A 72,089-nucleotide genomic window follows, 5' to 3' on the forward strand; every position below is an offset into this window, starting at 1 on the left:
CCATTCCGCAGCGCATTGTCCGCGGACACGTTGTGTTTGCATCTCTCAGCTCCATATCATGTTGACAGTATATTTTTCATGCGCATTGTTCTGTCTGCGCGAGATGTCTGAGTGTGCGAGGCAAACAGAACGCGAGCTCGCGCACACCTGTTGACGATGACTGTTCGCTGTTTGCTGACTCTATCATTGACTCAATGGGCGAATGAGCAACTGTGTGTGTTGTATTTGTTATGTGGCTTAGAGGAAACTTAGGACTAGTATTATTGTTGTAGTTTGAGTGGCTATGTTCATAAATGTAAAGCAAATAATATTGTATAGCCTTTAATAATGTTGTCTGCGGTTTATGTAATGACTCAAACAAACATCTTTCTCTTAACTCAGGGTTAGTTCAAGCAGCTAAGGATATATAATTGTGTTTGCTCGCAAACGAAAAAAAAACCGACTTCAATTACATCGACAAGTAATACAACGTAGATCGACGAAAAAATAGTTAAGCAACTACGCGTTATCAAAGATTACTCAAAAAGTAGTTATCAGATCTCGATAAAATTTATATGTGACCACATGATAAACATCAGCTTTCGAGTAAATTAAAAATTATCAAAATCGGTACACCCAGTAAAAAGTTATTGCGGATTTTCGAGAGTTTCCCTCAATTTCTATAGGATCCCATCATCAGATCCTGGTTTCCTTATCATGGTACTAAAATAAAGATATCTTCTTTCCAACAAAAAAAGAATTATCAAAATCGGTACATCCAGTAGAAAGTTATGCAGTATAATACAACGTAGGTCGACGAAAAAAGCGTCAAGTAAAAACGCATTATTAGATATAACTCAAAAAGTAGTTGTTAGATCTCAAATAAATTTAAATGGGACCAATTGGCACACACCACCTTTCGATTCAAACAAAATTTGTCGAAATCGGTCTACCCGGTCAAAAGTTCTAATGTAACATACATAAAAAAAAATACAGTCGAATTAAGAACCTCCTCCTTTTTTGAAAGTCGGTTAAAAATTGTGTTAACTTGTAAACTGTACCTATCTACGAAGTAAATAAATCATAAATATTTTACCAGCAAAAGATAGCGATAAAATTTAACTGTTGTTATTGTATACATATATTTAACTGTTATTAGTTATCTTATTGAAGAGCAGCACAGCCGAATGTATCTTGCTTGAAACTTTTAGCTGGATGCAGCAGCAGCCAGCAGCCTGTGCGGGGAAACATTTCAATCTTACAGTAATGTATTAAATAACACTGCTTTCAAGTAGTGCTATTTTTCTGCGGTGATTAATGTCGGTAGCGATGCTTCAGCTATTGCACGTCCGTACCTACGGTAACCTCCTACCATCAGGTGAACCATAAACCTAGTTTGTAGCTTTTGTACAATAAAAAAAAAAAACTGTGATTTTCAAAGCTACTACTTAAATTCATTAATTTATATACTTTCATGACCTCCAATATTAAAAAGAGTACAAAATATTCTGCCAGCATCGCTTAAGTTGCAGAAATCAGGACGGAAATTCATTAATTTATTTTAAAAATCGTAAATAATAGTCAGTTGTTTAACCATACTCCACGCAGAGAATATAAAATTGAATTTTGCAATACACACAACTATGCTATACTAGTCATATTTATACATAACTGTAATTGGATATTCATCCAAATTTTACTGTGAATTTATTACATTTTTTCAACATTTAATTGTAAAAATAGTATACTACCTACTTTACATTCGTGTGTGTAATGCGGAAATATAGCAACGTTTTAGTGAAATACAAACACGAGAGATCGTTTAAATTTGTGTTCGCGAACCGAGCAAATATTGCTGTTATTGCGTGTTACAATATTTACCTTCCAATATATTACTAGTTACAGATTCATATTTTGGTCTTTGCATCTGAAAACATGCACATACATAGTGTCGGTCGTAACGTAAATAGTGGAGTAATTTCTCTCTGTCTCAAATGTACTGACATTACTTATTACTTCAAATAAGCTTCAAATAGTATTGACGATCAAATGTATTAAATCTCAATAACTCAATATATTAAGATGGACAAGTTTTTTAAAGAGCAACTGCAGAGTTGTTTTGGCGATTTTTCTTTGCAGGATTCTGATTCGGTGGTAGTTTCATATTATACACAATTACTTTCATCATCATTTCAGCTCACGGACTGCTGGGCAATAGCATCCCCTAAAGATTGCCACGACGATCGGTCCTGCGCAGCACACGTCCAGCGGCTTCCCGTGACCCTGACCAGATCGTCGGTCCACCTCGTGGGACTGCTAACGCTGCGGCGCACGGTACGCGGTCGCCACTCGAGAAACTTTCCACCCCATTGGTCATCAGTTCTTCGAGCTATCTCATTACAGCCTATACAGTCCACTGCTGGACATAGGCCTCCACAAGTTTACGCCAAAAATAACGTGAACTCGTGTGTTTTGCCCATAGTCACCACGCTGGGGAGGCGGGTTGGTGACCGCAGTACTGGCTTTGTCGCACTGAAGACGCTGCTGCCCGTCTTCGGCCTGTGTATTTCAAAGCCAGCAGTTGGATGGTTATCCCGCCATCGGTCGGCTTTTTAAGTTCCAAGGTGGTAGCGGAACTGTGTTATCCCTTAGTCGCCTCTTACGACACCCACGGGAAGAGAGGGGGTGGCTATATTCTTTAGTACCGTAGCCACACAGTACAGTAGTCTTCGAGCTATGTGCCCTGCCTATTACCACTTCAGCTATGCGATCCTTCAAGCAATGTCGGTTACCTTGGTTCTCCTACGGATCTCCTCATTTCTGACTCTGTCACGCAGGAAATACCGAGCATTGCCCTCCCCATCGCCCGCTGAGCAACTTTGAGCCTTCTTATGAGGTAAAATGTCATCACTGGCAACACACACTGGTTGAAGACTTTCGTCTTCAGAGACTTTTGTTTTGTTTTGACAATTACTTTACCTAACACTATTTGATTCAACCTTTAACACCCCACTGCTGGGCACAGGCCTCTTTGTCCACGTAGGAGAAATGTCGGAGCTTAATCAACTACGTTGATCCATTGTAGGTTGGAGAATATATTTGCGTCTAAACACACGCAGATTTGTCGTTGAACACTAGCAGAATTATAATCTGTAAAATAATGATACCAAATACTACTAACCTATTTGGCAAATAAATTTTTAATTTTAATTCTGATTAGTTGGACAGGAATTTAGTCGCATTATTTGTCTGGAGAGTTAGGACACCAAAACCGAATCAAAAAACATTATTTATTCTTTCAAACAAAGAAAGCGTATACAGCGTCTCTACATACGTCAGTTAAAGCATTATAATACATTGTGCAGACCGGAAATTTGATATGGGGTTTGAAGGGAAGGGTCTTCAAAAGCTGTACATGTAAAAAGCGTTATAGGACCGTAGAGATGTCGAGATATTTACTTTTTAGAGAAATGCTTTGTGTACGTATCAATTTTATCTAATGTAGGGAATGGGATAGTTGAAATTGATTTTATCACATTCAATGCACTTATCTTGCTTAATAACGATACAGATTAGAAGATGATTCACAAATCAAAATAAAACACAAGCGGTTAACTTTAAGTATTGCGGACGAGTACACTGACACCGTCTATAAAATCTTTAATTAAAAAATTGATAATTTTTATTAATATCCAAAAAATTATCCTAATCAATCCCTAAAATTATTATGCCTAAAAGTTAGAATCTGAAAAAAAAAAGAAATGGAAAAAAATAATAGAAATGTGTTTACAAGAAATGTAATTTGATTATTACAATTAAAATACGTTTAATTACAATAATATGTTTTTGGTTCCTAAATCTTGTCACTATTGTTACGTAGGATTAATATTTTAGGGTGCTGTGTGGCTACGGGTGCTGTGTGGCTACGGCACTAAAGAATTTAGCCACCCTCTCTCTTCCCGTGGGTGTCGTAAGAGGCGACTAAGGGATAACAAGGTTCCACAACCACCTTGGAACTTAAGAAGCCGACCGATGGCGGGATAACCATCCAACTGCTGGCTTTGAAATACCCAGGCCAAAGACGGGCAGCAGCGTCTTCGGTGCGACAAAGCCCGTACTGCGGTCACCAACCCGCCTGCCCAGCGTGGTGACTATGGGCAAAACACATGAGTTCACGTTATTTTTGGCGTGAACTTGTGGAGGCCTATGTCCAGCAGTGGACTGTATAGGCTGTAATGATGATAATGATGAATATTTTAGGTTTTGGTTCTTTATCTAAATGTTGCACAAAATACTTTTAATCAGATCTGAAATCAACTAATTTTTGTTTGTCTTTTGGTCGTAAATTAAAGAACCCGATTGTGGTATTAACTTTTAGAGCGGAAAACAGTAAAAACTAAAATAAAATGGATTCCAAAAAACTAATGAAAAAAAAAAACTTTTTCTAACCGATACTTCATCATTACAGCCTATACAGTCCACTGCTGGACATAGGCCTCCACAAGTTTACGCCAAAAATAACGTGAACTCATGTGTTTTGCCCATAGTCGCCACGCTGGGCAGGCGGGTTGGTGACCGCAGAGAACCGATCCTTATTCATTCAATAATTGTGTTTGCTCGCAAACGAAAAAAAACCGACTTAAATTACATCGACGAGTAATACAACGTAGATCGACAAAAAAATAGTCAAGTAACTACGTGTTATCAAAGATTACTCAAAAAGTAGTTATCGAATCTCAATAAAACTATATGTGACCAGATGATAAACATCAGCTTTCGATAAAATTAAAAATTATCAAAATCGGTACACCCAGTAAAAAGTTATTGCGGATTTTCGAGAGTTTCCCTCGATTTCTCTGGGATCCGATCATCAGATCCTGGTTTCCATCCTCCTTCCTGATCCTGTTATCATGGCACCAAACTAGGGATATCCCCTTTCCAACAAAACAAGAATTATCATAATCGGTACATCCAGTAGAAAGTTATGCGATATAATACAACGTCGGTCGACGAAAAAAGCGTCAAGTAAAAACGCATTATTAGATGTAACTCGAAAAGTAGTTGTTAGATCTCAAATAAATTAAAATGGGACCAATTGACACACACCACCTTTCGATTAAAAGAAAATTTGCCGAAATCGCTCCACCCAGTCAAAAGTTCTGAAGTAACATACATAAAAAAAAAAAAAAAATATACAGTTGAATTGAGAACCTCCTCCTTTTTTTGGAAGTCGGTTAAAAACCAGACCATTGTTTGGTGCATCGCAGTGCGACGTTGTCTGAAATTTTATTGTATTGAGTGTCCTATTATTAAAACGGTTGCATCTGTCACTATTGTCAACTAACAGATATAATAACATATTATATAATATTAAACAATATAATAAATATATCAATAGATAATGTGAAAACTATAAATATGATGCTTAAGATATAAATGCTATGTTAATAGCCTCTGCGGGACAACAAAACTCCGCTCCGCCGGCTCGCGGTCGACTCGCAATTTTCCATTTTGCCTCGATCCCTTTTACGTGACTTTATAGACATTACAATATTTATTTCCACTCCATCGCCGAGGAAGTAAATTTACAAACACTAAGATATTATACAAAGCTTAAAATTAATATAAATTTTGTAAGTAGATAAAGTACCCCAGTAACTCGTATCGTTGCGTTACTTTTGCGCAAACTTATCTATAGAAATGGTCATTTGTAAGCAATTATCAAAGGTTTTCTTAAAAAGCGAAAATTTTTATGGATAATATGAAAAAATGTATCAAACGTTTTATGTTAATTTTCTTAACGAGGAATATTGTATATTAAAAAATATATTTTATAATAAGATGTTTAAGTAACTGGTCTTAGTTTTTTCTAGTCTTTTCATTTGTAAAGACATTTTTTAAAGCAAATTTAAAAAAAGAAATTATGAGATTAGAAAAGGTTTTTTTTTTAATTTAAACCTATTTGTATAAAAAATATAATAAATGTTACGCTTAGTAAAATGATTTAAAGTCGGAAACAATTAGCTACATACTACGAAACTCTCTTAGCGATAAATCTTTACTGTTAAAAATTGTACATTTTATAGTACAAAATAAGAACTAACTCCAAAAAATTGACCCGGAGGTTATTCAATTAAAAAAAAATAAAAGCGATTGATTGCGTTTAAAAAGTTAACGTTATCTTCTTTAAATCGGTGCAAGGGAATTATCGATCAGACTTTAAAGAATGAAATAACCACTGCGTGCACTCCGTAATCCAATACAACTACTCTCAATGTACTCAGGTCACGTGGCACGTCAACCTGTCTATGACCCGGCAAGGAGCTGCGAGGAGCCGCGAGGAGCGGCGAGGAGCGGCGGGGAGCGGCGAGGTGCGGGGAGGAGTGAGGAGACACGTAGTGGAAGAGTAACTCGATGCAACACCGCACGTGAACTTAATATTGATATCCGTGTGCGGTTTATGAAATATATTTTATTAAATTTGTTGGCGGCGGACAGCGCCGCTGACGCGCGGCGATGTACTCCCAGCGTGTTGTACATCGTAGGAATAAAAATCAGAGTAACAGTATTAAATATGTGCTGCAGTTCAATTTGCATTCTAGCTGCATTATATCATATAAATAGGACTTTATTATAATGTCAGTACATGCATAATCTAGGAGACAAATATTGCAAAGAACTAAGAACAAATCTAGGTCAATGAAAAACGAACTCTCGGCATTATACAAGTTAGTAGGCAAGCGTATTAGAAGCGATTATATGTTAGCCTAATCAAATAAAATTGGTATATTTACTAATTTCACTATTGATTGTATGTAATTATTTTTGTTTATAATTTCAATATAAATATTGATTTAATCAATTTGTGTTGTATTTTTACTAATATTTAATTATTAGAAATGTTTAGTAAATTTAGTGTTTATTTTGACTAAGTATTTGATACTTAGTCAAATTAGTATCCATATTTGGAGAGAGAATGAAAATATAAAAGGGACTGACGACAAGGGACGGAGTGCAGTCTGAGTTCTGTCGCCGTCCGAGGGACAACTCTGAAGTAATTTATTGAATATCATAATTAAGCGGACATTGGTTATATATATATATATATATATATATATATATATTGGTGGTTGAAATAAAAAAAGTAGAAGAAATTGAGTGGATTGAGTTTTATTTTTACATATACAAACTACAGATCGAAAATTATAGAGAAAAATTTAACACAGTCAGGAAGTTCAAAAAAGGCATACAATGAGTTGAGGACAAACAAGAGATGGATTGACGGATTAGAGATCAAAGGAAAAACCCTAAATAATCGTAACGACATTATAACAATTGCAACAGACTTCTACAAAAAACTGTACAGCGTTCAAGGTTACGAAAATATCGACGATAGCATTAACTTTCAGTCAGACAAATTACCAATAAATTCTATGCCATTAAATTGTATGCCTTTCTCCGAAACAGAAGTTATAAAAGCAATAGATAGACTTAAAATAAATAGGAGCCCTGGTTCTGACAACATTACTAACGAGTCTATAAAATCAGCTCACCTCCTTCTGACCCTACCGCTCACTCAATTGTTCAATCGCATTTTGGAAAATTCTAGTACACCGACTCAGTGGTCACAGTCGGATATCACACTTATTTATAAAAAGGGCGACCCACGTGATGTTGTGAACTACAGACCGATAAGCTTGCTACCATGTGTATACAAACTATTCTCCTCTCTAATAAACCAAAGAATAAGTATCACATTGGAAGCAGAACAAGCCATAGAACAAGCGGGATTTAGGAAGAGTTTTTCGACTGTAAACCATATTCACACTCTGGAGTTAGTGATAGAAAAATACCAAGAAAAACAACGAGCTCTGTATATCGCCTTCATCGACTACAAAAAAGCCTTTGATACCGTTTCGCATTCAAGCATCTGGAAAGCACTAATAGAACAGGGGGTAGCGAGGGGATACATACAGGTAATACAAAGCATATATAACAACAATGTAGGTAGAGTCAAACTGGAGAGAGTCGGCCCAAGTTTTCCCATCAAAAGAGGAGTGAGACAAGGTGACCCAATCTCTCCGTTGCTGTTTATTGCCATCCTTGAGTCAATTATAAGAAAACTGGAGTGGAATACTAGTGGTATACACATTGAGGGTAAATACCTAAGCCACCTCCGATTTGCTGACGACTTGGTGCTCCTATCGGAATCAAGCTCGCAATTACAAATCATGATACAAGCACTAAACTCAGCTAGCAAGAAGGTAGGATTGGAGATGAACCTATCCAAAACAATGATAATGACGAACGCCACCGAACAGACAATATTTGTTGATAGTGAACAATTAAATTACATGAGTAAATATGTTTACTTAGGTAAACAAATAAGCTTTGATAAGTACAACAACTGCTCAGAAATTGAAAGGCGAATTCAGCATACATGGAACAAATACTGGAGCTTAAAAGAAATTTTCAAAAGTAATATGTCAGTCGAACTTAAAACTAAAATCATGTCGAGCTGTCTTATACCGTGTCTGACGTATGCCTGCCAAACTTGGAAATACACAGACAAAACAAAAAGAAAAATCAGAACTTGTCAACGTGGCCTAGAACGCAGCATGCTCAAGATCAGAAAAATCGACAAGATAAGACACACCGAGATAAGAAGCATAACCAGAGCTACCGATGCACTAGAACATGCTCTTAAACAAAAATGGAAATGGGCGGGGCATGTGGCAAGATTGTCAGATGAGCGTTGGACCCTAAGGGTGACACGGTGGAGAGGCCCAAGTGGCAAACGACACAGAGGAAGACCGCTCAAATTCAATTCAACTGTATTTTTTTTTTGTTTATGTTACTTCAGAACTTTTTTTTTGAGAACTTTGATTTCGACAAATTTTATTTTAATCGAAAGGTGGTGTGTGCCAATTGGTCCCATTTAAATTTATTTGAGATCTAACAACTACTTTTCGAGTTATGTCTAATAATGCGTTTTTACTTGACGCTTTTTTCGTCGACCTACGTTGTATTATACCGCATAACTTTCTACTGGATGTACCGATTTAGATAATTTTTTTTTTGTTGGACAGGAGATATCCCAAATTTATTACCATGATAAAGAAACCAGGATCTGATGATGGAATCCCAGAGAAATCGAGGGAAACTCTTGAAAATCCGCAATAACTTTTTACTGGGTGTACCGATTTTGATAATTCTTTTTTTGTTGAAAAAAAGATATCCCTAGTTTAGTACCATGATAAGGAAACCAGGACCTGATGATGAAATCCCAGAGAAATCGAGGGAACTTCTTGAAAATCCGCAATAACTTTTTACTGGGTGTACCAATTTTGATAATTTTTAATTTAATCGATAGCTGATGTTTGTCATGTGGTCATGTATAAATTTTATTGAGATCTGATAACTACTTTTTGAGTAATCTTTGATAACGCGTAGTTACTTGACTATTTTTGCGTCGATCTACGTTGTATTACTCGTCGATGTAATTGAAGTCGGTTTTTTTTTCGTTTGCAAGCAAACACAATTATTGAGTAATCTTTGATAACGAGTTAGTACGTAGGTACGTTGTAACGTAGTCCTACCTACTTGACTATTTTCTCGTCGATCTACGTTGTATTACTTGTCGATGTAATTGAAGTCGGTTTTTTTTCGTTTGTCTGCAAACACAATTATGAAAAAAAATATTCGATGTACAGTTTTGACTTTCCTACCATTTTATTATAGTATAGATTAGTCAATTCATAACATGAATTAGTTTAATATCTTTATATATCATTAATATCTCTCCTTTTTTACGTTTACTACGTTAATGTTTTAATGCATCCCGAATAAAAAAAAGTTGTGTTGCGGATAAAGCTCGACGTGAGATTATTAAGCCATTTCTATTAACTTATTGGTTTTTATAATGGATTTTTTGGAAGTGCTTTTAATGCAAAGAATGAGAGATAACTGACCGGTAGCGGGACGAGTGACTAGTGGCTCAGCGGTGAGCATCTTCCTGCAAGTTTGGTTTTGAGACTGTAAAGTCTGTTTATTTGTTTATGGCAATTTGATCACATCGTGTGAGTATTCCTTCTGCAAGATTTGATATCTGATCTACGTTAAACAGGTTAAGGGTTTGTTTCTCGATGTCAAAACCGTTTGTTCTTCGTCTGCCTCGCCTGTTGGTTACTGTCGTGAATACTAACAGTGCTATAAGCTAGCACAAGCAGACGCAGGAAAAATAACCGATGATACATCGTATTTCATTAATTATATTACCGCATGTACAATCGTAAATTACTCTTCAAAAATTAAGTCACTACAGTCAGATTTTGTAGTAAAATAGATCTATATAATGTCTGTATATATTTACCACATCGATTAATTGAAGAACATCTTGCAATTCGCAGCATCACAGCGGCGACTGATCTCCGAATGATGATCTTATCCCCCCCCCCGCAGCTCATCGCCGCTCGTAACGACGCCGGCGTCGCGCGTAATGTCCCTGTAATTTCCGATCATCGTTAGATCGTTCCTCCGAGCATTACCGTACTCGTCACCTGCACACCGGTGGCGTCTGCCGGGTAATGACACAATTAATATTACAATGTTATTTGATTACTCAACTACTTCAAACTTACGTTAGTTTTCTCAATAACATCGACCTCAAACTCGTTTTTTAATATTTACGATAGAACATCGGATGGCGTGCCGGCCCATTGATCATAGTCATGGTTTTTTAGCTTTGCTTAGTTTTCTTACTAACAATGAGATCCGTTAAATGTGAGGCGTCTATTTGTATATTTAATTATTTTGTGTACTTTGAGAATATTTTTTTTATAATTAGAATTGGTGATGAAATCATAAAACAAAGAGAGTATACAAATCTTTTATCGAGGTCAACGGTCGACGAGGAGAACTTTAAGTCTTCGGCCACAGTAATTATTAGCTTGTGGCCGGTAGATTTCCATAATGTCGGATTATTTTACGTCGTATTGTCGGTTGTCGGTGAGCGGCTTGCATTGTGAAGTGAACAAAAGGACTGCTGAATAATCTCGGAAATAACTAATACAAATAAAACGCGATTGAATCCATTGCGGACAAAATCAAAGTGAACGAGTGCGTTATAGATATTAAATTGGCTCTGCGGAGAGCGAGTGGCGGCCATTTTTATCGTTGTCTTTGTTTGTGAAAACATTTCAACATGTCGAGTAGCGTAGTAAAGCGTAGCGTATTTTTTTCAGTAGAGCGTTGTTTATTAACACATATTGCCGTACGGACCGTAATCCACATACAAAGGGCCTTTAGTTATGGAGAAAAACTTAAGAGATGTAATAAAAATTTACATAACCGTAATCTCTTAGAGAGCGCAATCAGCTTACGAGCTTTAGTGGCAAATTAATAAGAGAATAAAAATTTAATTAATGAGAAAATTCAAAGAAAGAGACATCGAACAGAAAGCGACTGCGGTCGACGCGGAGGATTTAAATATTAAAACCGTTACGTTGTATCTCGCTGACTGCATCGACAGCGAACAAGGGAAGTGCGGGGATTCGGACAGTAAACCTGACGAATTTATCCGACCTTTCGGAATGTTTGCTAGTGATTTTGCTACTTCATTCTAAATATAAATCGGTCAAGTGCGAGTTTGACTTCCAGGCTTAAACTATAGCGGTGACTTATCCAGTACCTGCAGTGTTCAACAAAGCTTCAGCTAGGGTCAAGTAAAAACAATAAAACGTAGTTCTTAAATGTAATCAAATTTATTGTAATTTTAGCTTTTATTTTTACAATTATAGCGGTGATAATATTATATAATCTTTGAAAATTTAAAAATTCTATCTAATACTAAAGCTAAGTTTTGTGCCGGATATTCTAAAACCATCTTCGAGACCGAGTTGTGGCACGTTAATGGTTCTTTAAATATTTTTAGTGTCGCCTACACGGTGCACTTACGTTTTAACCTGAGGCGAAGCGATCACGACTTGGTTTAATCACTTTTGATTTTGAGTAGAAACATTTGAGTAGGTACTTTCCATATTTCGATTTTTTTGATTAAATTGTGATTTTTTTATATTATTATTTGTAGAAATCGTAAACGTACTCATATTATTATAAAACAACAGAGTATTGAGTCAATCATAATCATTGAAAAGCTGAATAGAAGTTTTAAATATTTATTTCATTTAGATTTATTACTAATAAGTAGTTGTAGTAATTGTAGCAGTAGTCGTAGATTTATTGTATACGAAACAGTCGAAGATTACGCGTAAATTAATATTTACGACCGTTGCCGTGGATTCGTGCACGTGGACAACTATCAACGTTTATTTTTCCGTTGAAACAGATATTTCGAGATAATAGGTAGCCATGTCATAAAGGTCATTTCAGAGTGTAACCTAATACTGGGCTGAATGAAGCCGCTCTGACGTGATTAAGTATCAAATAAGATCTAAGATTTTTATTTTTATTTCTAGTAAGATGATATAAATTATTATTTAACACTTAATAAAATATTAATTCGAAATTTTGCTCTTACATATTTTTACTGTGTGTAACATTTTAAAATATGTTGATATTGATGTACGATAGGACTTCGAAGTTGCGAGTTAGTTCGATGTAAATTCAACAAAAGTTCGCTGAAAAACATCGATTACGTCAGCGTCGACGTGGCGGGAACTTTTGACAGTCTCGCAGTTAGCGCAGCGCAGCGCTGCCTTGCGGCGAGTCGCGAGATTAGGCTTTTCTACCAGTCCTCCCGTGACCATGTTTGCTGTAAAATATTGTAATTAATTTGCATGGTTGGAAAAAGTATCCAAAACGATAAGTAAACAGCAATAAAATCCGAATAAGCTGTTTTATTATAATGAGTGAAATTCGCGTAAACATTAGAAAACAATATTTTAGTTTATTTTGTTGCGCAGCAGTTTTCATGTAGCTTATTAGTTTATTGTGTTTCTTTATTTGTTTTTAAAAATATAGTGCTCTTATGGTCTCTACGCAAGAAAAAAATATATATTAAAGATAAACTCGTAAAATATTCAATAATTAATTTTTATTCACTTCAAATTATACTTTTTAACCTAATTATAATACTTAGCAATAGATAAAAGAGCGGGTTCAAATTATTGATTTTTTTAATGTCAAATAACAAATTTTGTGTTAAATATTTTTGTCAAAGCTCGACAATGCTGCCGAAATTAGCTTACGAATTTTGCAGTGAAGTTTCTAATAAACGATTATATCGCCATATACTTTTGGGATAAGGGTTATGGATTAAAGTTGCATCCTCGTAAACTGCAGAAGTTTTAGAAACTATAATAATCATCAGTTACAGTGCAATCGCGAGTACGCACTAGGAAGCCTTAGAAGTGGATCTTGGCGACTTAAAGAGAGAGAAAGTAAGTTGCTTGCGTCCCAGTACTGTTCACGTCGGAAGACCGTAAAGAACAATGATAGATATACAACAAAAAATCGAATTTTGCTCGACTTGTCAGCTTTATTATCTGTCAGAAAATTTTCTGATGGTATCTTAAGGGATATTTTTTACTCAAAAAGTCAGCTTTCCATAATTTAATTTGGAGAATTTTGCAAATTAACTTTAACTTGACAACTGAACGGTGGTTTTACACTAGAGGCAGTAGAGGCGAGTGCCCAGGGCGGCAAAATTTTTAGGACGGCAAAATTTTGAAAGTGAAAAAAAAATTATTTTAGTCTTATCAAGATTGCTCACTATAATTAATTAATAATTTTCTGTTTAATTGATAATGAAGATGATCAATCTTTCCCAAGCTTTCATTAAAATATAGGAGAGTAGAGTCTGTTACAGTTCCATTGTATTTATCAAAGCAAAATAAAATAATACAGTACGCTAGGTCATATCTTCATACGCTCCTGTGCTATAATTATAAGCTAGTTAATAAATTGATAACGTCGAGCAATTATTGTTTCAAATTTAAAACCTTAGTAGAACGAAATCATTTCATACTTTTGTTCCTTTTTTCAAATAGGAAAGTTCCTGTCTGTCAATCTAGTTAGATGTTTGTGATACACACATACACTCACACACATACACTCACACACACATACACACTTGTAACACAAATCTAAGTAGAAGCTGAAATATTTTCAATGTGGTCACAAGATAGATAAAATCAGCACTATCAGTCAAGTTGACGAAATATAAACATGGACTGTATTGTACGATATTGGCTAACGATTAATTGACGTGGTGACGATGACATTGTACAGGAAATACGAGGACTTGGAGTAGCTTGTTTTAAAAATGAACTGGCTGATACCCTAGACTTCATATGCATTATATTTGATAAGGAAGGTAAAAGAGACTTTTTTAGTGCGCATGGACTTTTACATGACGCTAAGACACACTACATGGGAACATGTGGTGTTTAGAAAAAGTAAACTGTCTTTAACGGGAAATAATAATTTTGTATTTATATTTTTTTTTGGCAGGGCCATCAATCTTTCTGTTATGAAATTCGGAGCAAAGTGATGGTTGACGTACCTGAACACACTTAACTAGTGTTGTGTTCCTGGAGTGAGTAAGGTGACCAGAGCTCCGGGGAGAGTCGGGGGTAAGGTCAGCAGCGCATTATCAATGTTACAAGCGTTCATAGGTACGGTAATATCAAATAAAATGAAGATAGTATAATATTTTTGTCAAGACAGATAACTTAGAAAGCTTAAATGATATTATCCAACAGTTTAAATGTGCGCAACATGCAGGTCTCTATTGTATATATTATATCGATGAACTAGGCAGGTGAGTGATGGTGTTAGCTCATAGCATTGATGTTCATAAAATATATGTAAATGCAGACATAGTGTAATAAGATGGATATCATTATAGATTCAAATTGAATTCATACAAGTATACTGTTACGAATGACTTTAGAATTGAAATAGTTGAACGCGATCTGCTCGATATGCTGATGCTGTCAAGAACCGACAAGAAATTTACTATTTCATATATAATATTCGTTAGAAAATTGTATGGTATATACTTATGATAAAATCGCAGCGAGGCCAAGAGTTCTGAGCGTTGAAATATGAAAATATCATTATAATAAATAATTGTTACGGGTATATTCAATTTTGTAGTCGCAAGACATTCTTGTCTAATGAGCTTTAACTGCATTTAAGTGGAAATGGAAAATATTTTGTAGAAAAATTAAACATGTGATTCTGTTGGAGGTTTTTATTTAATAACATATTTATTATCTATTGATGAGTTTTTTTCTATAGAAAGTTTTTATATTGCTGTTACAGATTTAAGGAATACGACTTATTAATGTTTTTTTATTGAAATATTGATCAATATATTGTTATTACGCGGGCTCTGCTTGCAGCTCCGAGGAGACTCCAGGCAGCCTCAGCGGTCCTGCATTCGAGTCGCAGCCGGGTCGCGCCTAGTGATACTTCTCTCACATATTTATGAGCACCGATATCTGTCTACTGTCCTATCATCTCTTATTACTTTTATAACGTGCAAGCCCTTTGACTCTGGTTTGTTGCGAATATACAGTTTTTTTCCTGATATAATCATAACACTGAATTATGTATCGAAAACAGCATATAAAATTATGTAATATGACGTATTATTATATAATATCGTCCAGTTACACGTTATATCGGAGTGTAGCTTGTAGTCACCGCGATTAGTTACGAGATAATTATATTCTTTTTCATAAAGGATAATTTTTTTAAACCTGACAGTCCCGATTGAAGTTGTATTAGAATAATAATTGTCAATTTGGGGATTGCAATTTACTCGATCCACAACTAAGTTCCTTTATTTTCTGATCTGTCTGATTTTATGTTAGAATTTTTTTATTTAAGTTGTATAGCTAATTTTAATATCACTTCCATATAAAGTCGTAAAAATCGGGCAATTCTGTTAATACTTTTTTGTTCTGTAAGTAATGCACGTAAAAAGTATGAAATAAGAAATGCAGGTAGAAAAGCGTATATTTTTTGTTGTTTCATCGTTTATTAAATTATAATGAGATTGAAAGAAATGTTTTCGATCTGTATCAAATAAACACAATAACAGACGATGTAACTACGATAATTGGACGATGTCGACGGCCCGCTAGTACTCGTAATTTACCTACAAATAATATTTTCAAATAAGGAAGTTATTATCCGCAACAAGCGCGAGGAGGAACTTTACCAATTTTTCAGAACGAGGCCGAGGGATTAATTTATTTAGCCGGCGTATAATGAAATCGCTCTTCAACGGCTTAATATTGAAATTTTTTACCTTAATTAATATTTCTTGCCTCGTCGATTATAAAACAGCTCCGGCGTCGGTTAGAGAAACTCTCGAATGAAACAGGTAGTTATTTTAATTTATTTTGTTATTCGTGATGCTAAATGGTTCAATAATTTACATAAATTTCATAGATCTTGATCAGAGTTTTATTAATTTTGCCTGCAATCGCATTCAAGCTTATGTGATTTCGGTTTCATTCCAAAATTTTAGGAACAATAAAAATATTGAAATTTGGCCAAATTAAAATAAGTATGTGCTATTGAAATACACATGTTTCCTGACACACGTGTACTCTCCTGCATAGCCGCAGTGTAGCAGATTGTGTTACGAATCTACATCCTTATAGGAAAGGAGTTGAGTATCCTGTTACTTTACTGTAGTTTAAAATTAATAATAATAATAATAATAATAATAATAAATAGTTTATTTGCTTGGTTACTTAATAAATTTATTTAATAATTGATTCATCATTTCAGCCTTGCAGTCCACAGTGCTGGACATATGCCACGCTGGGCAGGCGGGTTGGTGACCGCAGGGCTGGCTTTGTCGCATCTAAGACACTGCTGCCCGTCTTTGGCCTGTGTATTTCAAAGCCAGCAGTTAGATGGTTATCCCGCCATCGGTTGGCTTTATAAGTTCCATGGTGGTAGTGAAATTATGCTATCCCTTAGTCGCCTCTTACGACACCCATGGGAAGAGAGAGGGTGGCTATATTTTTTGATGCCGTAGTCACACAGCATAATAATAATTGATTGCATGTTCCTAATTCCATCGTTTCATTACTATATATAGTGATAGTATTAGTATCGGTTGAGCGAGTTAATCCTGAAAACTTGAGAAACAGACATGCCTCCGCATCTGTACAGCTGTTGTGGATTTTAAATAAAATTTGCATTTTTATTCATCCTTGATTACGAATAATGATTATTTTTAACATCAACTTTTTGTGATCCTGTCGACGTAACCACCATGTACATATTACACACTTGTGGGTAATTATCTTTTTTGTAGAATATCTTTGTAAATATTTATTGATTTAAAGGTAAGAGGAAAAACATCCTTTTTTAACCGCAATATATTTTAATTTGGCGTGCCTCGCCTGTAATCTGCATAGCTTCATGATATTTTAATTTCAACAATTTGGTTAAAACTAAATTGTCAATATATGTAATTGAAACATCAACCAAACTCTACCTTAGGGATTTTCTACGTCCAAGTTCTTTATCCAAAACTGACAATAATGATTAGCTCTGCTCGTAATGATTCATAAAAAGCATTTTAGATACAATTCGAAAAGTATTTGTCAGATCTCGATCAAAATTAAATGAGGCCACATGAGGTGTACAACCTTTTGTTAAGAAAGAATCATCGAAATCGGTCCCAACACGACAAACTCAGTAAAAAGTTTTGAGGTAACTTACATAAAAAATATACAGTCGAATTGAGAACCACCTTCTGTTTTGAAGTCAGCTAAAAAGAAATACCAGGTAAGTGTAAACAAATGTAAAGTTCTAGCAATGGTTGGCTTACAGTAAAATATAAAGTAATTTTAATAATTACTGATTTAAACAGTTTTGCACAGTAAAGCTAGAAGTTGTGTAATAAAATTTAAAACGTCCATTTTTAATTTAACATGTGTTGTGAAAATTGAACATGTAAATATCCCCAGGTACATTTTGATGAATTATATTACATGTTAATTAATCGTAAATACGAAGAACTTAGTTTTACAAAGAAAAACAAACAACTATCTAAGGCGCATTTTTTGTCACTAAATACCTCATAATTATCATTATCAGCTCCATAAATATATATATTATCTAGTATTTGTTTATGTAGTATATATGTATATATTTATTTGTATATATGTATGTGTATGTATATTGTGTGTATATGTATGTGTACCTATATGTATATTTGCTTCTGTTAATATCATACTGCTTGTTAACTATACGCCAATTCTTTATCAACTGTTTGTACACTTCCCTCCCGCTTCTCTTTTTCTTCGCTATGTCCTATGCCCAAAGGTTGTCTGGAAGAAATCGCTCTTAGCGATAAGACCGCCTTTGTACATCTTTCTTTTCATGTATCACTTTTTTTGTAATGTTTCTTTGTGGTGTACAATAAAGAGTATTTATTATTATTATTATTATTATTATTATCACGTCCAGCTTCGAGAACCTTCTATAGAGGTATAATTATACTTTTTCGCATTCAGAATCATATTTCCCTCTCGTTTAGAGCAGCTTCATCTGTTGTTTTAAAATTAAAACGCGTCTGGAAGTTTTGTTTTACACTTTTGCCAGTTTCACAAATTTTTATTAAAATTTATCATTTACGAAAAAATAATTGCTTATTTAAGAATATGTACATGTTCAGTATCAAGATTATATGCTCATAAAAATAATTAGGCAATAAGGAATATTAATATACAATAAGAAATGTGTTTAGATGAAGTTAGCTAATAAAAACTTAGAAAACTTAATTTAAATCCATTCCGCAGCATCACACAGACACACACTGTACACATGCATATGAAGTAATTATATATTAATAATGTATGGCATAAGTATAACTACATAATATTATATAAGTATATTTTTAATATGATACTAACTAAACCAGCGAACTATATAAACCCGTAGGATTAAATATTGTGACAAAGTTCTATACTTAACAAAAAAAAACATGAACATTACATATACAACGTGCAATTAAACTAACGTCCTTCTATTTAAGGCTATATACATGGAGGCACATCATAGCTGAAATTGTACGTGAAAAAAATGAAGAGGTAGGAAGTAAAGCCAAGCAAATTTGAAAAAGAAAATGTTGAGAAGATATAGGAACATTAGGAATAATTGACCGACTTAACTGTAAAACTCAGGTGACTCGGTCATTGAACCGATACTAACGTACACACGAAAGCTAGTTTTATAAAGAATAATTATTTTTTTGATTGAGGTTATAATGTCGATTCTGATATCACAGTTGAATGGAAGGAAGCCAGTTTAAAAACACGTTGTACACGCCAATTTACAATTTCAAACGAAGAGTTTGCGACCGAAAATAAAATAGTAACTTTCACAATTTTCCTTACAACTTCTTCATATTTTCTCATCTTCTAAGCTTGGGACTTCAAATATTTCAAAACAAAATTAGCCAAATCTGTCGAGCTTCCCTCGAGATTTAGTACGACTAACAATCGTAATTGCATTTATGTACAAATTGTTTGTATCGAATTAAATAGATAGTGTGGTAGCGAGTAAAATAATCAGAAATTTGGTTCAAGCAACGCTCTGAAACAAAGTATCTTCAGCGAGGTAAGTTCCACCGCCCGCCGCTTGCGGCGCGCCGATCCTCCTAACAAGCGGCTTAAATCAGGCCGGTTTTGTTTTGTACCTCTTTGTTGTTCCACTTGCAGCGGGGATTTCGGAACGTTTTGTGCTATTATGTGTTACGTAGACGTATAGTACTGTTCTATCGTGTTTTTTATTTTTATTCTCGGTAATTTGTGAGCTACTTAAGCTAGTGGACACTTAGTAATGTTGGCTCAAGGTGTGAGGATTGTAGAAGTTAACTTTCAATCAGCACTTAGAGCAGGGATTTGTAAACTATTTTGGGCAAGAGATTTCTTTGCAAAAATAAATTGATACCTTAGATTCCCATTGTTAAATTACTTTGAATTCCTACAAGTATCAAATTTTTTAGATACTGATACAAAATGCTTACCAATTTAAAACAATTGCGGTTTCCGTTTATATTTCGACGCCTGAAAAATCTGCTTCTAATTCTTAAGATACATTTCTCATTATTTTCAACTATCAAACTACTCGTAGAAAAATTGCAATTAGATAATATTTTAAAATATCAATGTCAATGTTATTAGTCGATGAACAGAAATATATCTATAACACACACACACACACACACACACACACACACACACAGTCGTCTGTTCCTGAGGTAAGCAACTTAAGTAATGGGTCACAAGTAGGGTCACTACCAACTGCGGCAACGGGTTAGTCAAGTGTCGTCTATCATGTTGTCATTGTCGCTGTCGACAGCAATTTTGTCAATTACAACACTAATGTAATCACTATAAACAATTGGTGTTGTTAACAAACGTACACACTGGGATGTGCCGCTAGTGTGCTCTAAATTACATAAAGTATAATGTGAAAACTTCATTTTCAAAAACTTCAATGTATGTAAAAATAAAATACTCCTCATTTATTTCCACCCATCCGAATTTTGATACTGGATCTGATGACAAGGTATGTGGTAAAATCGTTTTGACGCGTTTATTCTAAAAGCGTGCATAGATTGACTTAGATACACATTTAAACATACACGTACTCCTATATCACTGCATACACACATAAATACTCATGCATAACTTACATACATACAATCAAAGCCACAACCCTTTTCGGGCCGCTGTGTCAAAATGTAACCCTCGCCTCGGCTCGGTAAAGCGGTTACTACAATAGAATGAATATTAAATTATCTCTACAATGGAAATGTTATTAAAAACATAAAGTATTAATAAAACAAACTCAAATATCCGCGTTATGATCGAAATCCTGTTTAAAACAAATTATTTACTAAACAATGCAAATATGTAAAATTCGCCGGCGCTATTACTTCCGCCTCGTTATATCATATAATGCATGATAGTATACACGGGACCGTCGTTGCCAAATTAGAAACCTCAGTGTGCACCTACGTAACAAAATGATGTAAGTGACTAACGTCTTCAAGCAATTATAGTATTTATGTAATTGTGATAAAGTCGAAAGTAGCGTAAACATCGGTTCGGTTACGTCGCAGTTATTCAAGTAGCAGTGCCATGTCCAGGCAGGTGGAAGCACAAGCGTCGTGGAACGAAGCGACCGCGGCGAGGAAGTGGCGAATTCAGTTTTGTTGCGCAAATACTACGATGCAACGTTGTTGTCCATCGGCGTTGGCGATGTACACTGCTGGTTTAACATCGGACATAAATTATAGGAAGCGATGTAATCGAGCGATGACTTTGAATTTTCGTAATAATGTTCAGCTTGTACCGTATTATGCATGTGCATGTAACGTGTGGGGGTCGTTAATGCGGCGTGCTCGTGGACGCTCCAGCGGATAATTTTGTTATTATATCATGGAACGATTGTTGTAGTGTTAGCGCTCGAACGACATTATAGCCATTATAGTTGAGCCTCTGTGTGCATTATACCACTGTGTGCGTTTGTGTGCGTGAGGCGTGCACTGGTGTGGGTGAGGTCGTTAATGACTCTGTTGTATAAATATCGTCAGAACTATTCTTAATGATATTCATGTAACAGATAACATAAAATGTATGTGGCTAGATATTTTAAATTGAAGTAGTGACTATTTTTAATACGATATCTGACAATAGGTATTTGAATAATAACAATAAATAACAAAACAGCTTCGGAGAAGGCATCAAGTTTAGTCCGCCAGGATACTCCACTGTAGGTTGGTCGATAAGTATTCTATCAAAAATATCAGGTGCTTACAAAAGCGATCGGAGCGATGGCTTTATGTAACAGTACCACGAAGACTGGCGCGATCGGAGGATTTACAAGTAATACACAGAACTGAAATAAATATCTTTACTTTTGATTTAAAAATATACTTCTCTAACTTAAGAATGGGTAATAATTTTTAAAACTAATTTTTACACTTTTAGTAAGCTAAAACTTAATATCCTTTACATTTCTAACAACATCTTATATATACTTGTGTGGGTACGGCATTAAAGAATATAGCCACCCCCTCTCTTCCCGTGGGTGTCATAAGAGGCGATTAAGGGATAACACAGTCCCACTACCACCTTGGAACTTAAAAAGCCGACTTTTTGAAATACACAGGTCGAAGACGGGCAGCAGCGTCTTCGGCGCGACAAAGTCAGCCCGGCGGTCACCAACTCGCCTGTCCAGCGTGGTGACTATGGGCAAAACACATGAGTTCACTCCATTTTTGGCGCGAACTTGTGGAGGCCTATGACTAGCAGTGGACTGTAATAGGCTGAAATGATGATGATGATGATGAAATAAATATTCAATTAAATTAAATCCGTAATCGACGTCTTTCGTGAATTTTTGTTAGCACTGCTGTACGGTTACTGATATCAACTTATTACATATTATATTTGAAGTGTACAATTGTATGTCTTTTAAATTGTATTAATCATAATGTCCGCAATCTATAAATATTTTAATTTAAAGATCATCACAACTACGAGCCGTCGAGTTAACAGATAACCAAATTCCGCTCCGGGTGTGAACGGGGTGCCAACAGGCGAGCTCGAGGCTTATTTAGCGCAGACTTCATCACGGGCGACCGGCCATTAGTCGCTGTAACGGCGGCGCCGCGCGCGCCCATAACTCAGCGCAAACGACTCCACGTTGCCTCAAACAATTTATTTAGGGCTCCTTAAAATTTAAAATTGCCATTTGATTTCACCGCCATTGTGCGCGGAGGAGCGCGGAGATAGCTGCTCGAGAGAGACGAATGTGAAGTGGCTTTGTTTGTGGCGAAATATTATAAAAATATAAGGACGAAGTGGAGAGATTTATGCTTGCCCGCCCTCCGCCCTCCACGCTCGGCGCGAGACGCCGCTGCTCTGACTCGGTCCTCTGGCGGTGTCGCGTGCACTCCGTCAAGACACAGATGAAAAGTGGAAATTTAATTTACTTTTCCTATTTCTTTTCCAACATCGCTTGTGCACTGAAACTCGCTGTTTACAAATTGAGAAACAAAAGATCGGACACCTTCGCAGCCATTCCGTTGTGATTTTATATTAATATGCTAAATCTACCAAATCTTGAATAGTATCCAACTAACTTTAATAATATCTGACCTAAATGCTGAATCATAACTTTTCACTAAATATGTAATTTTAGTGTTTTATTGCTGGTCTTAGATACCCTCAGGGTCGTAACGTCTACTTCAAGAATAACTAGTCAACAAAGACATTTCTAGAAACTCATTGTATTATATATAAGACACGCTCACACTTTCACCCAGTAAAATTTGCTTTATTTAATAAAATATAACACAAAACTACTACTTGAAACTTTGCCTAGTTTACTTATTAAAATTTTATTATATAACGCAATGAAAAAGTCAGACGCAAAATTTAACTCTGTAAAAATGTTATTTTAACATTTACCTCCCACTACCTCTTACAGAAATTGTTGTTTATTCAAATTTTCACCTACCTTAGATTATTTTTTTAGAAAAGGGTCACGTGTCATTGAAATAAAACTTATAAAACTAACTAAATGACAGACCTCGTATCATATTATTTTAGACTAGCTGTGTCCTGTGGCGGTCCCTGTCCTGCGGTTTCATACAAGGTAATTTCTCGGTAAAAAAAAAGAATTTTGCGATTCGAACCAGTAATTTCTGAGATTAGCACATTTAAATAAACAAACGAAATTTTCAGATTAATAATATTAATATAAATAAAAGATGAGATACTCGAACTCTCGACTGCATTGTATTCTAACGTCTAATGACTTAATGTTGGTACTAAGAAAGTTGTAAGTTTAATCACTCACGTCTAGACGGCAGTGGACGGCCGGCTGCCAGTGGGGTGTGGGGCGCTTCGGCGTGGCGTGGTCGGTGTCGCCCTGTCCTGTGAATCCTTGATAGAATTGTCGCGTTCCAAAAAGCTTCTTAAGTAATTCCTTGGTAAGGATTCTATAAAAAATCAAAAATATTGTAGCGGTAAACTATTTATTTATTAGAGTGTAAAAACTTTCAAAATCAGGTAATTATAATAAAGCCTAGTGGACCTTTCTTTTCATCGTTCATAGTCAAGATAACGCGTATCACGGTTTAGTGGCGCTGTCTTTCAAGGCATAATTTTTTTTTATAATTATGGACGACTCTTAAAAGAGTTTTAAAGAGTGGGTTTCATTCCCATTATCCTCAGCAGAGATTCGATTTTTCTACATTAAAATGCAATGGTGACTTAACAATAACTACCATCAATTTATCAAAAAAAGTTTATTATGAAAGCCGAATTAAAGTACTTGAAGCGTAATTGTAAATTGATTTTTTTTTTACTTTGATTTGTTACACAAATGTAGCAGCGGTGTACCGCGCACAGGACGGCGGGCGGTCACGAAGCTCTCTAACGAAGCATAAACAGGCGCCGGCCCGCGGCTACTCTCGGTCCTTATGAGGCACGTAGCGGCTGGATTGAGCTCTGTGTGTTTGTTTCTCTTCCATGTTGATCACTTGTTTGTCTACGTTTGTAATTCGATGTGTGATTGTTTACATTTCAAATAAAAGGTACCTCGTTTTTAAAAAATGTTTTAGAAGTTACATAATTCGTTACTCGAATAGCTAAAGAAGCTGATTGTTCATCAATTAAAATATATTTAAACTCAGTAACGATGTTTTTGTCTTTTATTTCCATGGATGGAGGTACTGTATAAAATTGTTCTTTCGACCTGCCCTTTTTTGCATAAACAGCTAGACAATACTAACAAGCAAGACACACTCGGACTGACACTACTTTGCATATTGACTGAGCTGAGCAGTAAAACAGCTGAACTGCGGTCATTAACAACTTTTATAGACAATGTATCGGTTTATTGTTCAATTATAAATACCAAACTACACCGCTAACAGGACGCGGGTTGTTTATCAACTAACACAAACAGCGCTCTGATATTTAATGCTTTCAGATGATTATATCAAAAGCCTCGTAAACAAAGTCTCAAAACAATGCAACCACTGATCGACAACGGTGGTACAAAAGCTGTATAATTAGTTGCTTAACGAAAAATATATTGCGAGAGATCAAACAATCGCGCGTTTAGTTGCTCATTAGCGAACACAAGTGCTCGCTAATATGATTCTAATTGTTCTGAAAATAGCGCTGCATTTTGCAGCCATTAACGTCCTTTGAAATAATAAATTGCCTTGTGTTAATAAAAAGTATATTATACAATTTAAAAACAAATAAGATGTGTCAAATCAAATTGATGGTATGAAATAGTTTTAGTTCATATTTCCAATTAATCGTTAAGAAATAAAACAAAGTGGTTAGAATACTAAAATAATAGGGACTTTTTATTTCTATGCACAAATGTTTTTAGAGTAAAAAATTAGGTTTATAGACGATGTATCAAGATGAAGCCCGTGTCAGATATTAAGTTCAAAATTATGAAAGCTATATTCATTTCAGTATCAATATATAGACTGAAAAAAATTCTAGAAATAATTGTTTTGACTTCTATCGCTCAAATAAAGACTTTTACTATCGATGTTGTAAATAGTATTTACTAAACGTCTCTCATACGCAGACATCAACCGGTTACAATTGTCATACGTTTGTATCGAAAATTAAACTGAGAGCTTTGTCCTGATTGATCATCAACGCGCAACAAAGAAAGAGCATCAACAGCGATTGCCGCTCTCTTCTATCTGTTCAGATTGATTGCGCATCGACAACTGTAAATAGATAAATATTATACTTTTACTTTCCCCACGACACACGAGGTTACATCCATTAGGACACACACCGAAATAATTTATAAATATTTGTCCAAATACAAATATCCACACCTCGCGGGAATCAAACTTGAGATCAGTGTTTAGGCGTCTTTATGCACCACTTGACGCCGCGTTGGTGCAACGGTTACAGCCATGGATTGGACCTGTTGCGCTGGCGGTTGCGGGTTCGATCCCCGCACATGACAAACATTTGTATTGGTCATACAGGTGTTTGCTATGGTCTGGGTGTTGGTGCAGTCCTTGTGGGTTTCCCCACCGTGCCTCGGAGAGCACGTTAAGACGTCGGTCACGGTTGTTATCTCTCTCGCATCTATGCCTGATAGCGAGCGTTACTCATAGTAGGGAATATATCCGGCAACCCGCATTGGAGCAGCGTGGTGGATTAAGCTCTGATCCTTCTCCTATATAGGGAAAGAGGCCTATGCCCAGTAGTGGGATATTACAGGCTGAAGCGTATAGCGTATAAGCGTATGCATATACAGCTGTCATTTGCACACACTATTAAAAATAAGTATATAATTTTAAATAAATTACCCGTTTATGTTTTACGGTTTTGGTTTTAAGTGAAGCTGAATTTACTTACAGAGCTTTAAAGTTATAATTATTGTAGTAATGTAGAGTTGGTCACCCGAGTCGTTGGGTCTCGTAGTTTACTTAATATATTTAATTAAGAATGCGAAGTATCTCTACACTAAAACCAGTAATAAATTAGACCTTTATTACATTACATCTATAGCGGCACTTTACACTTCCATTAGCACGGTAAGGAGTGGGACGGCGGCGGGACGGCGGCGGGACGAAAGCGGGATGGCTAGCGGTGACCGCGGGACGGCGGGACAAAGTTCAATTAATTAAAATTTTATGTGAATTTGTTTGTCTATATTTATTAATTTTATTTTTATAGTATTTTTTGTATCGAAGTTATTGGCAACTGAGGTAGAGGCGCGAAAGTTTCGTTAACTACGAGGGTTTCTGGTTCGATGTTTCTCCTTGTGGGTCTTCGTCCTTGTGTGTTGCCGGATCTAGGACCACCCTGACCCAAGTACAAAAGTATGATTATTGTTTAATACTCTATTTTGTGTTAGAGTCAGAGTTAGCGTCAAATGATAGATTTATAAAACCGCTGTAAAAGCCTGCAAATCTAAATTGGTTTACGCCACTTAACGTAAACCTGTGTACTCGTATTTTTGATCCAACTGTATTTTGACGGTTACCGCTCTTTGTATTTTATCAGAGCTTCGTTTGCTGTTTAGCGTTGATGTTTACTCAACCTTATAAAGTTATAAAAGATTTAAACAGTACGCTCATTTTTATACCTGTTTCTATTTTTGTTTTTCACCTATACGCGGATTGGAATAATGGTTTTTTCCAGTTGAATAACATTATAGACCAGTGCTTTTAGCCTATAAAAATGGTAAAAAGGGAAAAAAATGATAGTAGGATAAAACCCATTGAAAAAGGAAGAAAATACAATGAAAATGAAATAAATTACGGGCGATCTAAGTTCAGTAAGTATATACTCAATCACTTTGATAACTTTGATAACGCGATGTAGGATACGTCAGTTTTTCTCTAGTTACGTAGTTCGTAGTCGCGTAGTTCGATGTCGCCACATAGTAAAAAGATCTACAACTTTTGTACCTACAACTTTTTCACATAACCTCAAAATTTAAATGAAAAATTCAAAAAATCATGATTTTGGTTTTTTATGTTTATCTTTTACAAAAAATATTTTTTTTTTACAAAATATGGTGAAAACTTACTTTTTATATCCCAAACACACTGTATTTTTTATTTATTTAAAATATTAATTTTTTCACTTTATAATGTGACCTCAATATCGAAAAAGCACCCTCATTTTCAATCGGAAATTCTCACGTCAAAATATCAGCTTACAATAATAAATAATCAATAATTTTATTTATCGTTTGGTCTTTGTTCATATAATCCAGATTAAATATTTCAAATTAGCGAGTCCGATGTTCGTTAATATCTAAACAAGATGAGATCAGAGTAAATTGCATCAACAGATTCCAGCTTCGTCCGCGCTTGCTGCAGCCTCGGATTACGAAAATAACGAGATTTTAACTTGTATTTGTTGGATTGTGTCTATACTTATAGTCAAATGTTCATGTATATGGTTAGAATTTTATATTCTGGGGTGTTCTTTAAGGATAATTATATATTTTTGGATGCACTCATTTATTTGTATTTTTTTTGGCATAAAATTTAATTAATTCTTGACTAATGAGACATCAAATATAAATATAAATACCTTATAAATATCTTAACACGTACACACACGTTCGTCTGTTTCTGCGGTAAGCAATTTAATATTATATATAACAGCCGGCTGATATAGCTTAATATATTTTTTCTTTATAAAGATACATAGAAATATTACATATATATATAAATATATAAATAAAAATATTACACCTAGACTCTGCTAGACTGTGCTGTGTGGCTACGGCACTAAAGAATTTAGCCACCCCCTCTCTTCCCGTGGGTGTCGTAAGAGGCACAGAGGCAGAGGAGGAACTTAAGAAGCCGACCGATGGCGGGATAACCATCCAACTGCTGGCTTTGAAATACACAGGCCGAAGACGGGCAGCAGCGTCTTCGGTGCGACAAAGCCAGTAGGTACTGCGGTCACCAACCCGCCTGCCCAGCGTGGTGAATATGGGCAAAACACATGAGTTCACGTTATTTTTGGCGTAAACTTGTGGAGGCCTATGTCCAGCAGTGGACTGTATAGGCTGTAATGAAGACACCTAGACTCAGGCGGGAATCGAACCCGCAACCCGCAGAGCAGAAAGCAGGCCCCTACAAACTGCGTCAACGAGCTAGTCATCGAGCTATACATGTGTGGTAATTAAGCCATTATAACAATACATTGTAAACAGCAAGAGATTCACATGCTTTATTTCATTTTTTTCATTCGATATATTATATTTCGACTGATTAAAAATTCATATTTTTGATTGCTTCTTCTTTTCTAACCGTATTTTAAAAATTTCTAAATATTTTGTAGTGAGAAATACATAAGCGCGTACCGGTAACGAAAGCGTTGCAAGCTACGTAGTTTTCGTAGCCGGATTGCCTACGAGACGTAGCGCTCGTCGTCGTAGTCTACAGCTACGAATGAGTTTAATTTATAAGCATTCGAAAGTTACTAGGTAACCTTCTCAGTTTAAAGAAAAAATTAGGTTCATTCAAACTTAAATTTAAAAATACATTTTTATAAATAATCTCTGACGACATTAAATTTCAAGTTCCTTAAAATCCTCATTACGATTATTATGAACGTATTATGTTAGGATGAGTTGGTTGTGTTATCGTTGTTTTAACAGAAACAAAACAAAATTACTTACTGCGGGGTAATATTCTTGAGATTTACTTCATCAGCACACCAGTTGGTATGAGTAGAAGCCGGTGGGACTGGACAGAATATATATCAAACTATTTCATGTTTCTGTATATTAGTTTTCTAGATTTTGTAACTATTTTTTAATTTTAACATTATTTATTTAAAACGTAAGAAATTCCTTCGGACCAGAGCATGTAAGAAGTGAGCTCGTGGCCGCTAGTCTCCGGCGAGTCATTCGTATGCATGGAGGACGCGTCATTTGCGACCTTATTGCTTTCCCGGCACTTTCGGTTTCGGGGATCTCTCGCTGTTTCGTACAAAACTGAATTATCACATTTGTTGCTTTAGTTTATTTGATTTATTTACTTACTCCCGTTTTTCCAGTTCTGGATAAAGTTTATCTAGCACATAAGCTACGAATAGAGTTTAACAACAGGACGTAGAACAGGACAATCGTAATGTTTCGTCACATTTAAGAAACTACAACTTTTAGATTAACAATTGTGAATAGGAATATTTTACCATTGTTAACTTATGAGTTGGTCAGGCGGCAAGTAAGCTGAAGAAAATTAGCCTATATTTTTATTTAGTATAACACGAAGGGAACCCGATACGCGTTTCAAATAAAGCAGCGCAAAGCTCCTTCGATCTCGAAGTCGACGATTGCTTTTATCAAGCCGAATCCTGATAATGTACAAGCGCTTGATCTGCGAACCCATCACTGTCTTTACTGGGATTTATTTGAATTTTATCAAACCGAAGCTCTGATCATAACGTGGTGCCGCGAATGTTTTAAAATATCTGTCTGAAAGAACGAATGAAAACATGTGAACGAAGTGATGGCTTATAGTTTTCTTTGAATCTTCGTCCTCGATATCTGTTTCACTACTAGTGATATTGTTCAAGATTTCTTTTTGTTTGAAAGTGTTCGTTTTAGGATTTATTGCAGTGGTTGTTCTGTTTTTTTTTTAAAGAAGTTTATTTAATAATAATAATAATAAATTTATTTATTTCTTTAAGCTTTTACTTTTACCATTTGCTGATAGCGTTTATCTTTCACGTTGATCAGGCACACAAAACAGGTACATTAAAAAGTACATTTCCACTTATAAGCTATTACTGTTAGATTCACAAATTTTGAATAAAAACGTTAAAGAAAATAAATTTTGTTTGACAGTAAAAAAGAAAAATATATTAAAAATAACTTGATTCAGCGAAATTTGTACCACCATATTTTTTTGTAAATTTAGACGATTAGAAAGTATGTGCGTACATACATTCCGGCAACCCTTTTTTATTTATATTTTAACCAGTCTTATCAGGTCAGATTTCTGTACGATATATCAAAATATATACAAACTGAACTGACGAATTCATAATTTTTTCGTTTCATTGTAACATAAACGACGAGCTAAGGATCATTTTACATTGAACTACGAATTACGACTTCGACTGTTGAGATCGAGATTATCTGTAAAAATATTGTATAGCTGAGCACTTTGTTCGTTTGAACACGCTAATCTTGTGATCTCTGCACTGCATTGAACTGAAATAGTCTGTAAATGTCACACTGTTCGGTTTTCAAACATATATTTCTGAATAGGAGGCTTTTGCTTGAGGATATATGAGGGGTGTTTGCGCTTGGTCCGCTAATCTGGCTCATTACGTTTTTATTTCCCTCAAGCGGAAATCGAAACAGTGACCATTAAAGATAAGGTTTTTTTTACACAATTACACCAAAGTGCATGTCATAAGATAATAATAACACATCAAATAAATTCGTTTATTAAAATAACATATGTTAAAATCTAAATTTAACATCAATAACGTTATCAATCCCCCTCTCTTCCCGTGGGTGTCGTAAGAGGCGACTAAGGGATAACAAGGTTCCACAACCACCTTGGAACTTAAGAAGCCGACCGATGGCGGGATAACCATCCAACTGCTGGCTTTGAAATACACAGGCCGAAGACGGGCAGCAGCGTCTTCGGTGCGACAAAGCCAGTACTGCGGTCACCAACCCGCCTGCCCAGCGTGGTGACTATGGGCAAAACACATGAGTTTACGTAATTTTTGGCGTAAACTTGTGGAGGCCTATGTCCAGCAGTGGACTGTATAGGCTGTAATGATGATGATGAACGCTATCAATATGTTTTGACTATTAGATATCACGTGATGTGCTTCACTAGGGCTCGGCGTTCAATTACAACAAACGTCTTACAGTACGATCAAATGGCGTAGCAATATTATCGCTATAACTCGTAGCTAAGTGACGTCTCACTTAATACCGTAATTAATGCCGTAACCTCGCTGTGGCCGTAATATTGTGGTAGACAGTCACATAGCCGTATCATTAGATCCGCATAAGAAAGGCATTTCAAATATTCGAATAATACAACCGCTAACTAATGCTAAAATTGTGTAGATTCTTTTAGTACAAAAAAATAATAATTAAATATTGTAATGTGGCATGGAGTTCTTCGTAACTACTCGCGTTTGTATTCTCAAAAATACGTTATAAAAAAATCAATACTAAACAAAGAGTTGTAAATATTTTTTACCTTACACATCAATCATTGTTTTCATTGTTACAACGACGATACTATAAAGACGACAGAGTATTTCTTGTAAATAAACGTCGCGAGTGGTAGCGATTACTGCGATAATGTCGCGTCATTTGAAACAACCGTTAATGTCCATTACACGCGTCGGGCGGTAAGGCGGGCGGCGCGGGGGCAGGGCGAGGGCGGGCGGAGAGGAGTGCGAGGGGCGAGGAAACCGAATTTAGTATAATGGTAATCTAAATCGCGTATTCAATTAGTATTATTTCACGTACAAGCTGCCAGGTTGTGTCAACTATCGCGTTAGTGGCGCGGGCCGCTGTTAAACTCGTATTACCGCGCACCGCGTGCCCGCTGTCGGAGCCGACGCGAGATCTACGAGTATATGATCTTGTTTTGAAGTTATACTTATTTCAGGCCGTTAGGGAAAAGTGATGAGAGTAATTTTTTACATACGTACGCACACCATCACAAAAACCGACACCCTAAAGTTAGCTAGTCAACGAGGAAAAAGTTAGCAACGTGAAGTTAGCTAGCCAATGAAGTATAACTTCTTACGTACGTACATAAGTACAGTAGTTTTTTATCATATACTATGTAATGATTCGCTTAATGCATTATTTACATGACAATATTAATATAGTTTATTTATTCACAGTTGAGTTAGACGTATACATAGTGTCCTAGTAAGTTCAAAAGTTCCAGTTATATATATACTTTACTGCACTCAAAAAATACATGTAACAACAACATAATAATAAGGTTTATGGCAAAGGTGGACTTATCTCTGAAAGAGATTTCTTCCAGTCAACTCATGGTCATGAGTAAGTATATTATATAGCGAGGCAAACAGTGCAAGAAGATTTACTATCGGTTATCTTATAGATAGACTTGTTTTCCTAAATATTAACCTTCTGAAATACTACTTGATTATCTATAAGATTTTAATATGAGCGAAATCAAGGACAACACTTACGTTGTGTTATAAATGCTGATATGGTCGTAAATTTATATATTTTTTATTAATTTAGTAGAAATTTATTACAAAAATAATTATTTTATACTTCTTGTCCTAAAACCACGAAAGATAAATTTTAGAATAACTAATGTTAATAAAAAATTATCTAGCAAAAAAAATCAGAGTGTCGGACCGTCAATACAACCATTCGCTCCAGTGGACACAGGGCCGGCGGCGCGCTAATGTGCCCCGGATTTACATATAATTGCGCGGCCGCCCCCGGGCCGCCCCACCGCGGCCGCGTGTTTTATGGCGACCCTACTTACATGCCCCTTTCATATTTTCTTTTATTAATTTCCTTTTAGTTATACCGTTTTTGTTTTGTTTAGACCGTTTCATCTATGTGTATGGATAATGCCAGGGCTTTAGATCGACGAGTTGCGTTGAGATGGAATAGCTTGCAGAGAATATGTATTAGAGAGCGTATTCCACAAACAACGAGTTTTTTCAATACAGTGCTTTTTTATGTAAAATGAAAAATATAAGCGTTGTTAGCGTTTTATGATTTTATTGAGGACTTCATGACCCGGTCGACCGAGAAGACCGCGGTTCAAATCCCCATGTCTTCAGATCGATATTTTTCCTTTTTTTCTAATTTCACTCGTGATTTTTTATTTAAATAACCAGTTCATGTTTTTTATTAGAATGTCGGTAAAATCGGAAAATATTATTCATATTTTATCAATTTGTAAAATCAGCAATACCCGCATTGCTACTGTTTGATACTTTTTTTCAAATTGTTGTTTAGTTTTTAAGCGGCTTTAAAAGTATAAGTTTCACTGATAAATAAAACATAGATACAGTATACAAATATATCATATAGTCATATATGTGACATCTCACTGCTGGGCATAGGCCACTTTCTCCATGTTGGACTAGGATTGGAGCTAATTGCAACACGCTACTCCACCGAAGGGTGGCGGATTAGAAACTATTGTTATTAGTTTAATATGGATATTTGGTGTGCTGTGTGGCTACGGCACTAAAGAATTTAGCCACCCCCTCTCTTCCCGTGGGTGTCGTAAGAGGCGACTAAGTGATAACAAGGTTCCACAACCATCTTGGAACTTAAGAAGCCGACCGATGGCGGGATAACCATCCAACTGCTGGCTTTGAAATACACAGGCCGAAGACGGGCAGCAGCGTCTTTGGTGCGACAAAGCCAGTACTGCGGTCACCAACCCGCCTGCCCAGCGTGGTGACTATGGGCAAAACACATGAGTTCACGTTATTTTTGACGTAAACTTGTGGAGGCCTATGTCCAGCAGTGGACTGTATAGGCTGTAATGAGGATATTTGGTAATAACCAGCTTCACGTGCTCTCCGAGACACGATGAGGAGACCTAAACGGACAGACATCTAAACCAGGAAGAAATATTTGTACAAATACAATAACAACAAATAAATTTCGACCGGTAAACGAATCTGCAAACCGCCAGTTTTTTGGCGCGTACACGCACCACGACACTGAAACGGTTGTCCATATACGCTAAGCTATATAGTTTAGTGGGTATACCTCTGTCTGGGGAAAGCAAAAATTTGAGAACAAATTCGATTCTATTGTCAGTTTTACTAAAGTACCCGGGTGACCGAGCTAAGCTCGGTATTTTTAGTAAATCGTGTTTTTTGGAAATCATAAAGTATAAATACGAATTACATATTGATAAAATATGAATAATATTTTTCGATTTTACCGACATAATAATAAAAAATAAGAACAGTCTATTTAAATTAAAAATAACGAGTGCAATTAGAAAAAGAAAAAGAAAAATAATTGATCCCGGACATGTGGATTTGAACCATGATCTTCTCGGTTGATCCCGAGCGGCCGATTTCCCACCGAGCTATTTCAACTTCATTGACTTATGCGAAATTTACCTTCGTATTCTAACGATATTTTTTTCAATTCCTAAAAACTCCCTGTTTTTAGGAATTGAAAAAAATATCGTAAAACGACATTTCCTGAAAATGAATCCTAGCTAGATAGATTTATCTCCCCCGAAACCCCCTAAATACTAAATTTTATGAAAATCGTTGGAGCCGTTTCCGAGATTCAGATTCTATATATATATATATACAAGAATTGCTCGTTTAATAGTATAAGATTCTTCGTAAAAATTGGCCTTATAGTTAAATTGAAGGTTATATTCCTTTGTATGATCGCACTAAATGCCGTTATATTTCAGTCGGGTCTACTGGTTTGGTGGTTTATATTATCGTTATTAAGTGGAATTTTCAACTAATATATTTGCCATGTGTAAGCGACGCAATATTATCTGTGACCCATGTATAAGTAATCTGTAACGTTTTTATATAAATGTAAATTTGTATGTTGGTAATATTATAAATAATAGTGTAAGGTATATTGTAAGTCGTTATTGTAGTCGTCCAGTCTGTCGCTGCGATTGGCACGTTTGTGTTCAAGTCATTTGTCAAAGCTTCCATCTATCCTCAAATAAATACATCCTCACTACAATTGTTGTATATCTATCCAACATCAACCTTCTACACCATATTTAATAACATATTTTCAGTATCAAAATCAACCGGCCCCTGCATCTGCACTACAACTCCAGCGTACGGTCGATAAATTCCGTTAACGAGCAACTGAAGTCTATTCTGTCGACAATTCTCGATAGATTCAATTATAGCGTTGCCGGAGCTTGCGACCCGCAAATGAAGATTGTGCTTGTGTACACCTGAAGTGCTAGAGGTTGTTACTGCGCTCCGGTTACTGCGTATCGCTTAATCCTCTTAAGGGCGAGATAGAACTTCGTTCCTAATACTATGGAGTTTGCTAATCCCTTTAAGGAAGTGTGTTTAAATTCGGTAGTTAACGCTAACTGGCACGATTCGCTCGGCGATGGTAAACAGTGGCGTTTGGTCGTCACTTCGTGCAGTGTCAAAGTGCCAACTGTTAATGTCATGTGTACGATTGCTTATTTCTACGAAAATAGACAGTTTTATGTGCACCATGGTCTAGACTAATACTCGATATCGTCTGTAACTTTCTTAGTCGTGTTTTATTTAGTTTGGGTTTACTTGTGTTTTAATTTATAAAAAAGTCACAATAAGTTTAAGTAAAATAAGTATTTATTGAATATTTCTAATTATTTTTCTAACATAACACCTACTAGATCACCTCGGGTATGAAATAGTGCTAATTAATTAGTGGCCCGGTTGATACAGGCGACGTCACGTGCGTGCATGTTTGTGTGTGTGTGTGTAGTTTTCGCTAATATTGCCTGTACCTATACTCTTTTATTTATAGGATTCTTTTTTATGTATTTCTTACTGACTCTTGAATGTACGATCAGCAGAACGCTAAGTAGTACGTAAGTAGGTAATAAAGTAATGAGTGCGCTCGATAACTACACGTTCTCCGCCGCCGCTATTCACGAGTTGGCATTACGTACAATTAAAGCCGAGATTCAAAAGCGAGTTCTCGTTTAAATTCCAGCGCGCAGAGGATAAATCCTGAGGAATTACAGTCGATCGCGAACTCTATAAAGTAATACACAAAATGCAAATAGTTAACGAAGTGAAATTCAGAACTAGGAATCGTCTTAACCGACCTCCGAGTGGCAACTTTAATTAAACCTAACTTCGGAGATGACATCCCACTCTAGATAATTCTCACCGTCCTTGATTCCGCCGCCTCAATTTAATTTAAACTTTAGTGTTTGTTAATAGAGACGGTGTCCGAAGGCGCAGGGTCGGTCGCTCGCAACTGTTGCGTTCTGCGGCCTCTCGGCTCAGAGCTGCAGGCTACCTGCCCTTCCATGTAATGAACCGGTAGTCTTATCAGGTTGTTGACCTGCTCATTTAAATATTTGATAAGTAAAATGAACGTTTTAGATTTTACGCAGTGGACTGTGCACTATTTCAATATTATTTTTAATCGATTATACATTTTTTGGTTAAAGAGAGATGAGGTCTTTGTCGTGAGAACCAAGACAAAATTATTATCTTCTGAGTACACTAAAAAAATATAAACCTGTACGCGATCATTAAAAGAAAAATGTCGTGAAAAAATCAAGCTCGGAGCGCAAAACGTTCCGCTAGTTATAATTCCGCACATTAATTCCGTAAGACAATTCATAATCTGCATAATTGTCATTTCCGCTCCGTCGATTACCGTCTCTCCCATTACAATAATTGCCTTTTTCTCTTTTCCCGTCACAAATAACCCTTCTCCGTTTTAATTCAGATTACAAATAGCTATGAATGTTTTATTCAGAACAAAAACGATCCATTGGAATTTCATTAGAATTTCTTGAAGCACTTCGTCGTCGGGCGTTTATGTCATTGTTGGATGTTTGAGATGTGCGATCCGACTTTTCTGGTCTCCTTTTATTTGTATTGTTTTATTCGTTCCGTATATTGAAAAAAAAAATGCTGTAATTGGATTTAAGTTTTCTTGGTAATTACGATTTCAAATTGAAATCGTAATCTCGTCTTATTGTTATATTAAGTCGACGCAAAATCAGAACACTTTAAAGCTGTGATATTTTAACTGAATTAGAATAAGTATTAGAATAATTTGCATTAAAATAACCTTTATTTTCTTCTATTTTCCTATGGTTAACGAAAACACTAGCGTGTCCTGCGGATTTAAGCAGTCAAAAATAAGTTACATGATATCAGTGTTGTTGTAATGGCCAGGAACATTTGCGAAATCTGTTGCCAAGGTAGCTAATGCCGGAAAAATGATTACGGAAACGAGAAAAACAAGACATAAAGCCGCAGTCAGAGTGTGAGTTTACAAAACACAACAGTAACAAAATTATATTTCGTAGTAAGTTGAATAAAACTTTCGTTTAAGTAATTCATCTTAAACATTCAGGGACAAATTATATCAATCAAAAATAAGTGAACGTACAAAAAAGCTTTCATAAGGAGCAACTGTCTCAACAGATTATAGAGATACATAAATATTACTTCTATGATCCACAGCGGGTTTTTAGAGAAATACTTAACTAGGAGTTACGCTTCATCACTTAATTCCACTGCTAGACATAGGCCTTCACAAGTTGGCGCCATAAATGGCGTGAACTTATGTGTGTTGCCCATAGTCACCACACTAGGCAGGCGGGCTGGTGACTACAGGGCTGGTTTTGTCGCCCCAAAGACGTTGCTGCCCATCTTCGACATGTGTACTTTAAAGCCGACATTTAGATGGTTATCCCGCCACCGGTCGACTTTATAAGTTCCAAGGTGGTAGTAGAACTGTGTTATCCCTTAGTCACCTCTTAGGATACCCACGGGAATAGAGGGGATGGCTATATTCTTTAATGCCGTAGCCACACAGCTTAGCAGGAGTAACGTTTGTTACCAGACATTTGTGGCAAAGGCTGTCTGGTAATAATCGTTACTCGGTAATCATCTTATGCTTAGAAAAAGCGCTGTGACAGGAACTCATTCCAGAATAAAATATTTTGTAAGTATATTTCAAATATTCGCTCCGAGTGGAAATCGAACTTGTGACTATTGCCGTTAACTTCCAACACTATTGCACTGCAACTATAAATATATATACATATAGCATTATTATTTACACATTACGTTACGAGAACTCAAGTACTTATAAAATAAAAAATAAACTATTAGAAAACTAAACATGCTGACGTACTTTTCTTGTTCGTTTTCCATTAAATTATATTTCTATAATTCAAGTATTGTTATGCGGTATGGTTCTGTCGAGCTTCCCAGCTGCATTGTGTTTCGTTCAACAAAACACGTAATTATAAAAGTCCGCTAAGTCCCAACTTCTGCTCGGAAATAAACCGTTATTGATATGGAGTAACTTTTGATCGGACGATGTCGTGAACTTCTATCGGTAGTCTGTTTCCATAAAAAACATCTGCTGTATTCATTATCCTTTTATGTTACTGTTTGGAATCGTCTGCTTTGACTGTAGGGTCGTCTTTAAGACTTTTGTTTTCTATTTGTATTCAGATAGAAAAAAAACTTCATTTTACGCAAAAGTTATCAAACAATACTTCAATACCTTTACCTTACCTTACTCATGACTTTCGCTGGATTGTAATTAAAACATTCGGACTATCTACTAAAAAAAATGAAATATATATTGTAGCTAATAGTAAAACACAATGTCATCAATATTTAAAGCCAGCAGATTACGTAAGCAACAATATTGACCAGTTGAGTAAGCGGAGCGTCGTCGAGTTTAGAGATAGCCTGATATCGTGAAAACTAAAACTAATAATTTTCTATTAGTTACTCGAGCTCATTCAGCAGAAATTAGTTTGAAATGTACCAAACACTATTTCATTTCAACATTTTCATGATAAGAACGTGATAGAAGCCGAAATTATATTTTAAGTTTCGGACTTTTTTCTTTCCGTTTTCATTACCATTGATGGTTTTTTTTTTTTAATTTAAAAATTTAACATCCACGGGCTCAAAATCCCCATTCCTTTTGTTTAGTATGCATTATATATTAATACCACAGGCGATTTATTATAATGATATTATTATTTTATCATAATGATTTATTTTTTAATAATTATTTTTTAACAATAATAATAGAAAACAGTATACACATCATTCATTCCATTCGTCGTAGTTTCTGAACATATTATTATTTTTATTATCTATGTTTATATTTACATTTATTTGCTAGTTATCATATATGTACACTTATTATCTACTTACAATATACACTTAACCTATGTTACTGTTAGTAAGGGGTATTTAAAAAAATTGGATGTATACATATACTCACACCCACACATACACACATACATTTCATTACATTGCATTACATAAATACACCTATTTATCTATCCACTCATTACCCATACATGAGTTAATAAAATCAATGTCATACGCTTTTAGCCGAACAGGCACTTATCGATCTTACGTGATTTTTGTCATTTCGTTTTGCTATCTTAACTACTTTGTAAATTTGCCAGGTATTAAGCTAGGCAACAAGACATTGACTTTTGAAATAGTCCTTTCTATTAGACAACCTACAATAGTGAAGTAGGAGTGACAGTCCGAAATATTACTGGTAAAAAGTATACCAGAAGTACAGTCTTGAACGCTTAATTATACGTTTCAATTATTGATTAATCATATTTGAGAAAGGTATCGGTGTCACGAGGTGAGTTTGACCTTTGCTTCATACTATCAAATGTTAACATTCTTACACTACGGCCCAGTAGAGTATATTTATTTGTGAATCCACTAAATCGGTCTCCCTTTCAAATGTATTGAAAAAGCAACATCAATTATTCCTTTTGTGACTAGAACGAACCCGTACATATTTCAGTCGTAAGGAAGCCATATTTGACTTTACAAAAATTTTCGATAACGATTCTAGATGTTTCGTAAAAAAATTCTAATCGAACGGAATCTAATATCAGTTAAAGGAAATCTCACAAGGGTTTCGAGGGTTCTCATTACAAATTCTCGTTTTACTTTGTGAAAAAAGTTAAGAATTTTTCTTCCAAAAATATTCATAGCTTATATTTAAATACATAAACGAGAACAAATAAAGATGAAAACCTCATTATTTTTTTATTCATTTAAATGTTCCTTTAATTAAGTGTTAGCGAAAACAGAAATAAAGTAGGGAAACTAATACTGGCGAACGAAAAGTTGTCGGTGCGAGCACATTGTCTAATCCAGGGTTATGAATCCCGGGGTTCCGTCCAAGTCCGGGATCGGTGGGGTAGTTGCCATCTACGTTGCTGTCCGCCACGAACTTTAATGAATTGGAGAATATTTCGATTTACTTGTATTTGTTTACCGAATTCAAGAACGGACGAAAATTCTATTTTCGGATATTTGTTAATAATTTTCTTGTGCTTTTATTTAATTTATAAAAATGGTAGTGACACGTTTTATTTAAAAAAAAATCCATGACATTATAGTTCAATATTTTTAATTCTTAAAAAAAAAACACATTATTTTAGATTGTTTAAACTTTGAATGTCATTTCTTTAATTTCAGAGCTAGCATAGTTTAATTTCCCGGTCCCAGTTCCAAGCAATTATTACAGTTGCCATGTTGTCACGTATATAAACATGAAAATACTGTTTAAATAAAATATAATTATTCGTAAACACGATGACATAAACGATATTAAAGATATTTTGAAGTAGTATTAGTAAGACGACCTACATCAATATATTCCTGCGAACTTTGGCTTTTGACGCTCTAAAAATAAATTTTTCATTCAATTTATATAATACAAAGTCATGTATTTTTAGTTTATTTATTATAATTCTCACCTTAAAATCATAGAGTAAATAACGAAAAACGCATGTAGAAAACTAAATTTATTGTTCAATATATGTTGACGTTGGCAAATGAGATGGGACTGGACAGGACGATGCACAAACATCCGCAACGTACATAGCTCGTGTATTTCGAGTAATTATTTGTCCAGCGCGAGGCGTACAGAGCGCTGCGCAGCGCTGCGAGCGCTTAATTGATTAGGAGCTCCTGTCATTCGCTGTTTTCATCTTAATCGGCGCTGCGAGCAGAGTGATTGATTCGTGTGTGGGGAATTAGAAATTTCATTAAAATAATGTTACGAACTGACAATATGTCAAATTTAACATTATTTAATTTATGTAATGAAATTGAAAACACACGCTCTGTGTGGGTTCGCTCCTGTATACTTTTAACTATGTACAAAGTGTAGTCTGAAAAAACCTCGATGCCGAAATGTTAAGAAATAATAATAATAAATAAACTTATATAAATATATATAATATAGTTGACTTGATGTTAGAAACAAACTAACGGATAACTGTACTTGCTTGAAAATAGCAACACTGATAATATTATATTTATATTACTTTACACAGCAATGTAAACGTAGGTAATAATTGGAGTAACGCGACGGAAGTAAATGCAATATTCAGCGGATTCCTGGGAACTTTAGTTGCAGATCTGGAATTTGTCGCAGAACGAACTGACGGCGAGCTCGTTTTGTTTGAATTTAGTTTAACTGTTTCATACCGCCATGATACTGTTTAAGAAGTGTGTAGTGTATTTCTTAGTGCATTATTACTGTCTTCGATGACAGTCACGATTTCTGTTTCGCTATGACGAGTCGCAGCGTGATATTTTGTAGCGTAAATCAATTAAATTTATAATGATAATAATAATGAAACCACCATAATATCTATCTTTCTATAATCTCTATCTTTGGCTCAAGAGCAATGGGAAAAACCGGTCGTACTGTTCACCTCTGACCGAGAGACCGTATGGATGGAAAAGGAGCTGCTTGGATGGTCTTCTAGGCGCTCCACACGCCTCACGTGGATAGTAAAGCCTCTGTGCAGTTACTGCAATTCGGGGACCTCTTTGGGGTAACCGAAGGTATTGTCTGTGCAATACTGGATCAGGTGGTAAAAGCGAACAGATACCGGAAGCAAATCCAGATGGCACTCCAGACTTCTGTCGAGCCTGTAGTCATATCGGTAAGTCACTCAAAGCTGTAAAGATTGTTCACCAAGAGCTTGCACTTGTTTACGGAATCGTGGAACAGAAAATGCCATTTATCAGTACTCACCGGTGCCCGTACTCAAACGCGACGCAGTCCGGCCCTCCTGTCCCAGTAATACTGACTATCGCTATGGACAGGACGATACTGCCGAACAAGCTTGATATCGTGGTGATGGACAGGGCTCGGTTGAGGGTGTTTTTAGTGGACGTCACCATTCCGCATAACAAAAACCTCGTAAAAGCAGACACATCCGCCGATCTACCGCACGACATTGTTGACATGCGGGGTGTGAAGTTCGCTGAAATTACCCCTAACGTAATATCTGTTTACGAGTATCTGTCACGCTTTAATCTTGGTTAGTGTCGCTCACTGAGCTCATCTGAGGTAACTAGGGATCCGTGACGGTTTGTTCGCAGCCAGGATGCAAAAGGCAGTGTTACTCGACTCGACTAGGATTATTCGTCGGTTCTCAGCCTACAATCCTAAACCCGGGCCGTTTGATCTCTCTGCCGGGGCGTAATCCTCCAACCGCTTATATTTATTTATGCAAGGATATGTAAATTTATTACATTATTTATATAAGTATTAATATACTTTATTGCATATTTAAACAAAGAACTAAACATTACAAGCAATTATAGTCACATATTGTACAACCAGGCGATCTTATTGTTAAAAAGCAATCTCTTCCAGACAACCCGAGAATGAAAGGAATAGTGCTTTGAACTATTCATTTAATTACATTTCAATTAGATAACAGTTTAAGCGTTAGTGATTAAACAACAACGTTTTTCGTTTACAATATTGCTGTACCGTTTTCGGTTTTTAATCTCTTGATAAATAGTCGTTACTTTGAGCGAAAGTGATCTTTAGTTTTCATGTAAAAAGAAATCTATTATAAATTTTTATTTTTCTACAAATTAATTTTAAAATCATTTTATTCTACTCGTACTAACACAAACTTTGCATTTCTCCGCTCGAAAAAGTCGGACAAATGCTTGTTTTCAGAATGAGAAGTTTATCCATCACACTTATCCACTGGGGCCTTTCCCATATACCAAGAAATGTTTTCCAAAACATACAGTTGAAGCCATCCGTATAATTTTTTTCTACCATCATTTTCGAAATAGTGCTTAAAATAACTATAACATTTAAGATATTCAGAGGTGTCAAATCAAATTTGAACACACAACCTTTTAGTACTAATTCACACATATTTCCCACTTTTCCTATCAATCGTGACTCTTTAGAGCTGTCAGCACCAGAAGAACTTCAAATACGTTGTTGACATAAAGGGACGAGTAGAATAAAGGATTGGGTGAGGTTGGTTCTGACTGTCTCGTTTAACTTACGAGGCGCAGTTTCAATTGATGCTTCAAGTCAAATTTGAGAGACTGTATTAACTTCAATTATATTTATTTCTGAGTTTTGTTACTGTAGCTTAGTTCAACACCTCTAAATATCTAGATTTTGATACTTTAATTTTAGTAAAAATTAAGTATCAATCTGTTGAATTAAGGTCTTCATTATAAAAATTAATTCTTTATTCTGCTAAATATAATCAAACAAAGCAAGAAAAAGCGTTTGTACAAAAGCTATCTTATCGCTGAAGATAAGTTTTTTTCCAGATAACCTTTAGGCAAAGGACACGATATAGTAGAAATGTATACAAAGAAAATTGTGCCTTCAATAGATGTTTTTCGAATAAAATTAAGCGCAACACAAAATCATTTCGATTGTAAACATTTTAATACTCATCATCACTTAATAGACACACACACACACACACACACACACACACACACACACACACACACACGCACACACGCACACACACAAATAAAAATAAAAAGGTAAAATATAACACATATTTATTAATAAACAATTTTTAACAAGGCGGATGCTTCGCACAATTCCAAGTGGTCGCCGTCCGGTCCACTCGCCCGCTAGCCGATAACGACTACAACTTTAAATTGATACATGCAATTGTTATCAGTTTGAAACAGTTTTGTGATACGATAGAAGAAACTTGCGAGTATACATTTTAAACCAGTTAAACTATGTATAAAACTGAAAGTAAAATTAATAACAACATGATAATGGACTGAAAATAATCGAGAATGTTTTATTAAATTTTATTGAAGAGCAAAAAAAAAAAACACAAACATCTACTTAGATCTGACGAATGACCAATATTGTAAACTCAGTAGTAGAGTGTAGCGTCAGTCATAGACATGCAATAAAATACATAGTATTATATGCTGGTGTGGTTTGTGGTAAAGACATATCGCTTGTAATACTATACGCATACCATCTGCGGAGGTACAAAGTTTTTAAATAGCATCAAATAAATAACAAATATCAATATAAGAAATACTGTCGGGAGTTACCTGTAAGAGATCACTATTATTGATAAGACTGTCTTCGCACTTTGTTTCGTTAGTAAAATTATAAGATTCATTTTTTAAATGTAATTGTAAATAAAGTATAAAATAAATGAATACGTTTTGTTTAGACATGATTATAAAATTACAATAAGAACACTGCGAGTTGAATGTCTCGGCAATTCCTTTTTCTACGTTATTAATAAATTATAGTGATAACAACTGCACTACAACGCTAAATTCTAAAGTCCGGGAAGAAATTAATTTTGCATCTTTCTCGTAATAAGATTTATTAGTTAATTAAAATACCGTTCTCGGATTTTAAAATAAATTTATTTAATTTCATCTTTCATCTTTTAAATATTAAATGTAAGGAACTGCACATAGAATTAATCTGTGTTAATGAATTTTATTACGTATATCATTGTTTCCCAAAGGTTAAATAAATAAATAAATAGAATGCTTCTGCGTGCAGTGATTTACATTTAAAATTTAAATTAATATCTCAAGGTGTACTTTGGCGAGATCTAAGTTCTATCAGATATATGAATTTTGTTTAATATTTTTACTCAGATGATAATTTATTTAAGACACAAATATTTAACTGTTAATTATTCAACTGACTAATTTGTCAGTTTTTCCGATGCTTTTGCAGTTGTTTTCGCTGTTCTAATTTTTTGGAGCTAGGAATACTTTAACATTTTAAGGATTCGGAATTAACGTAACTGAATTTGAGTGATATACATATATGCTCGTAGTGATGACGAATAATTACGAAAGCTGAAAACTACCCCCAGATTTACGAAAAAATTTTTTACAAATTATTAAATAACAAAATTAAAAAATATTTTAATAAAAATCTATATTGAGAATTATTTTGTTTTGTTTTAAAAGTCATCATCATCATCTTCCTGCCCTTATCCCCCTTACGTAAGGTCGGCACAACATGTTTTCCTCTTCCATTGCTCTCTATTATTCGTCACTTCAGCGCTTTCTTCCTTTCCTTTCTTTCTTTCCTTTCTTTCTCATTTCCGCACTCACACAATTGTTTTGTTTTAAAAGTAATGTAGTATTAACCTAAATAACCTGCAATTATCTTCTCATAGCATCGGAAAGTGCTCGTAGTTTACTAGCAGTCGCTACGGCTAGTGCGGTAATAAACGGCTCCGCGAACAATGCAAAAGAACCGAAATGTGCTCGGCGGACAGGGTGAAAAATTGTAGCTGTGAACGATGCGCTGTCCACGCGGCGGGCGACCAGCGTACCCCGACAGCGACGGTAGGTCGCGAGCGAGCGATAACAAGGCGCCTCATAGTAGCGGTGTATGACGAGCGTATATATATACGGAGGCATATAACTACGGTGACGATTAAGTTTTTTTTTTGTTTCTGAAATATAAGCTGAGTACGTCGTGATATATCATGCTTTATATTGAGTCGAGATTTTAGTATTAAAACAATATAAATAAATTAGGATGGTTTAACAATTTAATTTTAATGAAATATATATATACATTAATTATAAGAAAAGTATTTTAAAACAGAATTTAGGTTTTTAATAGTTAAGAATTGAACCGAAAACTATTTTACTTGTTATTGCAAATTATATAAATTAGGTTTTAGTTACTTTGCGCTTAAGTGCTAACTCTGGGCTGCTATGTATATAGCATAATTACGTATTGTGTACATGAAAACTGACTAATACGACACATTTGACAATATTATAGTAATTTTATTATTTATGAATACCTTGATAAAAAATAGCATGTTTTAAAAATAAAAAAGGACATGGTTTTCAAAATCCCGTGGATGTATCTCAATTATATAAAATATATATATATTATAGTTTTCTTTCTTTTTTCTAATCGCGTCCGCCATCACGTCCGCTCCCGCTTCCGCCAGTTAACGTGAACAAACACTAAGTGCTTAATTATGCGGTTTGGAAATCTCTGGATTCTTTTTATTTGCGGATTTCAGCAATATAAATTTCTAGATTATTTACTTAACACGCTTTAGCGGCGAACACCGTCGTCACTTTAAAAGTATTATTAAGTTTTCAAAATTAGGCACAAATCTGTCTTCTTTGTTTACCTAGCTCTTTGTTGATCAGTTAATTATTATATCGTTATATTATCTTCCCTTATACAATTGTTTCAAATACATAAATACGTCATGAGATATGCGCATATCTATGATCTAGCGGTTTTTATACAATATTTATTTTTTATTAGATACTAATATATAATTATTATTGTTAGGTCTGTTGCACTATATACGTTTCAATCATTTGTAAGTCTTCATTGTTATATTAAATAAAGTAGTCATGTGTATGTCTATTCTTTCTAAATTAACTCTTTCATAATCATTGTTATTGCGATAAACTGCAAACCCGGTTATAATATAATTTCAATGATAATTAATTTTCCTTACATTTTTTTAATTCAAAGTACTAATGATGCGTTTGCGATAATAATAGCATTTCGATTGTGCTTGATATCTATACAACTGATAAATGAATCCTCATTACCGATCCCGTCGTATCTGTTTTGTTGAAGCGTTAGGAATCTTTCAACGACAAACACACAGGGAGGGATGGAGTTGGGGGCGCCACAACTGTTGTCAATTAATTACCGGCTTAGGTTTATTAATTACATCGTTATCGAAACATCACTGCGCGGTATAACAAGCGGCGGCTCTCGTTCGGATTAGAGCCTCCGCTGGCTCACGAGCATTCGGACTGTGGATAATTTTAATAAATATGCTTTAATCTGTTTGATTAACCACGCTAATATTATAAAACTACGACTAAAACGTAAAATTAATTCACAATAATATAAATATTAATAATAATAAAATTAAACATTAAATTTTAACATGATTTTGAATGCTATTTAAAATCGTCTTAAAATTTAATTTAATTACCACACAGTGGAAGAAAGGTAAAAGTGAAATGAAATCCACTTTTGTTATATTACATTATAATTGAAAAAAAAATATATATATTATGTTTGCTCTGACTTACTTCAATTACAAGTAATACAACGTAAGTAGACGAAAATATAGTCAAGTAAATACGTGCTATCAAAGATTACTCGAGAAATAGTCATCAGATCTCGATCAAATTTAAATGTGATCACAAAAAAAGCATCCGCTTTCGACTAAAATAAAAATCATCAAAATTGGTTAACCCAGTGAAAAGTTATACGGTATAATACAACGTAGGTCGCCAAAAAAATAGTCAAGCAAATAAGCATTTTTACATATAACTAAAAAACACTCGTAGAATCTCAATTAAATTTTAATGGGACTACATGACACAGACCATCTTTCGATTAAAATAAAAATTATTGAAATCGGTTTACCCAGTCAAAAGTTTTGAGGTAACATACACAAAAAATACAACCGAATTGAGAACCTCCTCTGCTTTGGAAGTCGGTTAAAAATAGTTACCACCCGTGGATGCCCGTTGCCGGCGTGGTAAAATTTTAAACTCGCCTAGTATCTTTATAGTTTATTTCTTAGAAATATTAAAACAATATGCAAGTCTTTACGCTTTATACCATAAGAAAGGTTTGATACAGAATTGTTTTGGTAATCTCTCGTGTCACGTAATATGGAGAAAATGTGATTTCACAGTTTAATTTGTAATTCAACATTCGAGTCATAAATGTGTACAAGGATAATAAATCACGCCGGCTGGTGGTCACACCGCTGGCGGCGCTCCAACCGTCCCTGGACTTGACGCCAGGGGCGGACTAAGCACAGACCGGGGCGTGTATACATATATGTATATCTGAGAAGGAAATTGTTGAAAACTAAAAAAGTTAAGGACATTCAAAGTACCTGTTTTATTTTAAATAAACACGTCACTTCTATATTTTATTTGAAGAAAAATTAGTTTCAATAAATATTTATAGCTTATATAAATTAGGTGGTCGCTCCAAGCCATTTTATAAACACATTTCAGGTGTCTCAAAGAATAAACAGTTTAAAGCTTCTAAAAACATAGTAACAAGTCTTTACTCCAGTTACCCCTTTCTAAGTCCGGTCCCGCTCACCGGTCGAAAACGGTTATCGTTTCTAGAAGTACGGAGCCGTCTCGTTTGTTTGGATTACTGCGAGGAGAAAAATAAAGTGTTTAAATGGTAATGCCGCAATTAAATTAGCAGCGAACTCCCAGATAAGAATATCTCCGTATGCGGTGAGGGGGAGTCTCACACATGCACGTACACTTGCAGTAGTAGTATTTAATGTAAATGTTATGGTATATTTACTTTGAATAGTTGTGCCCGCAACTTTTTCCGCGTGGAATTTAACATTAATTAATTATTGTTCAGTTCGCAGAGTTATAAAATAAACAGATTTCCAAAATAAAAGTAGCCTAAATTACTCCTTTTTACATCAGCTATCTGCTAGTGAAAGTCCCTTCATAATCAGTTCAGCCGTTTCAGAGATTAGCCGCAACAAACAAATATACAGACAGACAGACACAAAAATTGTAAAAAAAATTATTTTGGTATATGTACCGTGTATATATGCATTTAGTAAAAAGCTGTTATTTTAATATTACAAACAGAAACTTGAATTTTATTTATTTGTATAGACGTCATCATCTATTACTAGTTATGACATGTATATGTTACAGGGGGCCTAATTAAATCTGAACTTATTGACTATGTATGACCACGCCATGTGTGACATAATATGCCCTAAATGACAAACTATCCGATAAAAAAAGATTCATGATTGACGAAAGTGTCTGGACAACAGTACGAAGTTAGTAATATACTATTAAAATTTATTTTAGTATAATTTATATTTCGCTTAAGCCTGGTATATCCTAAAACTGGGCATAGGCCTCTTTCCCCATATAGGAGAAGGATCAGAGCTCAATCCACCACGATGCTCCAATGCGGGTTGGTGGATATATTCCCTACTATGAGTAACGATCGCTATCAGGTGTACATGATAACAAACGGGACCGACGGCTTAACGTGCTTTCTGAGGCACGGTGGGGAGACCCACAAGGACTGCACAAACACCCAGACCACGGCAAACACCTGTATGGCTAATACAAATGTTTGTCATATGCGGGGATCGAACCCGCAACCGCCAGCGCAACAGGTACAATCCATGGCTGTAACCGTTGCGCCAACGCTGCGTCGCAATAATAATTAATATATAATCATTTATATTATATAATTAAAATTTTATACTATTGACAAACAATAATGTATGTTAAACGATAGTGGCCTAACAATGAAACAAACAAGCACATACACTCACAATCATTAGTTTCACTTATGTGAGTTGTATGTGTCTTAAGGACAGTCTACAATTTTGCACATGTAATAACTTAAGAGCCCGTAAGTCCGCTTGTACGATAGTGAAGGGGCAGCGATCAAGTGACGGGTCCAGCGCTCGGCGAGGATGTTCGGGTAATCACGGCAGCGTGACGGCTTACAATTTATTGTTAAGAACGTTGAGGGTAGACGTACATTTTATCAAACAATTTTATACTAAGCTTCAGGAATAGATACACATCATAAAAATATAAAACTCACTTTATAATTATTAATGTATGACTTTCTATATTTATTCAGAAATTCATCATGAAATGTTAAAACATATTTAATAGTCAGTAATTGTTTGTACCGCTTCCGAAAAACTGTGCTAAAAAGCTATATTTTCATTAAAAAAAATCCAACACATTTTTCCACGCCTCCAAGGAGATATTATAAAATATCGTGTGATGTGGAATGAATCAGAGCCATCTGTGATTATCTGCAGGAAACAAATCAATTAATTAAATACAATTTGAAATTGTAAAATAACGATTTAAATATTCCACTAAAGCCTACTTGAATCAAGTTATTTTTGATTTGGTTTTTAATCAGTCAGTAACAGTAAGTGAGCGTCTCAAATTGATCCGGGAGCATGAAGGAAGTTCAAGAAAGTGCTCCAGATATATTGAGAGTGAACGCAAAAGTACACTTCAGATTGTGAACGCATGTACTTCAGAAAAGATCATTCGTTGTACTGTGACGAGATATTTTCAATAAAAGCTTATGTCTGCAAAATGATGTTGAACGTTTTTATAATCATAACCCTTTTACTTGTATTATTGTTATAATTATTGTTTCAGTAACTTTAACAATAAAAAAAATATTTGATCATAATTATGTGTACAAAGATTACTAATAAAACAAATGTTTTCGGTCATAGATGAACAGAGTTTTCAATATGTTTTCGTATGAATGTGTTGTTTTTTTTGTTACATTATATCTCTAAACGCTCTATTTTGCACTTTAAAACTGCTGTCCCTCGCGAACATTTTGCTCCAAGTCTCGCCGTGAAGTCTTAAAATGTTTGTTAATGCGCAGGTAATTCTTCCGAAGCGTACGAGAGCCCGCACTAATCTGCAGCGTCGCACACAAGAAGCGCGCCCGGGAGGCAGGCAGTTACTCGAGGCTATCAGAAACACGAGCGTAACAAACGACCCTGTTGAGAGTTCGGAGACGCCGTAAGGCTGAGACATACACTAGGACTGGAGTAAACTAGTCATAATGAAGTTACAAATAATATATTATTAGATATTTGTTTGCGATTAGATTTATTTTGTTTAATAATTGGCCCAATCGGACAACGGAACAGAGTTTTCAATTGTAATTTATATTAGTTCGTCACGGGATAGGGGAATTAGGTTAATTGAGAACTTCGTTTATTGTACACTCCGAATTAGAGCAATATACAAACGTCACCTGTTTGATAGTGCAAGCAAATATACTGAGGTAGGACAAAGCAAGAAATATCCTGCTCGAAATCTGGAGCAGAACAACTGGGGAAGCACCTCGACCTTGCATAAGATAGCAGCTAAATAATACTGCTCACAAGCAGTGTTATGTTCCTGTGGTGAGTAAGGTGACCAACACTCCCAGGAGGATTGGGGGTATGGTTAGCAACGCGCTTGCGATACTTGTAGTGTTGCAGGCGTCTACAGGCTAAGGTACCCGCTTACTATCAGGTGAGCCGTAGGCTTTTTTGTTGACCTAGTTGTATAAATAAAATGACTAGTTCCGTCAAAATGTCGTCAAGCTGCGCGAAAATGATAACACGGTAAGTAAAGTTGCATCACACGGGAAAAAATTGGTTCGTACACACATATATACATCAATTGGTGATTTAAAAGAGACACTGGTCACTGTGCAATCTTTTCTGTAACGAAGATCATTTGTTTATACTTTTTGGATAGAAGTTACTATTTACAAAAATACAATTACCTTTATTTCAGTCTCGTGTGTTCCACGCTTAACTCGGCATCTCGGACGCGATACGAACAAGCAACCATCCCCGCGGCGGCAGTTAGTGTGTACGAAAAATCACCAACACCTATCCACGGACACATTAGCTGTCTGCATGCGACTTTATCTGTCAATGACCTTGCTTGTTTCAGAGATAATTGTATAAAAATGATATTCAAGTTTAAGTACTGGCTAATGCCGCTATTTAGTTCAGCCTTGTTGATACTTCGCGCATAGATTCGGAACTTTAAATATTTTGCTTTTATTCCATAACATCGTAATAAAAGTTTCGCTTCTGATCAAATGACACTTAAAAATTGAGTGAGTTTAAGAAGGAAAGTGTTGAAGTTTGATCAATAAGTAGGATCTTTTGTAGTTTTTATAGTCACGTTATAAGTATTATAAACTACGTTGTAAATTAAATTAAAATAGTAGCAGTTTTTAATTTCAGTGAAGATACAAATCGCCAACGCAATGTTGATGTTAAAACACGAGCACAGTGGATAAGAGCTGGTATCACGAGTTTACCTAAATCCAATATCCTCGCTTAATGTCGCTACGGCGATGTATTAACAACTGCCAAATGAGCACTAGTAAATACAACGGAAGCGGATTTCAGACGATCCGTTGTACGAACGCTACTGTAAATTTATTAGAATTTGATGCTTATTACTTTGATAATAAAATTGAAATTAATTCGCAAATCGTAATAATTTTATTTTTCATAACTTCAAGTATCTAATTACAAACACAATTATGCGTATTCATGGATATGTATATAAATCTAAATCTTTAGCTATCGAGATAATAAGCATTACTGCAAGCTAACGCTCCCTAGTGGTCATGCACCGATCCCAAGATATTGACATCGTAGGGCTAGGGCGTCAACTCCTAATCCACACAACACATTGTGTGATAACACACATAATATGTCTGTCTAATACCTATTTAACTAATGAATATTAAAATAACTTTTATGAATGATGAAAAACATTATTATATATTATACATATTGAAACATCGACAAACACGCTGTACTTTATGTATAATACTCGTATAAATTTATTGAATAATAAAAAAAAATTGATCCATAACTGTGACTATTGTAAGCGCGCCATCCCATTGGTCCGAATGCAACAATGTAACTATACTTATTAAATATTATAAAGGGAAACCTGTTATTGGCCTTATTTTTTGTAATTGCTTATAGTATCTGTTAACTGAAACGCTATTGGTTTTCTTAATAAATAAAAAATAAAAAAAAAATAACATGAAAGTTTTTAAACTTTCAATGCAATAATACTTATTGTAAATAAATTTATAATAAGTTTTCGAATTATTTGCTGCAAATAGTGAGGGTCAGACACACTTAAAACTATTGTTGGTATGTATCTAAAGTAGGTAATTTATATACTAATTTTAATTAAAAATAGATATTTTTGTTCAGTTTTATATATATATATGTGGAGAGTCAAATGTGAAGCAAGTTTATGTGTAAATTGTAGCAGTTTCCCGATTAGCTCTGTCGACCGTCCGGCTTGTCGCGTCCCCTGCACTGACGCGATGATGGCTCAGTAATTAAGTGCCCCGATCAATTGTACGACGACTTTCATGTTGCTGTACAGGGTTGACATCGGATTCGCCCACTCTCGTCCCAATTTGGAAGGATTTAGGGATCCGGGTGGGATTTAGATAAAAATTAAAATGCGCAATGGGTTGCCATAAATATTTCAGAGAAGAGCGATTCCGTTTATTTTTTGCCTATTGCTGTAATTTTTTTTAAGTGTGTTCACAAAAAACTCAGTTTCAAATGCCTAGGGTTGTAGGAATTTTATTAATGCGAAACTGCGCTGCGTTATGCAAATAGCTAGATAACACAAACAAGTTTTAACCGTTCTCGAGTTGTTCTAACGTTAAATTTGATAAAAGTTTATTCAGTTTCAATCAAATTTCTCGTAAACGGCCAACTACATCACCGAACTACGAGCGTCGACGATGATGCATGCTAATGCTGCGATATCGAAGTCAAAACGTCTAACTTTCGATTGATCTGAACAGAAACAACAGTTACCGGAATTCGATGTGATTACCGCTCACGCTCCTCGGTTTGATGTTCCATTGGGTGCACGTGCTGCAGGAGGCGACCGATACGTTAGGACTTCTGCAGTGGTTATTGACATTGTTATCGCTTCAGCCAACTTATGTAACTATTACGACCGTTGAAGTTATTCATCTGTGTGTATATATAATAGTTACGATAACAGTATGTACTAGTCGTATGTGTAAAATTCTTGCTGTTTCAGAGGGACCGTTAAATTAAAAAAGTGTGTGTGTCAGCTCCGACGCACGACTGGAGTTTACTCCTTCAGATAGACTGTTTAAATAGCCACAAAAAAGATAGGCTTACTAGTCTAAGAAAAAGATTAATACCATATCAAATGGTAAATAAACGAATTAACGTCGGAACGCTTTTAGCCTATTGGGTTCCGATAGATGGCGTTAACAAAAACGTAATAAAATCATTCGTTCGATAGAATTTACTCTTCATATTTTTTATTCGGGGGCCTACATATCGGGGGCTTTATATGAAATTCGATTCTTAAGGAGTATTATAATAATATGTACTGTGTGGCTACGGTACTAAAGAATATAGCCACCCCCTCTCTTCCCGTCCGGTGTCGTATGAGGCGACTAAGGGATAACACAGTTCCGCTACCACCTTGGAATTTAAAAAACTTTCAAATACACAGGCCGAAGATGGGCAGCAGCGTCTTCGGTGCGACAAAGCCAGCCCTGCGGTCACCAACCCGCCTGCCCAGCGTGGTGACTATGGGCAAAACACATGAGTTCACGTTATTTTTGGTGTAAACTTGTGGAGGCCTATATCCAGCAGTGGACTGTATAGGCTGTAATGATGATGATGATGATTATAATAATAATAATAATAATTATATATATATATGTTATACACTTAATGTTTATACACTTAGAATAAAATATAAAGGGTGCAATTTCTATACATTGAAAATATTTTACAATATACTTTTCAACAGTAGGTACTTCACTCAAGCTAAACTTCTTTTCGTCATGTCTTTTTATTTGTCTCTCTGTATGTTGTCCACGTATCACCCTGTCCTTAATGAATGAATTTGCATAAAACTTGGCACGATAGAAGTGCACACAACGAGTTAGGAACTGGATATTTTATCCAGAAATTCAGTTTGAATTCCGTGATCGAGAGAGAAAAATAAATTATAAAATCTAAAGAAATAGCGAACAGCAGTTACCTGCACTTTGTTTCGAAACCGGATTGAATACAACGGATAAATTTTAGAACCGCGTCGAAATAAATCCGTCGTTAAGGTGGGGATAACATAAATTGTTGTTGTTAGCTCACTTTTTCCACATTCTAATCCATGCAAACGAATGGGCTGAACGTATTTCAAGAAACGATGAGACCTAGATTCGTAATCTCGTCGATAGATGGCGCTGGAGCGGCGCCAGGCGAGGAAAACCAAACGTAGCCGTTTGATTAATACCCTCCGTGGGGCTGGAATCGTTTTCTTGTAAACGTTTGTTAGACGTTTATTGTGTTTATGAGTATATGTAGTTGAATAGAGCAATGTAAGAGTTACAATACATTATTATAAATCATTAATGTTAAAAAAAATAAATATAGGTAAAAAAAAAATTGATGTCAACAAAGTCTCAATAATAATTACTTAAAATTTTATATCATAAGTTTACTTTAAAAATAAGTACAAAAAAGTGTGAAAGAAAAAATAAAATAAAATATCCGTGACGATCCGACGCCGATGATGTCTGTAAACTGTGAAAAATTTGGAACTGGGGCTCATATGTCGTCATGAATTTCAGCCTCTGTGAGTTATTTGTAACACTTTCACACAATTTTACTTTTAACGTTTAATTTTTTTTCGAAAACAAACTCCAGACTCTATAGTCTTTAAATTAAATGTATAACAAGGTTATTCGCAGTCTCCCCGGCTATAATTTCAAACCACGGTCCCCGTGAATATCCTAAGGAATTTATAACGCTGAAGCCAGAAAATAAAAACATAATCCCGAGCCCGAGGGCGCATAATTAAGCACTTATTCCGTGGTTGCGGTTCACAGGCGTTGCACGTACTATAGGGCACAGATTCGCTCGCTCGTGCCCTACGGTTGTACGCTACGTAAACGCTACGTGGACAGCGCGTCGCTCTACGTTACAATTTTTCACCCTGTCCGCCGAGCCCATTTCGGCTTTTTGCATTGTTCGCGGAGCCGTTTATTACCACGCCGTAGCGACTGCTAGTAAACTACGAGCTCGTTCTGATGCTATGGGTAGGATTATGCGGAAAGCTCGGATTTGTTTTAATTCAAATAGTATTTGCAGTTTACTCTGATAAAAAGACAATAATTATATGCGTTTGTAACACACTTTCACCTATTATAACAAAGTTCATTGGACTTTATTCGTTTGTACTAAGTATTTTAGACAAATCAAAGTTTTCTTTTTATGGGGTTGCAGAAAGTTGAACACCAGTCTTAAAAGCACTTCGCTTGAACCATCGTTGGCAGATCCATATCACAGTTGATGCGTCACTGAGGCTGACAACGATACAAGCATGTGTCAATTCATATTGGCGAGCTTTGCTTTTACTGAAACGAAATGTTTGAGTGTGCAAAATAGGGCTTCAAATGTGAGCGTTTCAGCTCATGTTTCAGTAATAGTTACGTTTACAGTTGCAACGTAAGGTGATGAAGATACACACATACATACAGCTAAATAATACTGTTTTCAAGCAGTATTGTGTTCCTGTTAGTGAGTAAGGTGGCCAGAGCTCCTGGGGGGAATGGGGATTGGGTCGGTAACGCGCTTGCGATGCCTCTGTTGTTGCTGGCGTCTATAAGCTACGGTAATCTCTTACCATCAGGTTAGCCGTACGCTTGTTTGCCGACTTAGTGATATTAAAAAAAAAGAAACACATTTCCGGAACATTGGTGCAAAAGTTAGAAAACAATTATATTGGAGTGTAATCGACCGCGTGGAAGAGCACCCATGCGATGGATAGACCAGATCAAAACTAATTTGGGCGGTCTATTGTAAGAGAATAAAGAAAATTGAAAGAAGTCAAGAACGCTGGGAGAGGGTCGAAATGGCAAGAGATTGCGAGGTGGGTGACATCTTCTCGCTACTCGTAACGACCACGACTATTCTGTCAAGAACGTACCAACCAATTCTTTCTTCTCCTTAGAAGAAGTACCAAATATCAGGAAGTCTTAGCGTTAAATAACATAAAAACGTCACTCACCGTCAACTGACGTGCGAGGTAGTAAGTTTAAAGTAAGACCGGCAGGCATGTTTAGGAACTAAACAAGTTTGCAAGTGCTTGAAGTGACGTCACAAGCTAGATAGTGTGTATTGTTGTTTGGTGTGTATTAAAAAGTTTTTTGCTTAATAAGTTTACTCTGATAAAAAGATTCACTTGAAACATCTGGCGGTATTTAAAAAAATCGGCCTAATCGGCCTAGTCGGACTCGCGTGCCGAGGGTTCCGTATACACAAAATTATTCAAAATATTTTATTTTATGATGTCACTTTAAATTTTTGCTTTTCGCAACTATTCCTTTATCTGTGGTATAAGTAGTTATTCATACCAAATTTCGAGATTCTGAGTTCATGTGAAGTACCCTATGAGTTCTGATTCCCTTGCGAGTGTCGAAAATTTTGCACCATAAACGGCTGTATCTTTTGATTGCGTTGGCTTAGAAGTTCGATTTTTTCACAGCTCCAAGGGGCAGTAGAACTGAGTATTTTATTTGAATTTCAGCTTGATAACTCCAAGCGTTCCTGAGAAAGAAGGGTCTTGACAGACAGACGGACAACAAAGTGATCCTATAAGACGTTTGTCCATGATAGTGGAAATATTTGATATCTCGCAATAGAAAATATTCGAATGAAATGTAAATAATTGTGTGATTATGATTGTGTTTAAAAAAATCGCATAGTTACAATAATGCTGTTTTATTCGTTTTTGTTATATTTACGTTAAAATATACAAATATAGATTTCCGGAAAAGTTATCTATGTACATAAACTACTTATAAATATTGGAAATTGGAATATTTACGTTTCAAAGTAAATAAAAGCTGCATAAAATCGAATCGGATTTGAATCCGATTGATCCATGACAAGATCGACATTTACAATTAATTAAGATATCTTGCTACACCATTCCATTAACGAAATTTCATTAAAATACAGAAAAGGCAGACTCAAAATTTTCCAAGTAAAAATATATTTATTGAGCGTAATAGCGAGATGAAGAAGTGGTAATAAAAGATTCCCTAAATATATGGATTCGATATATTCTTAACTTTTTTTTATGAAACAGGCGTGGTGAGGGAAGATACGCGAGGAGTAATCCGGGAAGGATGGCATCCATCAAACTTACAGTTGGCGACTTAGCGACTCGAGCTCGAGCGGTGGAGACGCTGGCTGCTGGCTTTGTACGATTTATAGAGCTTCGATTAGCCATGGAGATCTTTGAAATACTGTTCAGGGAGATTGTAATGTAACTTTTTGGTATATTTTTTACTTGTAACTGAGCTGACATGACTGACGTTCTTTTCGATAGAAGTTGAGATTACGTTTAACGATTTTTTTAAGTATTCTGTCGATACAATTCAGCCTGTAACATCACACTATATAGGCCTCTTTTTCTATGTAAGAGACGGATTAGAGCTAAATCCACAACGCTGCTCCTATTCGGATTTTCGAATATGTTCCCTAATATGAGTGCAAATCGCTATTAGGTATTTTTGATAACAACCGGGACCGACAGTTTAACGTGCTCTTCGAGGCACGGTGGGGGGAACCACAAGGACAGTTATTTTAACCGGAAAGAAATATTTGTACAAATAGAAAAATCTATCCCGAGCGGGAATCGAGCATGTAAACCGTCGGTGTTTTAGGCGACTACACCAGAGCTGTTGTTACACCTGAGCTATTTTTAATATTCTGTGCAATTCTCCTAAAGTTCTACCAAGTATAAGCCGAATTGGTCGAGCTGGTTTCGAGTTTTGCGCTTAGCGACACATTTAACCATTCATTTTTATTCATATAGAATTAATTCGACTTGTAACTATTCAATTTTTTTTATGTCTTTGACTTAATGCTGTGTAACAGCCGACTGCTATAGCTATATTTTATCGATAAATTTAATTATAAAATACATCTATAATATATATAAAAGCGAAAGGTCACTCATTCATCACGAAATCTCTGAAACTATAACACCTACAAACTTGAAATTTGGCAGGTAGGCTCCTTATAAGACGTAGGCATCCGCTAAGAACGGATTTTACGAAACTCGACCCCTAAGGGGGTGAAACGGGGGTTGGAAGTTTGTATGAAAGTCCTATGTTTTTGAAGTAAGAGACTTAAAATTTAAAATGTAAGCTCTATAGATGGTGAAAAAGTGATCAAATAATGAATATTTAGAAATCAACCCCTTTTTGGGGTTAAAACGGGGCATCGTAGGTTGACTCACTGATCACGAAATCTCCGAAACTATAACACCTACAAACTTGAAATTTAGCAGGGAGGTTCCTTATACAGCGTAAACTACCGCTAAGAATGAATTTTACGAAATTCAATCCCTCAGGGGGTAAAACGGGGGTTGGAAGTTTGTATGAAAGTCCTATGTTTTAGAAGTAAGAGACTTGAAATTTAAAATGTATGCTCTATAGATGATAAAAAGGTGTCCAAATAATGTATCTTTAAAAACCAACTCCCTTTTGGGGTTAAAACGGGGGATGGTAGGTTGACTCACTCATCACGAAATCTCAGAAACTATAACACCTAAAAATTTGAAATTTGGCAAGTAAGCTCCTTATAGGTCGTAGACATTTGCTAAGAACGGATTTTACGAAACTCGACCCCTAAGGGGGGTGAAACGGGGGCTGGAAGTTTGTATGAAAGTCCTACGTTTTTGAAGTAAGAGACTTGAAATTTAAAATGTATGCTCTATAGATAGTGAAAAGGTGTCCAAATAATGTATCTTAAGAAATCAACACCCTTTTGGGGTTAAAATGGAGGATGGTAAGTTGACTCACTCATTACGAAATCTCCGGAACTATAACAGATACAAACTTGAAATTTGACAGGTAGGTTTTTTATAGGACGTAGACATTTGCTAAGAACCGATTTTACGAAACTCGACCCCTAAGGGGGTGAAACGGGGGTTGGTTAGTTAGAATGAAAGTCCTATGTTTTTGAAGTAAGAGACTTGAAATTTAAAATGTAAACTCTATAGATGGTGAAAAGGTGTCCAAATAATGTATTTTTAGAGATCAACTCCTTTTTGGGGTTAAACCGACGGATGGTAGGTTGGCTCCCTCATAACGAAATCTCCGAAAATATAACAGATACAAACTTGAAATTTGGCAGGTAGTTTCCTTATGGAGTGTAGACATCTGCTAAGAACTGGTTTTATGAAATTCAACCCTTAAAGGGGTAAACGGGGGTTGGAAGTTTGTATGAAAGTTCTATATTTTTGAAGTAAGAGACTTGAAATGTAAAATGTGTGCTCTATAGATGATGAGATGGTGTCCAAATAATGCATCGTAATCTATATATATATAAAAGAGAAATGTCACTGACTAACTCATCACGAGAACTCAAAAACCGCTGGAGGGTTCATCCATCCAGGATGGACAAACATGAAATTTGGCAGGTAGGTAGATTATAGTTAGTAGACGTCCGCTAAGAACGGATTTTGCGATATTCCACCGCTAAGGGGCCTAATTGGGGTTGATAGTTTGTATGAAACATATAAGTTCGCCTGATAGGTTATTTATACTGCTGCCTGAAAATAAAACTAAGAATGTGGTGTATAGGGAGGTTTTATAAAAACGAATATTAAATTATACTAAATTGTGCCTTTTTAAAAGTTACTCAGTGTGATAAGCATTTCAAGTAACTGAAATAAAACAATAATTTGCGTTAAACATCTTAATAGTAATGCATATCTTTATAACCACGCGGATGTAGTCGCGGGCAACAGTTAGTGTATTATAAAACAAAGTCTCCAAAAGTGTATGTGATCGATTCCCCTTAAAATCTACTGAACGGATTTTCATGTGGTTTAAGAGGAAGGTTTACGTAATGGCTAAGCCGATTTTGATGAGAGTTTCACTGGAAGTTTGCCGGGAAAACTTTGTGACACACTGATTTCAACGCGGGCGAAGCCGCGGGCACAGCTAGTAATTATATAAATGAATACGTATTATACACCCAGATTCAGGGCGGGAATCGAACCCAAATCTCAAGGAACAGAAAGCAGGCCCTGCATTCTGTGTCCTCGGGCCAGTGAAACGGGACCAATCAAAATTCGAATTTGTGAGTTTTCTTTGTTCACACACCAAATTTGTATTTGAAAGTGATTTGAAATGTTGCTAGAAATCTGAATGTACATTGGCATTACATGACATTGTAATAATGGATACAAACTTTTTATCGACAATTTAATATCATAGTTGTTCAGCAACGATTCTTACAAAAGTAAAATAATACTTAAAGCTGGCTGAAGGAATATGAAATATGCGTACAAGTTAAATTATTTATGAAAAAATAAATAAAAGAGCACAGTGCTTTGGACCATACATCTATATTTGGACAGTTAAATACAATGAAAAACTCTATCCATCTTTAAAAGATAACTATCACGACCACAAGACATCCAGTACTTTCAAATCGTTTGCATTTTGTCTGAAAAGATTTTAAATAAACATTTCTCCTTTATCTTATTCCCCAGCTTGGAAACTCTTAAATTATGAGTATTTTGAAGTTCGTCGTATTGCACACATATAAAGGCAGTCGTCTCCTTCAAAAGTATATATCCGTAATCGTTATATGGCTTTGTTGGTTAAAAAACTTTATCATTTTCTCGGCGACTAGTCGTCGCTGGGTTCCGCGCCGCGCTTCGCCGCTCAACTTGTAAATCTTCGGTTTTGTTGGCTTCGACGCTTTTAAATTTATAAATTCAATTTCAAAGCTCGAGAATTCATGTGTATCAAAACTTTAGTGTACTGTTGTGACGGGAAAAATACGAAGAAGACATAAGTTATCTAATCTAATTAGTAGGGGTTCGATGGAAAATTGTTTAAGCGAAATATAAGAAAATATTTAAGAAGATGACTGTTAGTATTTTGCTTTAAGACCCTTACCTTTATGTATGCTTCCAAAATTTTTATTTTTTTCAATTGGAAAAACATCATATGATAATGTAAAGCCATCATTAATTTTATACTGGTGCTGATAAGGTATTGTGAAATAATCTTGACAGCGTGATTAACAGACGGAACAACGCCATCTATTAGTAAATGAAGAAACTAAATTCATTATTCTTTGACTTGGACACAACGCCATCTATTAGTAGATGGAGGAACTGAATACATTACATTCTTTACATCAAATCAATATTAACTTTTTAATCAAGCCAGTAATAACATTAACAGCTACAACAGTACTTTGAAATATTCTCGAAATATTTTTTATTACTTATAAATGTTCTTATCTTTACCTACAAATTGTATGGAACGAATAAAAAGCAGCATTTTTTAATACGCTTTAGCCGTCGTTTTAGTTTCATAAACGCGGTAAATATATCAAAGATAAGACCAGAAAGTTCGAAGCGTCGTTTCTGATAAATATGCAACAATTTTGTTTGCTTGCCAACGAAAAAAAAACGACTTCAATAACATCGACGAGAAATACAACATAGGCAGGCGAAAAAATAGTCAAGTAAATAGGTACGCATTATCAGAAATTACTCTAAAAGTACTTAGTATATGTCAATTAAATTTCAAAGAAACACAAAATAAAGCTTATAAAATATATTATTAATAATATTAATAATATTAAATAAGCACAAAGAAAAATCATCTTTTGAGTAAATCAAGAATCATCAAAATCAACATTTCCAGTAAAAAGCTATGAGGTATACAACATAGGTAGATGAAAAAATAGTCAAGTTAATACGCATTATTAGATATAACTCAAAAAGTACTCGTCAAATCTTAATTAAATTTAAATGTGACCATATGACAAACAACTAAATTCGATCAAAAAAAAAAAAAGAATAATCGAAATCGATCCACTCAGTAAAAAGTTATGAGGTTAAAGTTATAAGATACATAAAAAATACAGTCGAATTGAGAACAACCTTCTTTTTTTAAAGTCGGTTAAAAAGCGTGGAGCGTTCAATCCCGGTAGATTAACGGGCCGGCGATAGTGGTTCGTTCGCGCCATTAAAACTCGTCGGTGTCTCAAATTTTCCATCTTTTATTATTTATACGAGTAGCTCGTATCGGCGCAATAATGCCAGGTGAAAAATCTTTGCTAATATTACTTGTTTTTTCTAAGTGATAATAGTAATTTATTTTAGTTTATAAGAGTGTCTCTGTACAAAAAGATGTCAAGTATTTATCAAGTTAATCACAAAACATTTTAATGAAAATTTTTAATTATATACACAAGTCGAAAAGAGATCTCGACCTCTACAATTTAGAGATTATAGTGCGTTGATATACTTTCTGACAACACTTTTCCGACGATAAAGGCCTATAAGTCTTCTAACTATTATACAATTTTTTGATCATTTGTTCACCTTCAGGTACTTTAGTTAGATAAGCGAAATTTCATAAAGACTGTCTGACGATGTTTATTTAGAATTCGTTGTCATCGATATCCGCTAATTGATGTTTGCCTGTAACTTTATACCCGTGTCTTGTTGTACTTATATTTGTTATAAGGTTGAGTCGAAACAATCACTAATAAGACCAGTATTATAGAATAAAAAAAAATATAAAAAAATATAATATGTTATAATCTTTTTATCTAATCTATTTATCTATGTGGGAAACGCTTAGAAAGAAAAACAAAATTGAATACATTATTTTTGTGCCTTTTTTTATTATTTAGCGCTTTTACAATAATTTAAATGCATAGCTTATCTAATGATAATAGTAAAGGACCACTACCGTTTGTAGCTGTGTCGTCATAGTATACTTATACACACAGAAGATTCTAGAGGTCGCAGACAATAATCAGTACATTAGTATTTACCTGTCAGATACCTGATATTGGAACAGATAGCAGCTGACTCGAGGCATTATTTCCTTCACATATAAAGTATTATAATAGATATATTTGCAATATGTCTCTCGCCTTTGCCGCAATACTAAGAGCATTTTGATTCTAATACACTGACCAAGTTTCCAACTATATCGGCGAGCAACTCCGCTGCGGCCGAACTTAGCGATTTTTTCGCGGTGACCAGACGCAACTGCGCTTTTTTGTTGCTTTGTACTCTTTATCCCTTGACAGTATCTTATGTATTACTTATAAAATATTATTTCGGTCATCACATAATTTAATATTGTTAATAGTTACTACTGATTGACTGACTGACTGAACTGACTGACTGACTGACTGAAATCTAAATCAGACAAAAGGGTTATTTTCAATTAATTCATTTTAATATAGAAAATTATTATAGAATTTTTTGTATTTGGTTTTTTATTTAAATCTTATAAGACAAAAAAATTGCCCGAAAATGTTGTAATCTAGAATCGGACGAATATGTTAGGACAAGGGAACATGTTAGGGTACGAAAACACAGCATAAACAAAAATGAGTTATGAATACCTCTTCAAATATCTGTATCATCATCATCATCATTTCAGCCTATCGCAGTTAACTGGACATAGGCCTCCACAATTTTGCGCGGAAAATGGCGTGAGCTTATCTGTCATAGTCATCACGCTGTGCAGGCCGGTTGGTGACCGCAGGGCTGGCTTTGTCGCACCAAAGACGTTGCTGCCCATCTTCGACCGATGGCGACCTATAATAATAAATATACCGATATATTTTAAAGCCAGCATTTAGATGATTATCCCGCCACTGGTCGGCTTTATAAGTTCCAAGGTGGTAGTGGGACTGTCTTATCCCTTAGTCGCCTCTTACGACACCCACGGAAAGAGAGGGGTTGATGATGATGATGTTGATGTCACATGAATAAAAGCAAAACAGGAATGTCAGACTGTAAAAGTTTTGTTATTAAGGTGGAACTATGTAGTTAGAATGAGGATTGATGATTTAACAGATTTCAGAATTGAAAGACAAAAGCGTCTCGTTTCATATTAAAAATCATAAGTTCTTTTCCAGATTTAAATTCACGACTATTGTTCTCAATTCACACCATGCAATTGGCCACGTCCATTCATCTTCAAAGCTTGTTCATTAAAAGGTTAATTAAACGTTTTTAAATAATTAATTAATTCTCTCGTCTTTCACATATAAAATGAATCGATTTCACACTCACATCTAGCGTTGTCCGACAATACGCGAGGCGTACATATTACTACTGGAATACAAAGAACATTCATTAGGTTCAAGTAATATTATAGAAGTGAATGATTAATTAATTAATCTTATATTTACATTACCCAGTACACAATAAGGTGTACAAAGCTTACCTATTATATATTAGTTAAAATAATGTTTTGATAATTTCACAATGAAATCTTTAGTGTTTAATGTCGTTTCCTATATTGGCTAAAGAAGTGCAAAGGAGAATAAAAGTTTTATCAATTCTTCAGATTATTTTTTAAATTTAGAGTTGTACTAAAGGCTTGACCTCTATATGTCTTTTGCGATCAAACCGTTATTGACTGAGTATAAAATCATTCTAAAAAGGTTAATATAGCCATTTTAGAGCAATAAATACTAAAAGTTGAAGAAAATGAGTGATTAATTTTCGCAATGATTAAAGGTTATTTATACTTATAAATTATACCCATTTCGGCTACATAATAATTTAAATTAGTACCAAATCTTATAGATTTTCGGATACGCCACAGGGGAAGAATTGGATGATGATACGAAGTGTATGAATGACTATTGTATTTGATGTTAGAGCAACGGCGACTTACGACTTTCGAAAACAAATAAATAATACGCGTTTCAGCGGTTTTTGAAATACCATAATAAGGGATTAATGTTATACTAAATCTTATTTTTGTTGTCTCAGCGTTTTGGACGGCGTTTCAACAAGAAAACGCAACATTATTTTAACCAATGTGGGATGAAAATTTAGTTATTTTTGATCTTATATAAAAAGCATAAAATGCGTTTTTTGATGAATTTTTAATGTTTAGCCGCTTGAGTGAAATAAAAGTGAGATTTTTTTAAGTTGTGCTTATTTTACTTATACATATAGAAGAAGAAATATATAGAAATTGTAAATTACCTGTTACATATGGGTACATCACTAATATATGACATGTTTAGATCTGACTCTGTGCGATAAAGGCTGCAAGATACAACCGAAACACTACAACCGGATAAATGTTGACGATCCAGGGATATAAACTGAACGAAAATAAATCAGAAATAGAAATTGAAACGTCCTAGCACACATCAAACAAGCAATCTCCAATATTTGGCAATTTCAAACCCTTTTACGGGTGATACAAACATGAAACTTGGCATATAACTGCCAATAACAAACCCTAAGCGTCGGTGACGGTGCCAGGGTATCCTCGCCCACGAGTGGTCGCTATTGCGACGGAATAAGGTACAGAACTGTAAGCGGTGTCATAAGGATTATGTTGGTGTTATGGAAGGAAATTAAATCACTAAGAATGGCAGCACCCGTGCCTCGGCATAATATCACCCTCCATCAAGAGGGCTGCTAAGATTCGATGGGGATTCGGGACGTTTTTGCTTCACCGGCCAAATATTTATACTTATTTAGAGCGATATATTATATATGTGACGTGTGAGATCGACGTAGACACATTTTCCCCGTATTTAATCGTAAACTGAAAAAGTGCTGTCGGATTTGATATGCGACTTGAGTTTACTCTTTAAATAAATCAAATTATAATTAATTTTATGCATAAATAAATAAATAAATAAATTAATTAATTAATAAAAAATAAGAAAACAAAACTCGAAAATTAAAACAATCACGTAAACCTGTGATTTGCTATGACTGTAAAATTGTTATTTTCTGTGTAATGGTTTAGAAATAAATAAATAAAACAATTCGACGCGCGCTCATCGTATCGGTACAGTAAGTACTGGTTACTAGTACAGCTATATATTACATAAACGACGAAAAACGCTGTAAAACATTACAAAGCGCTGTAACTGAGGGTCAATTGTTTCATACGATTTAACTCCTTATATATTTTCCATACTTTGGCCTTGTATCGACAGGATACGATGAAATATCATATAACTAGGTCGGCCCACAAGCGCACGGCTCACCTGATGGTAAGCGATTACCGTAGCTTATAGACGCCTGCAACACCAGAAGCATCGCAAGCGCTTTGCGGACCAATCCCCAACTGGTCACCTTACTCACAAACAGGAACACAATACTGCTTGAAAACAGTATTATTTAGCTGTGGTCTTCAAGTTCTGGGAGTAGACTTCAAATTAAATCACCACTATGACAACATTGTTGTTTAATGGATGATTACATGAAATACACTTTGTTCAGTGATTGAAGTGTCATTTTCCCAGAACTATCGACAGATAGCTATTGTTCAACATCAAAGAACTATCGACTATATCAGAGTACGCGAATGTTTTTACATCGTCCCGTTTACATTTAGCGAAGGTAACAAAACGGAAGAAAATAATGATGGAGCTCATTTCGTTTTATTGTGAGCTCGGTTAAGGCGCACACCGTACGGAAGGTTTCATTTAACGTCAGTTCCGGGCCTTATTAGCAGAGGCTAATAATTATCCTTCATGAGAAAGCAGATTGCCTTTTTAACGTCTAATTGTATTAACCATTCTCTTTTATGTGCGGAATCGACACGCACGTGACGTGCGTACCGCGCGCCCTCTCCTCGCCGACTTACCCTCCAAATTTAATATTTGTGCGAATTATAATACAGTTCATTGTTAAATGAGATCAGAACAAATTGAAATATTGATAAAATTAGTCAAAAACAGGAAGATAATAAACTCATGTAGTAAACTTCGTTCTCTAAAGACGCGGTGCTAACACCGCTCCGACGGCGATAGAGTCGTAGCGCTGACTTCTATTAATGAACATTAAATAATAACGTCACGATTGTAATATCGTGCTGTGTGGCTACGGCACTAAAGAATTTAGCCACCCCCTCTCTTCCCGTGGGTGTCGTAAGAGGCGACTAAGGGATAACAAGGTTCCACAACCATCTTGGAACTTAAAAAGCCGACCGATGGCGGGATAACCATCCAACTGCTGGCTTTGAAATACACAGGCCGAAGACGGGCAGCAGTGCCTTCGGTGCGACAAAGCCAGTACTGCGGTCACCAACCCGCCTGCCCAGCGTGGTGACTATGGGCAAAACACATGAGTTCACGTTATTTTTGGCGTAAACTTGTGGAGGCCTATGTCCAGCAGTGGACTGTATAGGCTGTAATGATGATGATGATGATTGTAATATCCTCTGGCCACCACTGGCCTCTTAATCCACCACGTTGTGGGTTGGCGGTTTAAAAAGTAATGTATTCTTAGAAAATATTTATCATTTTGTAGTTTATTATTTACTGAATGTAACCATTCATAAATAGAAATGGAAATATGGAAACTATGTAACGTTGAGCTTTGTATATATATATCGGAAACCTGGTTTAAACCCTCAATCCCATCCACTTGCTGTTCTCTGCCTGGTTTTCAGTTATATCGAAATGATCGCGCTGATCGGGGAGGTGGAGGTGTCGGCATTTACCTACGCAGCCACATTCCCGCCAGTGTTGTTTGCCACTCTAGCCCTCAGGTAACTGGTACTCTTGAATATCTGTTCTTAGAACTGGTAATCCGTCACAAAAAAATATTGCTTGGTGTTCTTTACTGCCCTATATGTATTTGTTAATATGTTGTATGTTACATTTTGGTATATATATAAATTTTATTATCTTTTATTCCTTTTTTGTCTTTGGTGTTTTTTCATATTTTTTTTTTATTTTCTTCTTAATGAATACCTCTTGCACTGTTTGACTCGCTATATGAAACACTTACTCATGACCATGGGTCCACTGGAAGAAATCTCTTTCAGAGATAAGTCCACCTTTGCCATAAACCTTACTATTATTTTAAGTTTTATATCTATTTTTTGAGTGCAATAAAGTATATATATGAAACATGAATCCTCGCGGTGTAGAGTTTAAAAAGATTTCTCAAATAAATATTTCGTGTATCGCTTACTTTTACTTTAAATTATGTTTCCATAGCAATACAGCTTAAAATAGTTACTAGAAAGTCTGTTAAAACTATTTGGTATTATAATTTCATTTAATACCCAAACTGAAAAAAAAACAAATAAGAAAAAGGTTTTAACCATATACTTTTCTCAGTTCCCTTTCATACTTAATAATTTAATGCTCAAACCCGTCAAACCATTTAACCTTTAAGGCATTTTAAATTTCACTTGGATACATACATGCAAATCTACATTCACACATGCTTGAAAAATGTAACCCACCTTCATCCATTTGGTAATAATATAAAAAAGTATGGTTTAAAAATAAATCGTTTAATACAATTTAATGTAAATGTTGTTTGCGACGTAATGTCGTCGGGGTCAACTCCGAGCAAGTTCTCAGTCAGACGACCTCACAGAGGATCACTGCCGAGCTGGTTTACTCCGGACTGGAAAATTATATCAATTTCATATCTAATTATACGAGTCGCGCCGAGGTCTCTAATAGTCTATAATAATATAATAATAATAATATCTTTATTTCACAAACTTAGAACTGTATTACAATGATAATGTGGCAACAATATCAGAAGTAATGAGATTAGCATCTGTAACCGAACTAGGCATAGCCTGTATCTCGGCTATCAGCACCATTCCCTTCCAGTAATTATTTATTATACCATAATAGGTGCCAGGAAATATATCTCTTATACATTCATTTAATATATACATTAGCTTTAAGTTTGTAAGACGACGATTACATAAACTTCTAATTTATTTCATGAATTGTTTTAATATGTGAGTTTGTGAGTGTGTGTATTCCGTGTGTGTGTGTGTGTGTGTGTGTGTGTGTGTGTGTGTTGCGTGTGAGAGAGTGTTATGTGTGTCTGTATGTAAGTATGTATTAAGTTTGTTTGTTAGTAAGCTATGTATGTGTGCTGTGTGGACTCACTATTTATCCGAATATGTGGGGAGTTTTCATTACTTTTCAGATAAACAATACCATTCGCTGTCCAGCAGAAACTATATCCGTGACTGTTACGGAATTGACGGGCTAAATAATATAGTTTCTGGGTTTTACGAGTGAGAGCTTCAGAAATGTATATAGGTTTTTGACTGTAACTTGAATTTAGATGAGTTGTATTCAACTTGCTGCCATTTTGTTTAATTTTGTTGAATTTTTTTACTGAATTTATGACCTTTTCTTTCAGGAGAACCGTGGTGAAATCGACTACAACTGGATCAGAGGAATCTTTAGTTTTTAACCTGTATATATCCTTAATATTACTGGTGTTAATATCAACGTTTATTATTTCTCCTAATTTTGAAATTTCGGTAACAAGAGTATCCTTAGTTTCTCCTTTTTGTTTTGGTATATTTCGAATCTCAATCCCTACCCCTCGGGTTTTTCGTTCTAATGTTTCCAATTTGTCCTCTAAGTCCTTAATAATTAGCTTATCCGACTGCCTTTCTTTCTCAAGATACGCTATTTTCGATAAAAAATCATCATATTTATTAGACATATGTTCAATACTTGCTTGCAACTCATTGAAACGCATATTCTGTTCACTAGTGAAAGAGGAAAACATATTTTTTATTAATTCAAAAGTATCGGAGTTTTCCCCGTCATGTTTTCGCTTTTTCCTTTCCGATGCTATCAGGTTGTGAAGATCGGGTTCGGACTCGCATTGATGTAGGGTCAAGGCACTTTTTTTCTTTATTGCCGCACTTTTTACTTCATTACGAGTGTCATCTGTGGGCTTTTGCGGGGCGGGAGAAACTGGTGGAGTACGTTTTAGGGGCATTTTTAGATTTGTTATGCACTAGGATAACAAATAAATGCAGTAAACAAATCTTCGGCAATTAGTGTGTGAATACTATCACAACACTATTCTAAATACGTATATAATATTGAATAATTTTCGACCTCGATAAAAGTAATATTTCTTGAAGAATTAATGAACTAAATACAAATGGTATTGTTCAGCAGAAGGTATTGTTCACCTCACGCGGCGTACAAAACGCTGCCCGCTGTCACTCTTATGGTATTATTAAACGATGCGCACACGTCGATGCGATGGTTTTGCACAAAATCAATGAGTTAGCGAGTACTAGGAGCGCATAACGAATGTGCTGTGTTTGAGGCGATGGATATCGCGCGTGAGACAAGGATAATGATATACCTCAAATCTCGCTGTGATGTGTGTGTGGGCTTTGAGTGCGCACACACGGTTGCGCCGCACACTTGTTCCGTCGTTCGATGAAGTTGAGCGCGCTAACTCCTTGGAAATATGCACTCCTATTTACTTAACGTTATTTAACTATCAAAATTTTGAATTTAGACAATAAATAAAATAAAACTGCGTAGAACTAATGGCACGTCTATTCGTGTTCGAGGGCCGGAGGGGAATGTATATGTTGTATACTATGTTGTGGCTATGTACATCAGCTGTAATTAAATTAAGTACTTGTGTATATATTATATGCTCATAAAAACGTACCAAAATATATGAATGTATACACACATAGTTGTTTGGTAAGAGATTGTTTCTTGAAAAAATATGTTTTAAATTTTTTCACTAGTCGCTTTGAATAGACATTATTTTAATGGACATAATTTTTATACGTGCAGGTAATATAAAAAAAAATAAGAGATTTTATTGTAAAACATAATGATTAAAATTTGTTAAAATAATTTCACGAAGTATAGTATAGTGTAAGTTTATCATATTATTTACTACTCTACTAGTGCTCAATACTTGAGAACAGTATTCTTCTTTGACTGTTATTTTTTGTAAGGTCCTGTCGCGTTGCTTCGGCTTTGGGTAAATATATCTTCCATTGTTGCTTATCTTACTAAAATAGGTCTGTTC

The 72,089-nt window shown here is 35.3% G+C and overlaps 1 protein-coding gene across 1 annotated transcript; it reads left to right on the forward strand.

Annotated features, from left to right (window-relative positions):
- The first annotated feature begins 6,287 nt into the window (after positions 1-6,287).
- Positions 6,288-44,306, forward strand: LOC123659199. Its single transcript, XM_045594451.1, has 6 exons — positions 6,288-6,385; positions 6,639-6,740; positions 7,148-8,794; positions 15,919-15,953; positions 42,158-42,613; positions 44,155-44,306. The coding sequence occupies exons 1-6, from the start codon at positions 6,288-6,290 to the stop codon at positions 44,304-44,306; spliced, it is 2,490 nt and encodes an 829-aa protein (XP_045450407.1).
- The last annotated feature ends 27,783 nt before the right edge of the window (positions 44,307-72,089 follow it).

This window comes from Melitaea cinxia, chromosome 13 (genome assembly GCF_905220565.1).
Source record: "Melitaea cinxia chromosome 13, ilMelCinx1.1, whole genome shotgun sequence".
In the NCBI taxonomy this organism is placed as follows: domain Eukaryota; kingdom Metazoa; phylum Arthropoda; class Insecta; order Lepidoptera; family Nymphalidae; genus Melitaea; species Melitaea cinxia.

Coding starts and splice junctions, on each gene's coding strand:
- LOC123659199 (XM_045594451.1), top strand. CDS start 6,288: ATGACCCGGCAAGGAGCTGCGAGGAGCCGCGAGGAGCGGCGAGGAGCG. Junction 6,741..7,147: donor CGTATTAGAAGCGATTATAT/GTTAGCCTAATC, acceptor GAGTGGATTGAG/TTTTATTTTTACATATACAA. Junction 8,795..15,918: donor AAACGACACAGAGGAAGACC/GCTCAAATTCAA, acceptor TTGTTCTGTAAG/TAATGCACGTAAAAAGTATG.